Source organism: Mobula hypostoma, chromosome 28 (assembly GCF_963921235.1).
Source record: "Mobula hypostoma chromosome 28, sMobHyp1.1, whole genome shotgun sequence".
In the NCBI taxonomy this organism is placed as follows: Eukaryota; Metazoa; Chordata; class Chondrichthyes; order Myliobatiformes; family Myliobatidae; genus Mobula; species Mobula hypostoma.
Window position 1 is genome coordinate 3,996,609 of NC_086124.1, and position 60,948 is coordinate 4,057,556.

The following is a 60,948-nucleotide window of genomic DNA, read 5'->3' on the forward strand; positions in this document are numbered from 1 at the left end:
GACTACCAATCCCACATCAAACCCAAACTTATTAGGAGCAGACGAGGGCACTCAACTCAATCTGAAATACTAACTACCAAGTCAGATGTGTACAGCAGTTCATTTTTTCCCCGCACAATTAAAGCATGGAATAATCTTAATCCTAACACAGTCACACAACCAAACACAATTAAATTTAAGGCAGCTTTTCTTCTTCAAAAATCTCCTTCTTAAGCCCACCCTCCACCACCTCCAGTTTAAATTCCATGCGGAATATTTTGGAGGATGAAGAACTAAGAACCAAGCGCCAGGCCGAATGGGAAAGGCTGGGTACAGGCCGAACCGAGGTGGCAAAGTCCAGGCCTCAGAGCATATTGAGGCGACCGAACCTGAAGTTTGGACTTCGATTTATTGTAGGTGGCAGGCCAGACTGAAAAGGTCAGGGTGTTGCGGCCTGAGGTGAGGGACCAGCCAATTCAGCTCGCTGCTTCACATTCACTAAACTCCACACTGAGCTATGGGTCTCGGACTCTCTTTGTGGACTTCGACTCACAACACTATTTGCTTACAGTTATTTGTTTGCATAATTTGATCTTTTTTCTCTCTACACACTGGATGTTGGACAATCTTTTTTTTGGTATTCTTTTGCATTTCTTAGTTTCGTGGCTACCTGTAAGGAGACGAATCTCGAGGTCGTATAAAGTATACATGCTTTGATAATAAATGTGCTTTGAACTTTGAACTCTTCTTCTCTGAGTTGCTCAGTTGGTCTCCCTAGTGGGATAATATTGACTTGGTGAAATGTATTCAGTTGGGTTATTGCAGGAATCGATCCAACTGAAACAACATAATGTCTTTGAACATATAATATAAATGAGCTTCTTGGAAAGATGTCCTTGGTGACTTTCCAAGATCAGTGAGGTCCTCGCCATCTGGGACACACCCTCTTCTCGTTTCTGCCGTCGGGGAGGAGGTACAGGAGCCCAAGGACGCACATTCAGTGTTTCAGGATCAGATTCTTCCCCTCCACCACCAGATTTCTGAACGGTCCATGAACCCATGTGCACTATCTTACTACTTTGCTCTCTTGTGCTATTTATCTATTCTTTTTATTGTAACTTACACCATCAGGCTCTTGATCCAGTGGGGATTTAATCAGTTAACCTACTCCAAGATAAATCTAACCCTTCCCTTTTACCTAGCCCTCCACTCTTCTTTCATTCAAGTGCCTATCTAAGAGTTTCTTAGATGTCCCCATGATACCTGCCTCCACCACCACCCTTGGCAGGGTATTCCACGCACCCACCACTCTCCTGTGTAAGAAGAAACCCTCCTCTGACATCTTCTCCACTTCTCTCTCCCTTTTGTACCCCTAACAAGGGGTAGGAAGCTGAGGCTATCACAGTGGCTTACCCTCGCACAGAATGGAACATTTCTATAGATGTGTGGTGGAGAGTACATTGACTGGCTGCATCACAGCCTGGTATGGAACCACCGATGCCCTCGAACAGAAAATTCTACAAAAAGTAGTGGGCATGGTCCAGTCCATCACGGGTAAAGCCCTCCCCACTACTGAGCACATCTACATAAAACGCTGTCGTAGGAAGGCAGCATCCATCATCAGGGACCCCCACCATCCAGGTCATGCTCTCCTCTCACTGCTGCCATCAGGAAGAAGGTTCAGGAGCCTCAGGACTCACACCACCAGGTTCAGAAAGTTATTAACCCTCGACCATCACACTCTTAAAGAAAAGGGCATAACTTCACTCAACTTCACTTGCCCCATTACTGAAATGTTCCCACAATCTATGGACTCAATTTCAAGGTCTTTTCATCTCACGTTCTCGATATTTACTGCATATTTAATTATTATTAATACTTCATGTATTTTCACTGTTTGCTGTCTTTTGCGTATTGATTGGTTGTTGCACTGGGTACGGTCTTTCGTTGATTCTATTATGGTTCTTGGATTTACTAAGCATGCCCGCAAGGAAACAAATCTCAGGGTTGTATATGGCGGCATGAATGTACTTTGATTATAAATTTACTTTGAACTTTGAGCCGGTGATACTAAACGTGATTCTGCCTCTGCTCCTAGTTAATGCAGCTTTTCATTGGTTTAAGGGGGTTCCAGGGGAGGAGCAATTTCTTTGTCACTGAGGACAACGAAGGGTTAAACTGTACCCGGTCAGTGTACATCCTGCCAGCGCCAAGGTCATAGTGCCTGGCACCTCCTATAGAGTCACCACATGAAGCCAGCCTGCGTTCTCCAAACACTAACCTGTACTCAGGGGTAAAAGTAATTCCAATTTCTTAGCAGAGATACAGGAGAGGCAGCAGATACTGGAAATCCAGAGCAATGTGTATGGGGGATGGGGGGGGGAGGGCTACTGCACAAGTTCGAAATAAGCTGCTGGGAGTTGCTTTTCTTAAATAAAGCATTTAGTTGTATTTCTTGCTTTATGAACCTCCAGTAGGTCGTCGTCCATCTTCAGTGGCGCCATCTTAAACAGGCAGCCCAGTAGTGTCGCTCCGCATTCCGGGTTCAACATAGCATGCCTACACAACAGGCTGCAGCTCATCTCTTCACATCTGGCTGTTCCTCAAAGTACATGTGCTGTATGTTAAATATTACATTGAGGTTCATTTTGTTGCATGTAGAAGTACAATCAAATTTATGGAAATCTAGACTTAAGCATTGCGTGGTGGGGTGGAGATATGTCTCTACCAAAGGAGGTGTAGGGCACTCCTTCCCTCCGCTAGTCTGCAGGTCACCCTTGGGCAAGGTGTAGCACCTGATCAGCCCACCCACCACCCAATCAGGGTCACGTGAAGCCATGGGAGCAGGTGGCGGACGGTCGTACGAGCATATCACAAGTCCGGGTTATGCGACCGCTGATGCCAGGCAGACAATCTCTGAAGTGTATTGATAATGGCTGGGGTCACCCGTCTTGGAAAGACACTGCCCAGAAGAAGGCAATGGCAAACCACTTCTGTAGGAAAATTTACCAAGGACAATCATGGTCATTAGATCATACTCATCCATGTCATACGACACGGCACATAATGGTGAAACAAAGAAAGAACATGGAAGTCGTTCAGAGAGAAAGATCAGCCCCCTCCCATACAAAAACAAAGGCACCCTGGTCATCAGCCCCAAAAACCCCCCTCCTCCTGCACAAAACAGAACAGAAACATTGAACCCTCAAAAAAAAAACCCCTACCCCGCAAAAAAAGGCAACAGAACATCAATCCCCAAACACCCTCCCCTCGCACAGCAAAACGGAAAAGGAATAGACAATAAAAAACACAGAATATAAAAACCAGAAGTCTGAAAAAGTCCTCAGTCCATAAGCGCAACAGTCCAATTCATAAACGCAGAACCACGATATCAGCCTCTGATATAATCGTCATTCATCAAAAGAGAGTGACCCCACACGAGTCAGAGAGGCCTACCCCCCGTCACAGCGGGCCTCACAGTGAGAGGCCGCTCACAGGCTCTTTCTCTGGCAGCAACAGAAGGGAGGCAGTCGGCACTGAGCTCCTGCTCGCCTTCTGCACTAGCCTCAATGTCTCAATCTTCCTCGAAGCTTTAATCGGTGATTCACAGATGCTTCGAACAGTGAAGCTGAGTCGTACATCAGCTCTCGCCCCGTCTCGAAGTTTCTTCACATGGAGGCCGTACGAGCATCCCAGAATCTTCTCGGAGACAGCAAAGCCCTAGATCACTCAAACAATCTCCAAACTACAAATTGCAGGCTCTAACTGTCCCATAAACATGCTTAAGGTGAGAAACAGACTTAAAAGAAGTAAAAAAGATATTTTTGTTTGCTATCTGGAAGATGTCTAAGAAGGGAGCGCTGTCACTGGCACCATCCTGACCTCTAGAGCCAGGTATGGAAACACCAATGCCCTTGAACTAGTCGATACGGCCAAGTGCATCGCAGATAAAGCCCTCCCTACCATTGATCACATCTACATGAAACTCTGTCGTAGGAAAGCAGCATCCATCACTAGAGACCCCCACTACTCAGGACATGATCTCTTCTCGCTGCTGCCATCAGATAGAAGGTACAGGGGTCTCAGGCCTCATACCACCAGGGTCAAGAACAGCTTCTACCCTTCAACCATCAGGCTCTTGAACAAAGGGGATAACTACACGCAACTTCACTTGCCCCATCCGGTGGCTCCCACAACCAACGGAGTCGCTTTCAAGGACTCTTCATCTCACATTCTTGATATTTATTGCTTATTTATTTATATTATTGTTTCTTCTTTCTGTATTTGCACAGTTTGTTGCCTTCTGCACACTGGTTGAAAGCCCTAGTCGGGCGGTTTGTTCATTAATTCTGTTACGGTTATTATCCTGCAGATCGGTTGAGTATGGCCCCAAGGAAATGAATCTCAGGCGTGTATACGGTGATTATATATGCACTTTGATAATAGATTTACTTTGAATTTTCTACTTTGCACTTTATGCCATTTCTTGTTTCCTGTCAGCAGTACAATGCAAAGGCATAAAAATCATATAAACTGTAAAAATTGATAAATAATTCAATAAAAAGGAAAACAAAGTAGTGTTCATCTGATGGCGGAGGGGAAGAAGCAGTTTTTGAATCAGGGCACGTGGGTCTTCAGGCTCCTGTACTGTCTCCTCAATGACAGGAAGAGGCCATGTCCTGATTGGTGAGGGCCCTTAATGACGGATGCTGCCCTCTCGAGGCACCTGATGGAATTTCTGCAATAACTATAAACAGTGTTATAAAAATCAGAATCAGAATCGGATTTAATATCACCGGCATATGTTGTGAAGTTTTTAACTTTGCTGCAACAGTACAATGCAATGCATGATGATAGAAAAGAAAAATAGCCTGAATTACATTAATAACATATATTAAATTGTTAAATTAAATAAGTAATGCAAAAAATAGATATAAAAGAATAGTGAGGTAGTGTTCATGAGTTCAATGTCCATTCACAAATCTGACGGCAGGAGGAAGAAGCTGTTCCTGAATTATTGAATGTGTGTCTTCATGTTTCTGTACCTCCTCCCTGATAGTAGCAATGAGAAGAGGGGTCTTCAGGCTCCTGTCCCTCCTCTCTGATGGTAGTAATGAGAAGAGGGGTCTTCAGGCTCCTGTCCCTCCTCTCTGATGGTAGTAATGAGAAGAGGGGTCTTCAGGCTCCTGTACCTCCTTTCTGATGGTAGTAATGAGAAGAGGGGTCTTCAGGCTCCTGTACCTCCTCCCTGATGGTAGTAATGAGAAGAGGGGTCTTCAGGCTCCTGTACCTCCTCCCTGATGGTAGCAATGAGAAGAGGGCATGTCCTGAGTGATGGGGGTCTTTAATGATGGATGCTGCCTTTTTGAGACATCGCTCCTCAAAGGTTTCCTGGATATTGCAGAGACTAGTGCCCATGTTGGAGCTAAGTTGACAACTCTCTGCAGCTTACTTCGATCCTGTGCAGTAGCCCCTTCCCACCACTCCCCCCAAACCAGACGGTGATGCAGCCAGTTAGAACGCTCCCCACGGTACACCTATTGAAGTTTGCAAGTGTTTCAGGTGACAAACTAAATCTTCTCAATGAAATATAGCTGCTGTCATGTTTTCTTTGTTGCTGCATCGATATGTTGGGCCCAGGGTAGATCCTCAGAGATATTGACACACAAGAACTTGAAACTGCCCACTCTTTCCACTTCTGATCCCTCGATGAGGATTGATGTATCTTCCCTCCTCTTATGCTTTTTGAAGTCCACAATCAATTTTTTGGTCTTACTGATGTTGAGGGTAAGGCTACTGCTGCAAAACCACTCAACTAGCTGATATATCTCGCTCCTGTATGAATTGAAATGAATAGCCCTTATTACTTACATCCTTCATTTACATGAGAAGTAAAAATCTTTACATTATGTCTCCATTTAAAGGTGCAATGTGCAACTTATAGTAACTTATAATGAATAGTATGTACAACAGGACAGTCAATATAACATAGAAATATAATTGTATCAGCATGAATTAATCAGTCTGATGGCCTGGTGGAAGAAGCTGGTCCCTGAGCCTGTTAGTCCTGGCTTTTATGCTGCGGTACCATCCGGAATTCTACTGACAACGTTTGCATTGTCAGCAGATTTATAGATGGCATTTGAGGTGTGCTGGCCACACAGTCGTGGCTGTAGAGAGAGGAGAGCAGTGGGCTAGGTTCGAGTGTTCATTGTTTAATTGTCCACTTCCAATCTGCACAGACCTTGGAAAGTCGAGGATCCAGTTGCAGAGGGGGATACAGAGTCCCAGGTTCTGCAGCTTTTCAATCAGGAAGGATTGTGTTAAACGCGAAGCAGTAGTCAATAAACAGCATCCAGACATAGGTTTTTGTATTTAACAGAGTAAAATTTAACCGAGTGAGCTTCAGACTGCAATGTATTTCCTTTCACAGGTTGAACGAGTGGGTAAAGTGATCAGGTTAACAGTTACCGGGACACCTCATTAATGCGTTCTATTGTTTTTACCAAAGGACACAGTGTTCCACCTAGTAGTGGCAGTGTGATCACTCAAGTTGACTGTGATGTTCTCCTAAGGCATGATTCCCTTAGTGGAGAGCTCCTGTGTGTGACTTTGTCTAATGTGGGGAGGCTGATTCACGGGCAGCCACTGCACGGTCGTTGACAGATCGGGGTCAGGGCCCAGTGGTGTGGAATACAAGATGACTGGGGACCCTTCACTGTTGCAGCCTTCCACCAGCTCCGCTGGAGTTTCCGTTGGTTTGCTCGTTGTCCAGAAGCTCTCCCTTGACCTTGCCACCATGGGAGATCCTACCAGGAGCCAAGCTCCAGACAGCATCCCTCGGGATCTCAGGAACCTACAAGCCTCACACCACGTCAAGGTGACGATCCTCGGAGCAGAGTTTTCCACCTAAACATTAAACAAAAGCGTCAGTAATTGCCCGTGAAGTTCTTCTGCAATCAAATGGTTTTATCCAATTTGGTCTGATGAACGAATAATGAAAGGAGTTAATTATGTTCGTGGGATTTAAAAACAATTTTAATTGTGTGAATCATTGCTGCGCACTCTGAGATATGACATTATGAGAGATAGATAGGAAATGTTCTACACATTGTACAATTAAATTATGCATATTTTTAAAAGGACATAAACAGCATTGATGATAACCTGCCCATTCACCTCCTCCCTCAGCTCCATTCAGGGCCCAAAACAGTCCTTCCACGTGAGGCAACACTTCACCTGCGAATCTGCTGGGGTCGTCTACTATGTCTGGCACTCCCAATGTGACCTCTTCAACATTGGTGAGACACATTGTAAATTAGAGACCACTTCATCGAGTTGCTCCGCACCATCAGTCAAAAGCTGGAGCTTCCTGGTGGCCAAACATTTTAATTCCAATTCCCTTTCCCGTCCTAACGTGCCGATCCATGGACTCTTCTTGTGCCAAGCCAAGGCCACCCTCAGGGTGGAGGAACGCCACCTTATATTCCTGTCTGGTAGCCTCCAACCTGGTGCAATGAATATCAATTTCTCCTTCCAGTACAAAAAATTTCCTTCCCCTCCCGTCTTCTTCTATTCCCCACACTGGCCTTTTGCCTCTTCTCACCTGCCTATCACCTCCCCCTGAGTCCCTTCCTCCTTCCCTTTCTCCTATGGTCCACTCTCCTCTCCTATCAGGTTCCTTCTTCTCCAGCCCTTTACCTTTCCCACCCACCTGGCTTCACCTCTCACCTTCCAGCTACCCTCCTTCCCCTCCTCTCACCTTTTTATTCTGGCATCTTCCCCCTTCCTTTCCAGTTCTGAAGGGTCTTGGCCTGAGACAGTGACTGTGCATTCCTCTCCACAGATGCTGCCTGACCTGCTGAGTTCCTCCACCATTTTGTGTGTGTTCCTTTGGATTTCCAGCATCTGCAGACTTTTCATGTTAATAACATTCTTTTTCAGCCTCTTGACCGTTACCTTCCTCTGTGTTGCCAGGTAGGCAGTGCTCTTGGAGTTACAGAATGGAATCAAGCCCTTCAACCCAACTGGTCAGTACTAACCAAGATCCCCCATCCAACCTAATCCCATATGACCCATCTTTCAAATCCATGTACCTGTCAAGGTGTCTTTTAAAAGTTATTATTCTTCTGGAAGAAGCGTCCCTCAAAAACGCAACCTCAATCATTAATCATATAGGATATTAAACCTGATTCTAGCAGCTTGTTCCAAGTTCCATTTCAATGCAGAAAGGAAGGTGTTTGAGTCCTTGGAACTCCTTTGCAGGCCCTTTTAACAGGAGGTGTACTCAGGTGTGGGGTGTGGGGTTCTGTTCTTTCCCCCACCCAAATAACCATATTAGAATTACAGTACGGAAACAGGCCATCTCGGCCCTTCTAGTCCGTGCCGAACTCTTACTCTCACCTAGTCCCACCGACCTGCACTCAGCCCATGACCCTCCATTCCTTTCCTGTCCATATATCTATCCAATTTAACTTTAAACGACAACATCGAACCTGCCTCAACCACTTCTGCTGGAAGCTCGTTCCACACAGCTACCACTCTCTGAGTAAAGAAGTTCCCCCTCATGTTACCCCTAAACTTTTGCCCTTTAACTCTCAACTCATGTCCTCTTGTTTGAATCTTCCCCACTCTCAATGGAAAAAGCCTATCCACGTCAACTCTATCAATCCCCCTCATAATTTTAAATACCTCTATCAAGTCCCCCCTCAACCTTCTACGCTCCAAAGAATAAAGACCTAATTTGTTCAAACTTTCTCTGTAACTTAAGAGATGAAACCCAGGCAAAATTTTAGTAAACCTCCTCTGTACTCTCTCAATTTTATTGACATCTTTCCTATAATTCGGTGACCAGAACACCCATTTAAAAGAAAATGACAATGAGGGTAATAAAATAAGGCCACAGTCACAAAACTAAATTATCTCCCCTGCACCCCTCAATAGGTATGAAATCACAATTACCACTTTTATAATCCATTCACCATTTTAGCAAATTGATACTGAGAGATGTTTAAAGAGAAAATAAAATATGCTCAGTGGCCACTTTATTAGGCACCTCCTGTACCTCAAGGTGTTCTGCTGCTGTGGTCCATACACTTCAAGGTATGACATGTTTTGTATTCAGAGATGCTGTCTGCACCTCTGAACTTCGGTTGAAACGTATGGTTATTTGAGTTACTGTCAGCTTCCTGGCCAGTTTGAACCAGTCTGGTCATTCGCTTCTGACTTCTCTCATTAACAAGACATTTTCACCCACCGATCTGCAACTCACTGGATGCTTTCTGTCTTTCGCACCATCCTCTGTAAACTCCAGAGCAGAGGTTCCCAATCCTTTCTGTGCCATTGACCTCTACCATTAACTAAAGGATCCATAGACCCAAGGCTGGGAACCCATTCTCTACAGACTGCTTTGCACAAAAATCCCAGGAGATCAGCACTTTTTGGAGATACTCAAACCACCCCATCTGGCACCAACAATCATTCCACGGTCAAAGTCACTTAGATCACGTTCCTTCGCCCATTCTGATATTTGCTCTGAACAACAACTGAACCTCTTGACCGTGTCTGTATGCTTTTATGTATTGAGTTGCTGCCAGATGACTGGCTGATTAAACATTTGCATTAAAGGACAGATGTACCTGTCTACCTAATAAAGTGGTCACTGATGTTTGTAGGATAGAGATTAAAAACCAGGAGATGTCCTGCAGGGGAAGGAGTGTAGAGAGATAGAGTACACTATTCAACTTCTCTCTAGAGCTCAGGGTCTCAGCATTTGACAACATACTTGTAATTTTCCTCTATTGTGATGTGAGGGTAAGGGTAAGATGAGCGAACACACACCAGTCCTCATAGAGTGGTCAGAAGTGGAAGGAGTGAGCAATTTCAAGTTCCTGGGTGTTAATATATCTGAGGATCTAACATGCTCCCGATGTTGGGGGAGTCCAGAACCAGAGGCCACAGTTTAAGAACAAGGGGTAGACCATTTAGAATGGAGTTGAGGGAAAACTTCTTCACACAGAGGGTTGTGGTTCTGTGGAATGTTCTGCCTCAGAGGCCAATTCTCTGGATTCTTTCAAGAAAGACTTAGATAGGGCTCTTAAAGATAGCGGAGTCAAGGGATACGGGGAGAAGGCAGGAACTGGATACTGATTGTGGATGATCAGTCATGATCACAGTGAATTGTGGTGCTGGCTTGAAGGGCTGAATGGCCTACTCCTGCACCTATTGTCTATTGTCTATTGACCCAACATGCAGTTATAAAGACAACACAACAGTGGCTAGATTTTATTAGGAGTTTGAAGAGATTTGGTACGTCACCAAAGACGCTCAGAAATTTCTACAGATGTACCATGGAGAGCATTCTGACTGGCTGCATCACTGCCTGATATCGGGGGTGGTGGGGATGGTGTGGGTGTTACTGCACAGGATTGAAGTAAGCTGCAGAGAGTTAAAAATTTAGTCAGGTGCTTTATGGGCACCAGCCTCCATAGTATCCAGGACATCTTCAAGGCGCGATGCCTCAAAAGGGCAGCATCCATCGTTAAGGACCCCCATCACCCAGGACAAGCCCTCTACCATCAGGAAGGAGGTACAGAAACCTGAAGACACACACTCAGTGATTCAGGAACAGCTTCTTCCCCTCTGCCATCCGATTTCTGAATGGACATTGAACCCATGAACACTGCCTCACTGCTTTTTTTAATTTTCTTTTTCACACTACTTGTTTCACTACTTTATCTACATACTTACTGTAATTCACAGTTTTTTAAAATATTTATCATGTATTACATGGTACTGCTGCTGCTAAGTTAACAAGTTTCACGACACATGCTGGTGATATTAAACTTGATTCTGACACATTGCCAATTTCATCAACTGATCAGGACAGGCGGCTTTCAAAAGGGACACTGGCTGGGTCAGGGGGAAGCTATGAGAGAAGAAGAGTTAACGTTTCATGTCAAAGAGCCTTCATCTTCAAAAGTAGAATTGAGTTAACCCGCGGCGAAGTACGTAATGTCATCAGGGTAACAGTAACAGGAACATCTCATAAATATGTTCCTTTGTTTTTACCAAAAGGACACTGTGTTCCACCTAGTAGTGGCAGTGTGATCACTCAAGTCGAGTGGGACGATTCCCTTAGTGGAGAACTCCTGTGTGTGACTTTGTTTAACGTGGGGAGGCTGATACACAGGCAGCCACCACATAGTCCTTGACAGATCGGGGTCAGGGTCCGGAATACAAGGTGACTGGGGAGTCTTCATCACTGCAGACTTTCTCTGATTTCTCTGCCGTTGTGATGTGTCTTCATCTTCTGCCAGCTCCACCGCTGACCCTACATCAGAACTGAAAAGGAAGAGGGAAGAAGACAGAATAAAAAGGTGGGAGGTGGGGAAGGGGGATAGCTGGAAGGTGATAGGTGAAGCCAGGAGGGTGGGAAGCTTTCTTCTGTATACACTGCTGTTGTGATGTGTTACCACCTTCTACCAGCTCCACTGAAGTTTTGGTTTGTTTGTTCTTTGTCCAGAACCTGCTCCTTGACCTTGCCACCATGGGAGATCCTACCAGGAGCCAAGCTCCAGACAGCATCCCTCGGGATCTCAGGAACCTACAAGCCTCACACCACGCCAAGGTGACGATCCTCGGAGCAGAGTTTTCCACCTAAACATTAAACAAAAGCGTCAGTAATTGCCCGTGAAGTTCTTCTGCAATCAAATGGTTTTATCCAATCTGGTCTGATGAACGAATAATGAAAGGAGTTAATTATGTTTGTGGGATTGGACAACAATTTTAATTGTGTGAATCATTGCTACATACACTGAGATATAACATTGGGAGAGATATATATGAAATGTTCTACACATTGTACAATTAAATTATGCATATGTTTAAAAGGAACAGACAGCACTTAACATAACCTGTCCATACACCTCCTTCCTCACTTCCATTCAGTGCCTCAAACAGTCCTTCCAAGTGAGGTAGCACTTCACCTGCAAATCTGCTGGGGTCGTCTACTGTGCCCGGTGTTCCTGATGTGGCCTCCTCTACAACGGTGAGACCCGGCATAAATTGGGGGACCGCTTCGTTGAGCTGCTCTGCGCCATTCACCAAAATCAGCATTTCCCGGTATCCAAATGATTTAATTCCCATTCCCATTCTGACACGTTGGTCCATGGCCTCCTCTTGTGCCAAGATGGGGCAACCCTCAGGGTGGGGAAGCAACACCTTATATTCCATCTGGGTAGCCTCCAAGCTGATGACATGAATATCAATTTCTCCTCCAGTTAAAAAAAAATCCCTTCCCCTCCCCTATTCTTCTATTCCGCACTCTGACCTTTTACCTCTTCTCACTTGCCTATCACCTCCTCTTTAGTACCCTCCTCCTTCCCTTTCTCCTCTGGTCCACTATCCCCTCCTATCAGATTCCTTCTTCTCCCACCCTTGACCTTTCCCATCCACCTCCTATCACCTTCCAGCTATCCCCCTTCCCCACCTCCCACCTTTTTATTCTGTCTTCTTCCCTCTTCCTTTTCAGTTCTGATGTAGGGTCAGCGGTGGAGCTGGCAGAAGATGAAGACACATCACAACAGCAGAGAAATCAGAGAAAGTCTGCAGTGATGAAGACTCCCCAGTCACCTTGTATTCCGGACCCTGACCCCGATCTGTCAAGGACCGTGTGGTGGCTGCCCGTGTATCAGCCTCCCCACGTTAAACAAAGTCACACACAGGAGTTCTCCAGTAAGGGAATCGTCCCTGAGGAGAACATCACACTCCACCTGAGTGATCACACTGCCACTACTAGGTGGAACACTGTGTCCTTTTGGTAAAAACAAAGGAACATATTTATGAGATGTTCCTGTTACTGTTACCTTGATCACATTACATACTTTGCCTCGGGTTAACTCAATCTACTTTTAAAGATGAAGGCTCTTTGACAAGAAACGTTAACTCTTCTTCTCTCATAGCTTCCCCCTGACCCAGCCAGTGTCCCTTTTGAAAGCCGCCTGTCCTGATCAGTTGATTGAATTGGCAACGTGTCAGAATCAAGTTTAATATCACTGGTATATGTTGTGGAACTTGTTAACTTAGCACCAGCAGTACAATGCAATATATGATAAATATTTTTAAAATTGTGAGTTACACTAAATATATATATAAAATAGTTGAATTCAATAAGTAGTGAAAAAAAATAAGAAATAAAAAGGATATAGTGAGGTAGTGTTCATGGGTTCAATGTCCATTCAGAAATCAGATGGCAGGGGGAAGAAGCTGTTCCTGAATCGTTGAGTGTGTGCCTTCAGGTTCCTGTACCTCCTCCCTGATGGTAGTGGTGAGAAGAGGGGCCTTCAGGTTCCTGTACCTCCTCCCTGATGGTAGTAATGAGAAGAGGGGCCTTCAGGCTCCTGTACCTCCTCCCTGATGGTAGTGATGAGAAGAGGGGTCTTCAGGCTCCTGTACCTCCTCCCTGATGGTAGTAATGAGAAGAGGGGTCTTCAGGCTCCTGTACCTCCTCCCTGATGGTAGTAATGAGAAGAGGGGTCTTCAGGCTCCTGTACCTCCTCCCTGATGGTAGTGATGAGAAGAGGGGTCTTCAGGCTCCTGTACCTCCTCCCTGATGGTAGTAATGAGAAGAGGGGTCTTCAGGCTCCTGTACCTCCTCCCTGATGGTAGTAATGAGAAGAGGGGCCTTCAGGCTCCTGTACCTCCTCCCTGATGGTAGTGATGAGAAGAGGGGTCTGCAGGCTCCTGTACCTCCTCCCTGATGGTAGTGATGAGAAGAGGGCATGTCCTGGGTGATGGGGGCCCTTAATGATAGACTCTGCCTTTTTCAGCCATCACTCCTTGAAGATGCCCTGGGTACTACGGAGACTAATGCCCATGATGGAGTCAACTGAGTTTACAACACTGGGCAGTTTACTTCGATCCTGTGCAGTGGACACCCCCTCCACCCCCCAACTCAACCAGACATTGAAGCAGCCAGTCAGAATGCTCTCCACTGTACTTCTGTTGAAGGTTGAGTGTTTTTGGGGATGCACCAAATCTCCTCAAACTACTAATAAAATATAGCCACTGCCTTTACTTCTTCATAGCTGCATTGATGTGTTGGGACCAGGTTAGGCCCTCAGAAATATTAAAACCCAGGAACTTGAAATTACTCAATCCTTCTTCCTCTGACCACTCTATGAGGACTGGTGTGTGTTCCCTCACCTTACCCTTACCCTCACATCACACCAAAGAAAAACTACAGGTATGTTGTCAAGTGCTGAGACCCTGAGTTATCAGGGGAGGTTGAATAGTGTACTCTATCTCTCTACACCCTCTGTAGGACATCTCCTGGTTTTTAGTCTCTATCCTACAAACACTCAGTGGCCACTTTATTAGGTAGACAGGTACATCTGTCTGGAGGGGAGGAGAAGATGGCGGTGCAACTCAGCGCACGCGGCCGCTCCGAAATGATATCGTATTTGTTAAGTAGGGGCAGCGCACAATCCTGATTTGATGGAGACAGACGTGAGAAGCACAGAGGAACATCTGGAGAAACTTCTGAAATGCCCGCTTCGCTGACGTTGCTACTGTGCGATCGAGAATCTCTGGAGGGGAAGGGCCCAAATCCTTGGCTTTGCTTACTGCCTGTTGCCGGGGATGAGGTCAAAGCGCTCAGCAGAGATGGTGCTCGGTGTCAGAGGGTTGGTCAGAAGCTCGAAGTTTTCAGACGGACTCAAGAGTCGGCTGTGGTCGGGTGCTTCCAGGGTGCTGCATCGGCAAGTTTGTGGGGCTGGAGGTTCATGGCGGGGAGATTTTTTTTCTTCCTTCTACCGTCTGTGTGAGATGATGGGACTTTCGAGAGACTTTGAGACTTTTTTTTACCGTGCTCATGGTCTGTTCTTTATCAAATTACAGTATTGCTTTGCACTGTTGTAACTATATGTTATAATTGTGTGGTTTTTGTCAGTTTTTCAGTCTTGATTTGTTTTGTGTTTCTGTGATATCATTCTGGAGGAACATTGTATCATTTCTTAATGCATGCATTACTTAATGACAATAAAAGAGGACTGCGTGTTCTCATAATCTAATCTAATCTAATCTAATACAAATGTCTAATCAGACAGTCATGTAAAAGCATGCAGACACAGTCAGGACATTCAGTTGGTGTTCAAGAATGTGATCTAAGTGACTTTGACTGTGGAATGGTGCCAGATGGGGTGGTTTGAGTATCTCAGAAACTGCTCATCTTCAGGATTTTCACGCATATGTCTCTGGGATTGCAGGAGAATGACGTGTAAAACAAAAAACAAACATCCAGGAGCGGCAATTCTGTGGGCAAAAACATTTCATTGATGAGAGAGGTCAGAGGAGAAGCTGACAAGAAGGCAACAGTAACTCAAATAACCATGTGTTACAACCGTGGTGTGAAGAAGAGCATCTCTGAATGCACAGCATGTCGAACCTTGAAGAAGATGGGCTACTGCAGCAGAAGACCATGAAGAGAAACTCAGAGACCACTTTATTAGGTACAGGAGGTTTCTAATAAAGTGGCCACTGAGTGTATTTTTTTTTCTTCTTAAACATAAGACCATATGACAAAGGAGCAGAAGTCGGCCATTCAGCCCATCGAGTCTGCACGGCCATTTTATCATGAGCTGATTCATTCTCCCATTTAGTCCCACTCCCCTGCCTTCTCACCATAACCTTTGATGCCCTGGCTACTCAGATACCTATCAATCTCTGCCTTAAATACACCCAGTGACTTGGCCTCCACTGCTGCCTGTGGCAACAGATTTCATAGATTCACCACCCTCTGGCTAAAAAAATTTCTTCTCATTTCTGTTCTGAATGGGCGCCCTTCAATCTCTTAGTATCAGTTTGATAAAATGGTGAATAGATTATAAAAGCAGTAATTGTGGCTTCCTTTGAGGGTGAAATGGAGTTAATTTAGTTTTATGACTGTCGCCTCATTTTGTTGCCTTTGGTAGTCAATATTTTAAATGGTGGGAGGAAGAACGAGACTCCACTCTCCACAGCCGAGTATACCTCCTTTTAAAAGGCCTTCAGAGGAGCCGTGCGGACTCATACGCCTTCCATTCCACATTGAAATGGAGCGTGGAACAAGCTGCCAGAAGGAGTGCTTGAGGTAGGTGCAGTAACAACTCTTAAAAGGCACTTGGACAGGTAGGTGGATTGGAAAGATTATGGGCCCTATGGCTCGAGCTTGGATGGGGATCTGGATCTGGGCTGAAGGGCCTGTTTCTATGCTGCGTGACTCTGTAACCCCATGAACACAGCCTACCTGGTAACGCAGAGCAAGAGAACAATCAACAGCCTGAAAAGATAGTTATAAACAAGAGAAAATCTGAAGATGCTGGAAATCCAGAGCAACGCACACAAAATGCTGGAGGAACTCAGCAGGCCAGGCAGCATCTATGGAAAGGAATAAACAGTCAACGTTTCATGTCAAGACCTTGGTTGGATTGTTCTTTGACTGGAACCTCCCACTTGATCTTGCCGCCATGGGAGACACTACCAGGAGCTAAGATCCAGGAGGCATTGCTCGAGAGATCCCAGGAACTCACCACAACAAGGCAATAAATCCTTAGATAAGAGTGTTCCACCTACACATTAAGCAAAAGAATAAAGTAATTGCCAGTGACATTTCTCTGCAAATAGTTGTATCCAATCTGGTCTGATGAACAAATAATGAAAGAATTAATTATATTCCTGGGATTTGACAACAATTTTAATTGTGTGAATTATTGCTACTTAGTCTCTGAAATATAACATTGGGAGAGATATTGTATATATGCAATGTTCTACATGCTGTACAATTAAATCATGTATATTTTTATAAGGAATCGCACAGCACTGAAAATAAACACAGGGGATTCCGCAGATGCTGGAAATCCAGGGCAACACGCACAGAATGCTGGAGGAACTCAGCAGGCCAGACAGCGTCTATGGAAATGAATAAACCGTCGATGTTACAGGCCAACACCCTTCTTCAGGATTGAGGAGGAAGGGGGAAGATGCTAGAATTTAAAAAAAATGTGGAGGAAGAGAAGGAAGCTGGCTGGAAGGTGATAGGTGAAGCCAAGTGGGTGGGAAAGGTGAAGAGCTGGAGAGGAAGGAATCTGATAGGAGAGGTGAGTGGACCAAGGGAGAAAGGGTAGGAGGAGGGGATCCAGGGGAGGTGATAGGCAGGTGAGGAGAGGTAAGAGGCCATGCTGAGGTTGAACCCACATCTATCACTTCCATTAATATGTTTGTTATCAAAGTACATATATGGACCAGGATCTACCCCATACATGTTACGTGAAGGGCCCAGCGTGTAAGAGCAATTGCAGGAAAGCACAGCACCATCTGTACTTCATTAGGAGCTTGCTGAGATTTGGCATCCCGTCTGAACTTTGACAAACTTCTATAGATGTGTTTTGGAGAGTGTGTTGACTGACAGTATCGAGGCCTGGTATGGAAACACCAATGCTGTCGAATGGAAAATCCTATTGGATTCAGCCCAGCTCATCACAAGAAAAGCACATCTACATAAAACACAGTTGCAGGAAATCAGCATCCATCATCTGGGACCCCCACAACTCAGGTCATGATCTCTTCTTGCTACGACCATTAGCAAGAAGGTACAGGAGCTTCAGGACACACACCGTCAGGTTCAGAAACAGTTACTACCCCCCAGCCAACAGGTTCTTGGAAGAAGATACAGAGGAGGTGCTTGGAAGAAGGTACAGGGGAGATGTCAGGGGTAAGTTTTTTTACGCAGGGAGTGGTTTGTGCGTGGAATGGGCTGCAAGAGACGGTGGTGGAGGCGGATACGATAGGCTCTTTTGCCTCCCTCCCTGTCCTTTCTGAATCATCTAAAACCCGGCATTGAAGTAACCATTCCTGTCCCTGAGCCATCCAAGTCTCTGTAATGGCCACCACATCATATCTCCAAGTACTGATCCACACTCTAAGCTCATCTGCTTTAGAACAAAGAAATACAATAGAATCAATGAAAACCTCCACAAAGACTGACAAACAATCAATGTACAAAAGAGGACAACATATGCAAATACAAAAAAGCACCAAATAAATAAATAAATAAATAGGTAGCTAAATAAATAAATAAACAAACAAACAAACAACCAGATAGATACATGAATACGATAAAGTCTGCAGATGCTAGAAATCCAAGCAACACCCACAAAACGCTGGAAGAACTCAGCAGGCCAGGCAGCATCTATGGAAAAGAGTAAACAGTCGACGTTTCGGGCTAAGGCCTTTCTTCAGGACTAGAAAGAAAGAGGAGAAGTCAGGTGAAGAAGGTGGAGGGGGAGAGGATGAAGAAGTACAAGGTGGCAGGTGATAGGTGAAACTGGGAGAGGGGGAGGGGTGAAGTAAATGTTGATTGCTGGAAGAGATAAAGGCTGGAAAAGGGGGAATCTGATATCAGATGATAGAAGACCATGAAAAAAGGGAAGAGGGAGGAGCATTGGAAGGAGGTGATGGCAGGTAAGGAGATAAGGTGAGACAGCGAAATGAGAATGGAGAATGGTGAAGGGGGAATTAAGGGAAGGAGAAATCAATGTTCATGCTATCAGGTTGGAGGCTACCCAGACAGAATATGAGGCGTTGCTCCTCCAACCTGAGTGTGAACTCATTAAGGCATAAAGGAGGCCACGCACTGACATGGCAGAATGGGAATGGAAAGCGGAATTAAAATGGATGCCCACTGGGAGATCCCACTTTTTCTGGTGGACAGACGGTAGGTGCTTGACAAAGTGGTCTCCCAATCTACGTCGGGTCTCACCAATATGTAGGAGGCCAGACCCGGAGCGCCGGATACAGAAGATGGCCGCAACAGACTCGCAGGTGAAGTGTCGCCTCACCTGGAAGGATTGCTTGGGGCCCTGGATAGCAGCGAGGGAGGAGGCGTGGGGGCAGGTGCAGCACTTGTTCTGCTCGCGAGGATAAGTGCCAGGAGGGAGATGACTGGAGAGGGACAAGTGGACAAGGGAGTTGGGTAGGGAGCGATCCTTGCGGAAAACAGAAAGTGGGAGGTGGGAGAGGGAATGATAGGTGGATATATAGCTAACTAGATAGATGGACAGGTAGCTAGACAGATTGATAGATAGATAAGTAGATAGAAATATAGACAGACATTTAGACAAGTATATACATATATATATAATTTTTCAATGTGGAAATACTAGTAAGAGAGACATCTCAGACATTTACTCCACAGTCTCCAATTCCGTTGTCTGCTGCCAACAGATGTTACAGCTTAAAGCTTTTACAAGACATTTGATAACAATGGTTTTGTGGGTTGGCAGGAGAATTAAACTCCTGATGTCACAGAACGTGTAAACACACGAAAAGATTGGAATAGTGCAGTAACAGATGATAACACACAAGGTAGTGGTTGTAGAAACTCAGTACAACGAATAAATGAGATTTTATGTTTTTCACAAATTCTATTGCATTTCTTTATTTCTTGCGAATGCCCGCAAGAAAGTGAATCTCAAAATTGTTCATTCATCTAAGATCTCATCCGTCCTGTGTATGCTAGATGCATGCTTTTATGCATTGAGTTGCTGCCACATAATTTTGACTTTACAGAGCCAAGGCCTCTCTGATTCACAATTTAACACACACACTCAGTGGCCAGTTTATTAGGTACTTCAGTACACCTGCTCATTAATGCAAATATCTAATCAGCTGGATAAATCCCCAGGACCTGACGAGGAGTTTCCTTAGATCCTGCAGGAGGCAAGTGCAGAAATTGCTGGGGGCCTAACAGAGATATTTAAATCATCCTCAGTGACAGGTGAGGTGCTGGAGGATGGGAGGATGGCCTTTGTTGTTCCGCTGTTTAAGAAAGGCTCTAAATATAACCAGGAAATTATAGTCCAGTGAGCCTGATACCACTAATGGCAAAATGATTGGAATGTATTCTGAGGAACTGGATATAGGAGTATTTGGATAGACATTGACTGATTAAGGATAGTCAGCATTGGTTTGTGCGTGATAAGTCACGTCTCAACAACCTTACAGAGCGTTTTGAGGAAGTTACCAGGAACGTTGATGAAAACAAGGCAGTGAAGTCTGCATGGACTTTTGCAAGGCATTTGACAAGGTCCTGCATGGGAGGTTGGTCAAGAAGGATCAGTCACTTGGCATCCAAGATGAGGTAGTAAATTAGATTGGTTTTGTGGGGAGAAGACAGAGAGGTAGTAGATGGTTGCCTCTCTGACTGGAGGCCTGTGACTAGTGGGGTGCCACAGGGATCGATGTGAGGTCCTTTGTTGTCTATCAGCTATATCAATGATCTGGATGATAATGTAGTTGGATGGATCAGCAAATCAGCAGATGACACCAAGATTGGGGGTGTAGTTGACAACGAGGAAGGTTGTCATGGCTCGCAGAGGTATCTGGACCACCTGGAAAAATGGGCTGAAAAGGAATTTAATACAGAAAAGTGTGAGGTTTGCACGTCGGTAGGACCAACCAGAGCAGGTCTTACACAGTGAACAGTAGGGCACTGAGGAGTGTGGTAGAACAAAGGGATCTGGGAACACAGGTCCATAATTCACTGAAAGTGGTGTCACAGGTGGATAGGGTCATAAAGAAAGCTTTTTGCACATTGGCCTTCAGAAATCAAAGTATTGAGTACAGAAGATGGTATGTTATGTTGAAGGTGTTTAAGACGTTGGTGAGGCCTAATTTGGAGTAGCATGTGGAGTTTTGGTCACCTACCTTCAGGAAAGAAGTAAATAAGGTTGAAAGAGTACAGAGAAAATTTACGAGGATGTTGCCGGGTCTGGAGGACCTGAGTTATAAGGAAAGACCATAAGACCAAAAGATGTAGGAGCAGATTACGCCGTCTGGCCCATCAAGTCTGCTCCATCATTTCATCATGGCTGATCCATTTTCCCTCAGCCCCAGTATCCTGCCTTCTCCCCGTATCCCTTCACGCCTGGTCCAATCAAGAATCTATCAACCTCTGCCTTAAATATACATGGAGACATGGCCTTCACAGCTGCCTGTAGCAACGAATTCTACAGACTCACCACCCTCAGGCTAAAGGAATTCCTCCTCAACTCCATTCTAAAAGGACGCCCCTCTGTTCTGAGGCTGTCCTCCGGTCTTACACTTTCCTACCATAGGAAACACCCTCTCCACATCCATTCTATCATGGCCTTTCACAATTTGATAGGTTTCAATTGGATCGCCCCTCATTCTCCTGAATTCCGGCAAATACAGGCCCAGAGCCGTCAAATGCTCTTCATATGACAAACCATTCAATCCTGGAATTATTTTTATGAATCTCCTTTGAACCCTCTCCAGTTTCAGCACATTCCTTCTTAGATAAGGGGGTCTAAACCTGCTCACAATACTCCAAGTGAGGCCTCACCAATGCTTTATAAGGTCTGAATATTACATCTTTGCTTTTATATTCTAGTTCTCTTGAAATGAATCTAACATTGCATTTGCCTTTCTCACCATAGACTCAACCTGCAAATTAACCTTTAGGGAATAGAACCATAAGATTTACTGGCAGAATTATGCTATTTGGCACATTGTGTCTGCTCTGCCATGTCATCATGGCTGATCCATTTTTCCTCTCAGTCGCAATCTCTTGCCTTTCCCCCTTATCCCTTCAAGCCCTGACCAATCAAGAATCTGTCAACCTTTGCCTTAAATATACATAAAGACATGGCCTCTACAGCTGCCTGTGGCAAAGAATTCCATAGATTTACTACACTCTGGCTAAAGAAGTTCCTTCTTGTCTCCATTCTAAATAGATGTCTCTCTATTCTGAGGTTTGTCCTCTGATCTTAGACTCTCCCAGCATAGGAAACATCCTCTCCACATCCACTCTATCAAAGCCTTTCACCATTCGATAGATTCTGAGGTCATCCCTCATTCTTCTGAATTCTAGTGAATACAGGCCAAGAGCCATCAAACAGTCTTTGTATGACAAGACATTTAATCCTGGAAGCATTTTCATGAATCTCCTTTGAACTGTCTTCAAATTCAGCACATCCTTTCTAGGATAAGGGGCTCAAAGCTGCTCGCAATACTCCAAGGGAGGCCTCACATTTGCTTTATAAAGTTTCAATATTACATCCTTGCTTTTATATCCTAGCCTTCATGAAATGGATGTTAACATTGCATTTGCCTTCCTCACCACAGACTTGACCTGCAAATTAATCTTTGGATAATCCTGTACAAGGACTCCCAAATCCCTTTGCCCCTACCGATTTAGAAGTCAAGCCAGGTTTATTGTCATTTAACTATATACACGTATACCGTCAAACGAGACAATGTTTCTCTGGGCCAGGGTGTAAAGCGCAGAAGTACACACAATAACTTTGGAAAGTAAGAATTAAAGCTACAAAGAATTACGCATAGATAAGCAAAGTAAAGTGCATAAATTAAATATTGGTGGGTACAAAACAAATTATCCGGTGACACTTCAAATGTGATGTGGCAGGGAGTTCAAAAGCCTAATGGCCTGAGGGAAGAACTGTTTCCCATCTGGACCGTTCTCGATTTTATGCATCAGAGTCTCCTGCCTGATGGTAGAGGGTCAAAGAGGATGCTGGATGGATGGGTGGGATCCTAGATAATACTAAGGCCCTGCGTAAGCAGCACTCCTGATTAATGTCCCCAATGGATGGTAGGGAGACCCCTATGATCCTCCACTACTACATAATTGCTACTTTTGCAAAAGGATTATTCCTGCCATGTTATTAGAGAGTGAAAATGAAACTTTCACCTGAAACTTGTTTTGATTTATAGTTTTGTTGATATAGGCTGCCTCTGAGCAACTTTATGTTATGCAGCAATCATTGGGGAAATGTATTACTTAAGGAACACCGATTTCGGCTGTTGTTCTATCGCAGCACGTTGCTCGCCCGTGATTTAGTTACATTCTGTCAAAGATTCAAATTTATTATTGAAGCATGTATACCGAACACAACTCTGAGGTTCGTCCTGCCGCTGGCAGCCACGAAACAAAGAAACACCATGGAACCCCTTCAGGAAAACATCAAACAGCAGACGCGCGGAAAAGAAGAACAAAGTGAGCAAACGGCAAAAAGAGTTTATGTCGTGTGAAACAGCCCTTCTTTTTGTGTTGACCGCCAACCACACATTAGAAATACTCCTAAAGGGATCCTATTTAATAAAAAATCCATCGCACATTCCCACCTCCTCGGTTTCTACCTCTCCACAAGATGCAATTTTAGTGGCAAATTAAACAATGAACATTTGGAAGGATAAAAAATGAAATATTATTCATCTTGTGAAGTCCAATGTCTCCGACAAATGGTGTACTGCACAACCTTGCTAACTGTCCCTGAATAACAGTTCCAAGATTCAAGAGTCAGGATTGCTTATTGCCTTTCTTCAGTACGCAAGTGTAAAAGAGAACAAAACGATATAAATTGCACATAATTCTTGATGCCACTAGCTTAATGCAGTGATAATTTACTGATCCCTTGTGAAAACTAGTGAAGACATGAGATAGATCCTGAAGCAGATGTCAGTGGAGCCCAACTGCTCGACCCTACGTGCTTGGTTTACATCATTGGACCATAAGGTATAAGGGCAGAATTAGGCCATTTGGGTCATTGAGTTTTTTCTGCCATTCAAACATGACTGACCGTTTTACAACCCCATTCTCCTACCAGCTCCTCATAACCCTTAATCTCCTTACCCATCAGCAACATGTTAGTCTCTGCCTTAAACACACGTGGTTTCCACAGCCCGTGGTAGCAATGAATTCCACAGATTCACCACCCTCTGGCTAAAGAAACTCCTCATCTCAGTCCTAAAGGGGCAGCCTTTGATTTTGGGGTTATTCTTAAAGAGTGGAATGATATTTGTGATTTTCCTGTCCTCCAAAACAATTCCAGAATCTAGTGATTCTTGAACTATCACAGCTAATGCCTCCATAATCTCTTCAGTGTGGAGTCCGTCTGGTCCAGGTGTTTTATCTACCTTGAGAACATTCGGCTTCCCAAACACCTCCTTAGTAACCGCGACTGCGCTCTCTTCTGCCCTGACCCTCTTGAATTTCAGGCATGTCGCTTCTGTCTTCCACGGTGAAGATAAATGAAAGTACTTACTCAGTTTGCTGGCCATTTCGTTGTTCCTCATTACTACCTCTCCAGCATCATTGTCCAGTGGTCCAATGTCCACTTTTCCCCTGTCAATATCTGAAATTACTTTTGGTATCGTCTTTTGTTTCATTGGCTCATTTACTCTTCTTTGGAATAAACAGCCCCCGCATCTTCCAATTGCTCCCAGAAACTCCAGCCTTTGCTGCTGTGCTGTCATCACAATCCAGTCAACGTCAACCAGCTCTCCTCCGATGCCCCGTACATATCTTCACTCAACTGTGATGCTGATACTTCCAATTTCAGCTTCTCCTTCTCAAACTGCAGGGTGAACTGTCGTATAATGGGTTCATCTCCTAAGTGTTCTTCTACTGAAGCTCCCCAATCAAAACTGGTTCATTGCACAACACCAATCCAGAATTGTCTTTTCCCTAGCATGCTTGAAGCCCTCTCATAGAGTCATTGAAAAGTACAGCACAGGAACAGGCCTTTTGGTGCATCTAATCCATGCTGAACCATTTAACCTGGCCTGCTGCGTTCACCAGCAACTTTTATGTGTGTTGCCTGAACCAATTAAGTTGCCTACTCCCATCGACCTGCACCAGGACCATTGCCCTCCATACCCCTCCCATCCATGGACCAATCCAAACTTCTCTTAAATGTTGAAATTGAGCTCACATGCACCACTTCCACTGGCACCTTGTTCCACACTCCCACCACGCTCTGAGTGAAGAAATTCCCCCTCATGTTCCCCTTAAACTTTTCACTTTTCACCCTTAACCCATGACCTCTAGTTGCAGTCCCATAGTGAACCTCAGTAGAAAAAGCCTGCTTGCATACCCTTCATAATTCTGCAAATGTCTATAAGCATACTAAAAATTCCATTTCTTGGCATCCAGTACAAATCTGATCGCATTAAAATTCTCCCATGACCATCATAACATTGTCCTTTTTGCAAGTCCTTTCTATCTCCCTGTGTAATTTGATTGAGATAAGATAAGATTAGCTTTATTTGACATATGTTCATTGTAACATCAAAACACACAGTGAAATGTGTCGTTGGGGGGGGCGGGTGGTCAGTCCGCAAATGTTGCCATGATTCTGGTCCAAATTAGCATGCCCACAACTTACTATCCCTAACCTGTACGCCTTCAGAATGTGGAGGAGAATTGGAGCATCTGAAGGATGTCCAGACAGTCATGGGGAGAATGTACAAACTCCTTACAAACAGTAGCTGGAATTGAACCCCAACTTGCTGGCATTGTTAATTTCTTACTGCCCGTTACGCCGCTGGCATTTAGCGCAGCAATAAAGGTCGTCCGTCTCTGGCGGTGTTCAGGGCTTCCTTCATCATGTCAGTAGCTTCCTCTCAGTTTTCACTACTGTCAGTCATGCAAGTCCCGGGTGGAGGCTCAGGAATACCATTTCACTCCGATTCTTCATTTTCCATAACAAGTTTTGTTTTACCAGTCAGGGTTGCTAGCGCTGGGCTGAATCCCCCACCCTCCCAATCCAGAAGCACTAGAGGATCACTATTAGTCTGGCCTCTACCCTTTGATCTGTTTGGCATGGGTGACCCAACCAAGAACCAAAGCATAATGCTTTGACTCCAGCCAACACAGCTCTCCAGGTCATTGAGGTATGCAAGCTGCCAAACCCTATGGCAAGGTTGTGGTCCTCTTGGAGGCTAGCACTGTAAGGCGTTACGCTAACCATACTGACCATAGCTTGGATCGCAGTCTTAAGTATCTCCATCATGCCCAGAACCTGATGCAGAGGATCTCAAACCTTGACGTCTCATTGCATCTATTGACATCACCTCTATTGACATCTGGGACTGAGAGGGTGATCAGCTTTAAGTTCCTTGGTCTATACATACCAGCTGTGTGGTGAAAAAAAACCACAACAGCACCTCTTTCACCTCAGACGGTTGAAGAAATTCAGCATGAGTCCCCAAATCCTCAGGACTTTCTACAGGGGCACAATTGAGAGCATCCTGACTGGCTGCATCACTGCCTGGTATGGGATCTGCACCTCCCTCAATCGCAGGACTCTGCAGAGAGTGGTGCAGACAGCCCAGCGCATCTGTGGATGTGAACTTCCCACTATTCAGGACATTTACAGCAACAGATGCATAAAAAGGATCATTGGGGAACCAAGTCACCCCAACCACAAACTGTTCCAACTGCTATCATCCGGGCAACAGTACCTCAGCATTAAAGCAAGGATCAACAGCTCCAGGACAGTTTCTTCCAGCAGGTCATCAGACTGATTAATTTATGCTGACACAATTGTATTTCTAAGCTACATTGCCTGTTCTGTTGTATATCTTACTGTACATAGTATTTATTACAAATTACTATAATTTGCACATTGCTCATCCAGACAGAGACATAACATAAAGATTTTTACTCCTCATGTATGTGAAGGATGCAAGAAATAAAGTCAATTCAATTCACCTTGAGAACATGAACAGTGCTGCAAAGAAAGTAGATGGAAAATTGTTTCATACAAGCCTGCATATAGCTGCTAAAACCTTGCAAAGCTCTGAGAATTAAGAAAATAACTTAGCAACAATTTTTTCTAAATGGCTTTCCATATATGCAGTGCTTCCTTCCTGTTAATCATCCCACTTCTGATCTCAAGAGTGACCGTGGACACAGTCACCCACCTGGATTATGTCTCCCAAATGATACCTAATGAAGGCTGCTTATTGTCTACCTGATCTTGGAGATAAATGCATTCCCATCTATGCCAGCTGCAAAAAGAGAGGAAAGAATGCTTCCATTATGTTTCAGGTCTGTGTGATTCCTTGTCCTCTGATGGAAGTACTTTTGTGTGCTTTGTATAGTGATCACCGTCAGGATTAGTTCATGCTGGTTACAACTAATAGAAATGTTTCCATTCTTCAAGAATAGATGCCTCTATGGAGAAGGTCAGCAGGAAAGAGTGGCTCATGACGCAGTTATATTGATTGCCCTTGACATGAAAGCAAAGTTTGCCTGAACGCAGAGACAACGAGACCTGGAGAGATTATTTGTTTCGAGATACAGTGTGGTAACAGGTCATTTTGGCCCAACAAGTCCACGCCGTCTTATTAGGCCAATGTGACTAATTAACCTACCAACCTATATGTCTTTGGACTGTGGGAGGAAACCCATGTGGTTCATAGGGAGAACATGGAAACTCCTTACAGACAGCGGAGAGAAATGAATCCAGTTCACAGGAGCTGAAATAGTGTAACACTAGCCTCTATCACATCATGCCACCCTGAAGAATTGGATACCAAGGAAATCAGGGAAAACTTGCAATAAAAAAAGATGTGGCTGAACTAATTGTTGCCGAAACAACTTCTGTTCTGTTCACAACTATTCAGATAGTGAGGTCCCAGTGCAGAAAGACTTGGACACCTTTTAGGCATGGGCAGTTAGGGAAAGGAAGATCTATCCCAAGAGAGAATAGGTTTAAGATCAGTGGCACGCGATTTCCAAGGCAGCTTCTTCATGCAAAGGGGATTCGTATTTGGAATAAGCTCTCAGAAATAATGGTTTAGGTGGACACATTAACAACACTTAAAAGTGATCGAGATAAGTGCATGGATGAGAAAGGTTTAGAGTGTTACGGTCCAAGCGGGCAAGTTGGACAAGCTCGCTGACACTGCGGCCAGCATGGATGAGATGGGCTGAATGGCTTGTTTCAGTACTATGTGACACTATGAATCCATGACTCTTAGTCTACGAGTTACCAAGGACTTTAGTAACTGGACTTCAGAAGAATGAGAGGGTATCTGATAGAAACATGTACAATAGTCCAAGTGTAAGCTTTTCCATTAATCTAGTAATTGGAGTACAGCTGATTCTGTGTTTTCTAGAAACTTCTCAATTTTTCGCTTGAATCTAGTTATTTTATAGGTGATTTGTTATCACTGGAATGTTGCTTTCTCTGGCCTGTGTATGAAACGACCAAAACTACTTTCTCTTAGTCTTATTCTTGACTCCTGAAGAACCTCTGGATCAATATCACCAGATCCAACGGTAAGCGGGAATAAGTATTAATAAATATGGCTTCCCCTTCTTGCTTATTTTAGATGAGTATTCCTGTGTGTGTGTCAAATGGTTGTTGTGATGCGTCTGGTGTGTTTGTGTAGTGGGTAGTGCTTGTCGTTCTCACTTTCAGCTTCCACCGCTGACTAACAGTCTCAGGGAAAGGAGAGCAGAGTGTGTAAGTCTCTCCCTGCCAGTACATCGCCTCTCCAACAGCAAGCCTCATGTGGTGCCTCCTCGCTGGCGACACATGGAAACTGAGCGCCTTTCGGACTCAGACTGAGCTACAGAGGGCGGGAAGGAGGTCAGGCCCCTGCACACATAACACACAGGCCCACTGGTACGTGGACACGTTCTGGTGCTCGTGAACCAGATCCCTATCTACGGGTAAATAGCCCCACTGCCTTGTGGGCAGCCTCGGGAAAGATGAAAGCTACGGGAGTAAATCCAGACACAAATCCGGAGTGGAACCCCTGAGGTGGCTGGACGTCACTGAACATCCTTCCGGCAGCTCCTGCGGCCGAGCTGGTGCCAAACATATTGCTTCATAAGCTTTCCTTTAGACTACACTGGTGAGGCTGAGAGGGGGATCTTGATGACTGGGCATCTCAGGATCTCCATACCTTCCGCCCAGACTTGTGCCCTGGAGAGTATGTTCCAGTGCCACTCCACAGTCCTTCAAGCAGACGTTATCATCATCATTCCTGTGTGAATGCAATTATCCACGACATCATCTAAACAAACCTGTTCCACCATGAGGCAGGTAATGTATTGGTATTGGCATTGGTATTGGTATTGGTATTGATACTGGTACTGGTATTGGTATTGGTACTGGTATTGGTATTGGTATTTGTATTGGTATTGGTATTGGTATTGATATTTGTGTTCATAATAAGATACATGGAAAAAGTTGTCTTGCATTCTGTTCAAACAGATCAGATCATTTGGCAGTGCATTGATAAGGGTAGACTGATAATATTAGGAATTATAATAGTAATTTTTGATTATAATAGAATTTGTTTTTAAATTGGTTTCTTTCGGGTTCCTTGACTGTAAGGAAACAAATCTGAAGGTTGTATAATTTATACTTTCTTTGATAATAAATGCACTTTTAAACTTTGAAGTTGTGAGTAGATCTGCAGGGAACAAATCATTGTGATGGAGATGCTGCTAAATTTGATGAACCACAACTGCAGGAGATGTTTCTTGGTGACGTTTAGCAAAGGGCCCACTGCCACAAGGTTGAGTTCCTCAGTACCATTGTGCAACGGTTAACATCCAGCCTTCACCTGAATAGGGTGCAAGCTTGAGTGTGCTGATTTTTCATCGAAAGCATCCTGTCCTGACGCATCACAGCTTAGTACAGAAGCTGCTCTGCCCTTGAAAATGTGGACACAGCTCAGCACATCACGGAAACCGTCCAATCCTCTATGGACTCTGTCTATACTTGTACTGCCGTGGTAAAGCGGCCAGCATAAACAAAATCCCCACCCACTCTAGACATTCTCTCTTCCCCACCACCCCATCAGGAAGATCCAAAAGCCTTGAAGAAGCACCTCAAGGCTCAAAGACACCATAAGACCATTAGAATAAGGCCATTCAGCCCATCGAGTCTGCTCTGCCATTTCATCACATCCACCGTATCAGTGAGTTTCAATGAGATCCCCACGCATTCTTCTAAATTCCAGTGAGTACAGGCAGGTGTTGGCGCGTGGCCAAGTGGTTAAGGCGTTTGTCTAGTGATCTGAAGGTTGCTAGTTCGAGCCTTGGCTGAGGCAGCGTGTTGTGTTCTTGAGCAAGGCACTTAACCACACATTGCTCTGCGATGACACTAGTGCAAAGCTGTATGGGTGCAAATGCCCTTCCCTTGGACAACATCGGTGGTGTGGAGAGGGGAGACTTGCAGCATGGGCAACTGCCGGTCTTCCATACAATCTTGCCCAGGCCTGCGCCCTGGAAACCTTCCAAGGCGCAAATCCATGGTCTCACGAGACTAGCAGATGCCTAATTAAATTACAGGCCCAAAGCTGCCAAACGCTCCTCACATGTTAACCCCTTCATTCCTAGAGTCATCCACATCAACCTCCTCTGGACTCTCTCCAATGATTATACATCCTTTCTGAGAAAAGGGGCCCAAAACTGTTGGCAATACTCCAAGTGTGACCTGACCAGCATCTTATAAACCGTCAGCTTATAAACCGACAGCATTATCTCCTTTTTTATACTCTATTCCCCATGAAATTAATGACAACATTGCATTTGCCTTCTTTACCACAGACTCACCCTGTGAATTAACCCTCTGGGAGTTTTGCATGAGGTCTCAGTGACCTTTGTCTCAAAACAATTCCAAATAATACTCTGTGATAAAGACCAGATAACCAGAAACAAGGGGAAATCTGCAGGTGCTGGAAGTCCGAGCAACACACAGAGAATGCTGGTGGAGCTCAGCAGGCCAGGCAGCATCTATCAAAAAGAGTACAGTCGACATTTTGGGCTGAAACCCTTCAGCAAGACTGGAGAAAAAAAAGTATTAGGGTTTCGGTCAGAAACATTGACTGTACTTTTTTCATAGATGCAGCCTGGCCTGCTGAATTCCTCCAGAATTTTGTGTGTGTCGCCTAGATATCCAGGTTTTGTGATATTGGTTAAAGGTTATACTGCTGCCTCCAAACAACAAATTATTATTTAGAGGATATAAACATGGAATAATCCTATCTTCTATGGGACTATATAACCACAACTTCTCTAGAAATCCCAAACTTGTGATTGACAGAATCACCTCTTGATATTAAATCCAGTCTGATATTTTAGTTTAATGTCAATTCATTCATTGCGCTGAACTTCCAACTGTGAGGCAGTGATTCTCCTGCTCTGTTAAAGTTGGCAAGGGTTGTGAAGGTTCAGCTTGACTCCAGCATGCGGTAATTCCTGAACAGTGCAAACACCACATGCCTCCTTTTCCCTACAGCAAGACGATCAGATGAAAGCTTTTACCAACTTCAATCACTTGACTGCGATCAATATTTTCTTGTGCGTTTTTCAGAGATACAAGGTACTGTCTGGCTTGTGATCAACGTAACTCCTAGTCAGTGTGACATTTACACGCAGTGGCCACTTTTCTAGGTTCACCCGTACACCTGCTCGTTATTGCAAATATCTAATCAGCCAATCATGTGGCAGCAACTCAATGCATAAAAGCATGCAGGTATGGTCAAGAGGTTCAGTTGTTGTTCAGACCAAACATTAGAATGGGGACGAAATGTGATCTAAGTAACTTTGATTGTGGATGATTGTTGGTACCAGATGGGGTGACTTGAGGGTCTCAGAAACAGCTGATCTCCTGGGTTTTTCACACATAGCAGTCTCTAGAGTTGACAGAGCTGAAAACTAAAAAACATCCAGTGAGTGGGAGTTCTGGGGGTGAAAATGTCTTGTTAATGAGAAACATCAGAGGAGAATAACCAGACTGGTTCAAGTTGACGGGAAGTTAACAATAACTCAAGTAAGCACAGGTTACAACAGTGGTGTGCAGAAGAGCATCTCTGAACACCCAACACTTCGAACCTGGAAGGGGATGGGTCACAGCAGCAGAATTCCACAAACTTCCATTAAGTGGCCACTTTACCAGGACAGGAGGTACTAATAAAGTGGCGACCGAGTCCATGATTCAATTCCGCATCACGAATATGCGTTAATGCCCTAAAGAGTGTGTCCATGGTTAGATCTATTCTGTGACCCGAGTCTCAAAAGAACTTCTCTTGTAGACTGAGTTGGAAGGGTCTATGTCCCAATCCAAACTTTTGTGTACCTGAAGATTACCATCTTTTGTGGGTTTGTTCCGGATGTTCTGGCTTCCCCCCCCCGCATTCCAACGACACATGGGTTAGGGTTAGTACGTTGTGAGCACGCTACTTTAGCGCAGGAAGTATGTGGCACTTGCGGGCTGCCCCCAGCGCATCTTCGGACTGTGTTGGTCGTTGAGGCAAACGATACATTTCACTGTACAGATTCATAGGGTGGTAGAGAACGCAGCACAGAAACGAGCCTTGTGGTCCGTATGGTCCATACTGAACTATTACTCTGCCTGTTTTGAGGTACCCATGACAAATAAAGCCAATCTTTAGATGGAGGAGGGGAGAGTGGAAACAGTGATAGAGGCCGGGAGGTGATAGGTGGATCCAGGTGAGGAGGGGTGATGGACAGATGGAGGAGATGAGAGTGGGAATAGTGACAGAAGTTGGGAGATGATGGGTGGATCCAGGTGAAGACGGGTGATGGGCAGATGGAGGAGGGAAGAGTGTAGATAGTGACAGACACTGTGAGGTGATGGATGGATCCAGGTGACGAGGGGCAATAGGCAAATGGAGGAATGGGGAGTGGAACTAGTAACAGAGGTGATAAGTAGATCCAGGTGACGGGCAGATGGAGGAGGGGAGAGTGGGAATAGTGACAGAAGTTGGGAGATGATAGGTGGATCCTGTTGAGGAGGGGTGATGGGCAGATGGAGGAGAGGAGAGTGGGAATAGTGACAGAGGCTGGGAGGTGATGGGTGGATCCTGTTGAGGAGAGGCAATGGGCAGACAGAGGAGGGCAAAGCGGAACTAGCGAGAGAGGTTGGGAGCTGATGGGTGGATCCTACAAAGGGCTGCAGATGGGGAAATGTGATAGGCAAATGGGAACACTGGGTGGGATGGTAACTAGTAGAAGTGCGTGGGTGATGGGCAGACGAAGTGGGTGGGAGGGGGGGACCTGAGAGGCAAACTTTTTACAGGAAGGGTTGTATCTATGTGGAATGAGCTGCCCGAGCAAGTGGTTGAGGCATACGCATAAGCACATTTTAAGATACAGTTGGGCAGGTACACGATAAGAAAGGTTTAGAGGGATGTAGACCATGCCAGGGCAAATGGGACTTGCCTAGATGGGAATCTTGGTCAGTATGGACAAAGAAGGGAAGGTGGCAGAGCTGCAAGGTCACGAGGGTGAGATAGTTGCCTCACAGATAGCGTAACGCAGGGTTCAACTCAGCTGCAATCTGTAAGGAGTTTGTATGTTCTCTCCATGACCGTGTGGGTTTCCTCCAGGTGCTCTGGTTTCCTCCCACAGTCCAAAGTCATACGGGTTAACTTCCTTATTGAGATATAGCGCGGAATGGGCCTTTCCGCTCTTTCGAGCGGCACAGCCTCGCGACCCCCAATTTAACCCCAGCCTAATCACAGGACAATTTACAAAAACCAATTAACCTGCCTACCGATATGTCTTTGGACTGTGGGAGGAAACCGGAGCACCTGGAGGAAGCCCTTGCAGTCACGGGATAGGTTTAGTAAATTGTGGCACATTATGTTGGCACTGGACACATGGCAACACTTGTGGGCTGCCCCCAGCCAACCCTTGGACTTTGATTATTGTTGATGCATTTCAATGTAACGTTTCAATGTTTCGATATGCACGTGGCAGATAAAGCTATTCTTGAATCTTAATCATAACTCTATGATGTTATCAATAAAAAAATAAATTAAAAATCAAAAAAACTATGCAGATTCTAAAATCTATGCATTGAGCGGTGAATTAAAGTGTTTAAAAGAGGATCGAGTGCTTTCCCGGTGTGTATGATGAATAAACACGTCTTCAGCTTCCAGCTGGGTACATGTAATGATTTTAACCGATGTTTCGATGGCAAACGCTGCCACCTTTATCATGTGTTGGTCAAAGATGACCTGGGTCTCAGTGAATGAGGAGCAGTATACATCGACCAGGTAGGTCACACAGTGGAAACCCACATCAAGGAGCACAGGAGGTGTATCCATTTGGGTTACCCGGAGAAATCAGCGGTTCCCGAACACCGCATTCATAATAGCCATAGGATTGACTTTGACAGCAGAAAACTACTGTGAAACGCCAATGGCCTTTGTGACCACTTGGTGAAGGAATCCATTGAAGTAAAACTAGAGGAAAATAATTTTAACAAAGACAAAGATCTCGCTCTAAGTAAGAACTCGAATTCGATTGTAAACAAGGTGGGACTGCAGAAAGCTGATTAGATGAGGACCAACCAATCAGGAGGGAAGGATGACGGGGGTATAAATACCACTGGACTAGACATGCCTAGGCATCATCCCTGATGAAAATGGCAGAGTCTGTCATCGAAACCTCTGTTAAAATCGATACCTGTACCCAACTGAAGCCCGAGAAGTGTTTATTCATAATTAAAATGTTATTTTCAATATTTAAATAAAACATAATATTTTGTATATGCTTATGAAATTCAAATTGGATAATAAAAGCAAAATTATTGCTCATTTTCATTGCAATGTTCCTGCATCGTTCTCTAGGGCATTATCCACCCCTCTTCAGATTAGATTGGTTTCTTATTAAACGGTGACATTCAACAGTTGAAACTGGGACTGCTCTAAGTGTCACCTTTGTGAAGCAACTACTAATTAGGCTCTTAAAATAATAACAGAAAATCTAAAAGGAATCTTCTAATGAGACAATAGCTAGCATTTAACAGCATAATTATGGATTGATTAAAAATTAGCTCTATTTATTAAACGTACATCAAAACATACAGTGAAATGTGTCATTTGCATCAAATCTAATCAGTGAGGATGTGTTTGGGGCAGCCTGCAAATGTCGCCATGCTTCCAGTGCCAATATACAGTACTGAGCAAAAGTCTTAAGCACGTACAATAAATATAGCTAGGGTGCATAGACCTTTGCAGAGTACTATAGCAATATTGTGTATTGCATTGTACCGCTGCTGCAAAAGAAAACAAATTTCATGATATTTATGACTGATGATAAACCTGATTATGATACAGGTCTCTGTTGAGGACTGAGAGTGGGAAGGGGAGGAAGGAGAGGGGAATCGTGGTTGGGAAAAAGGGAAAGGAGAGGAGAATCGTGGTTGGGAAAGGGAGAAGGGAGAGGAAGGGGAGTGAGAAGCACCCGAGAAACATTTTGTAACGATCACTAAACCGATTGTTTGGAATCAAATGACCTTGCCTGGTGTCTCAGGGCTGGGTGTGTCTGCACCCTCATCAGCCCTGGCCCTGGCACTGCTTCTTTGCCACCTGTCCTCTCCGCTCAATGTTAAAATTACAGTACTGTGCAAAAGTCTTAGGCATCCCCCACCCCAGCTATATTTTTTTTGTGTGCCATACTCTGACATACTCATACTCTGGGTAGTGGGTCGTGGCTCCATATGTCACTACGACAGGGCGTGATGACCCTGCCTTACACCAGTCCCGGGCTCAGCTGGTTCTGGCTGACAGTACCCGGTATGGACCCCTATCCAGAGTTACGGATCCCACTGCCTTGTGGGTATCTTCGGGAGAAGAGAAGGCTGAGGAGTAAATCCTACATAAATCCGGAGTGGAGCCCCTAAGGCGGTTGGATGACGTATCACGTCACCTCCCGGCAGCTCCTGCAGCCAAGCTGATGCCAAATGTACTGCTTCACATTCCTTTGGACCACATCCGTGAGGCCGAGAGGGGGATCTTGATGTCTGGGCAGCCCAGGATCTCCACATTCATTGCCCAGGTCTGCGCCCCGGATCCGGCGCATCCACTGTCTACTTAGACAGACGGAGACATGATACTCTGCCAGAGCCTCAGTGACCACTTTTCAAGTGGTTGTCCTGGAGGAAAGATTCTGTGAGTGGTCCCCACGCCCTTCTCACAGCTGTTTTTTTTTATGAGGCCGAGTTGTGAGCTCGACACTCAACCCGGCACGGATGGAAAGCGTGCCCGGGAGCGGCTTGACTGGATTCGAACTCGGGAACCTTCGCTCCAGAGTCCGGCGCTGATGTCACTGCGCCACCTGCCGGCCCTCGCTATATATATATGTGCCTAAAGCTTTTGCGCAATCATGTGTATATATATATATATATATATATATATATATATATATATATCATCAGTGTTGGCGCGTGGCCAAGTGGTTAAAGCGTTCGTCTAGTGATCTGAAGGTCACTAGTTCGAGCCTCAGCTGAGGCAGCGTGTTGTGTCCTTGAGCAAGGCACTTAACCACACATTGCTCTGCGATGACACCGGTGCCAAGCTGTATGGGTCCTAATGCCCTTCCCTTGGACAACATTGGTGTCGTGGAGAGGGGAGACTTGCGGCATGGGCAACTGCTGGTCTTCCATACAACCTTGCCCAGGCCTGCGCCCTGGAAACCTTCCAAGGCGCAAATCCATAGTCTCACGAGACTAACGGATGCCTATAATATCATCAGTACATGTCATCAGTACATATGACGTGGGCGATCGTGGTCTTTCTGTGACCATGACTGTTCTTGGCAAATTCTTCTACAGAAGTGGTTTGCCGTTGCCTTTTTCTGGGCAGTGTCTTTACAAGACGAGTGACCCCAGCCTTTATCAATATTCTTCAGGGACTGTCTGCCTGGTGTCAGTGGTTGTATAACCAGGACTTGTGATACGCACCAGCTGCTCGTACGACCGTCCACCATCTGATCCCATGATCAGAGGGTGGGAGGGGTGGGCTAAGCAGGTGCTATACCTTACCCAGGGGTGACCTTCAGACTAGTAGTGCAAAGGAGCACCTTACACCTCCTTTGGTAGAGACCTATCTCCAACCCGCCACCCAATTATATATATTTGACAATAAGAAATATATAAATATATATATTTCTTAATGTGATTTATAGTATTGTGCTGCACTGCCTCTGCAAAACAACAAATTTCACAATATTTGTCTGTGATAATAAGCCCGATTCTGCCCGACACAAACTCTGTCGGTCTGTTCCTGTTTCGCTCTGTTCTGTGTTGTAATGTTTGTACTTATTAGTTTAAGCTCACACGCATTGGATTCTGAAATCTCTGTTAAGGGAGAGGGTTTCTTTATTATTATAACGTTGTTTGCATTTTTAAGGGATTTCACTGCACTTTGGCGTAGCTCGAATGATGCGATCTGGGCGAAACCTTTCTGCGCTTATAATCAAACGTCTCCCCTCATTGACTTAACTCAACTCTTTTCCCTTGAATTGTCCACACAATTCCATCATGGGATCCACAACAAAACAGTAATATCCTCAGATTAAAAATGTGCTGTGCTCACTATAAACTGAGATTTGGACTTTCATACAATATAAATGACTTTAGGGTGTATGCATAGTAGCAAACATCCTTGAGTAAAATGTAGCCTCTAATTACATAGAGATAGCTATACTATTGGCAATATTGAAAATCATAACTGGTGAATATTTTGAATAATATGTTTACACTTATCCTTTCACACTAATGTTAAAAGCTGGTCTTCATTTTCCAGCAGCACAGTCACCATAGCAACTGGATCTGGTTCATCAATTCTAACTTCGAGAAGCAGAAAGCCTCTCAGGTGTTCTTGCATTATTTAACACCAGACTTCATAAGGACCCAGCCCTGAGTCAACAGGAAGTCGTTTGTTTTAATAATTCGGGAGCGCGGGATACTCGGGAGAACCTTGAGCTCCTCCCATGCCCCAGGAGCTGATGCTCGGAAGTGGATGAGATTGACGGAATCCAAGGTTGCCCGAGCGTCCAATCCCACCTCTGGCTGAGGAGATGGCCTTTTAATGTCTGTGGATCTGAAAGCAAGTTCATAACCTCACACAACCAGAGACAAAGGGAGCAGAATCAGGCTATTCTGCCCATCAAGTCTACTCTCGTCGTCTTGAGTTTGTTTAAAAAATACTCACTGCCTCTGTTATGTTTTGTAACTCCAAAGCATAAAGCAAAATGAAAGTAAAAACGTCATGCCAGGAACGTGTGTCTCAGTTTTGTTTTTACTCAGCAAGGCGCACGTATGACGTGGTGCTGTGATGACGTATGACATTCACATACTTTTACATGTAACCTGTAAATAAGTGAGCAATGGTGGCATCCGTTAGTCTCTGGATTGGATCTGCGCCTGGAAAGTCTTGCAAGTGTCCTCTCCAGTGCCCTGGGCAAGGTTGTATGGAAGACCGGCAGTTACCCATGCTGCAAGTCTCCCTTCTCCATGACACCAATGTTGTCCAATGGAAGGGCAAGGGCCAATACGGTTTGGCACCAGTGTCATCGCAGAAATTGCCAGAACGAGGTTGAAGGCAACGTCGGACTGCCTTAGGGACTCCAGCTCCGGATTTGTCCTCAGGGTTTACTCCCGAAGCCTTTCCCATGAGTGGGTATGGCCGCAAGGCAGTGGTGGTTTGAAATGAGAGTTTTCCCTCTCTTAGATGGACTGACATCCCAGGCTGATGAGCCCCATCTACCCGAAGCATTGGTTTTAAGGCGCCAGGACCTGCCTTCTCCCCTTCTCCTGTCAGTAGAAACAGTTCCGCCGGGCTTATAGGCTAAGCCACACGAGAAGGCCGGGAGTTGGACTCGGTTGTCAGAGACTATTTGAGGCGCGTGCCGTGAGGAGCACTTTTAGGTAGTGGGGGCTTGTCCCCACTACCACTCCTCGGCTTGACAACCTTGGAACCAATGAACAATAACGCTTAATCAAACAATATATATATATATAATAATACTCAAATATTACTGAAATATTAAATACACAACTATATTTGTTGTTTTTTATTAATATTGCGTTCCTTATCTCAGTGTTTTCTTTTATCCTGCATCGGATCCAGAGTAACAATTATTGCATTCTCCTTTACACTTGTGTACTGGAAATGACATTAAACAATCTTGAAATACATGTTTGGAACGTGGAGCAGCCAGAAGAAAGCAACGCAAACCTGGGGAGAACGTGCGAACTCCTTACAGAAAGCAGTGGGAATTGAGCCCACGTCACTGGAGCTGTGAAGCCTTTCACTAACCTCTCATTGTTTCCCCCATCAGACCGTTCGACAGGCGATACTGAAAGAAAACCCTCTGCACTGAATCATAGAGTTAAATGGGCTCTTCAGCTCAATTCATCCAGACCCATCAAGATGTCTGTCTGAGGTATTCCCATCAGCCTGCGTTAGGCCCAGGTCTCTCTAAACCTTTCCTATCCTAGTATGTTTGAAACAATCCGCCAGCTGGCCTAATTCTGCTCACTTATGGTCCGAATGAAGTTTAGCCACTGGTGCATCTCCTTCATAATTGCATCAAAATATGCTGAGCCAGTCACATCCCCAACTCTGCTTTCCACAGGGATAGCACCCTCAGTGATTCCCTTGTCCATTCGGCCCTCCTCACTAATCTCCCTCCCAGTACTTCTCCCTGCAACCTAAGTGCTACACCTGCCCATTCACCTCCTCCCTCACCTCCATTCCGGGCTCCAGACAGTCCTTCCAGGTGAGGCAACACCTCAACTGGAAATCTGCTGGGGTCGTCTATTGTGTCCAGTGCTCCCGGTGCGACCTGCCCTACACTGGTGAGACCCGTTGTAAACTGGGGGACCGCTTCGTGGAGCACCTGCACTCCAGCTGCCAAAAGCAGAACTTCCCGGTGGCCAAACATTTTAATTCCCATTCCCATTCTCATGCCGACATGTTGGTCCAAGGTGTTCTCTTGGGTGGAGGAGCAGGAAATTATATTCTGTCTGGGTAGACTCCAATTTGATGGCATGAATATCAATTTCTTCTTCTGGTAAAAAAATAAGTGTTCCCTCCCTCCCCTCTTCTTCTATTCCCCAATCTGACCTGCTACCTCTTCTCATCTGCCAATCGCCTCATCCTGGGTCCCTTCCTCCTTCCCTCTCTCCTATCAGATTGCTTTCGCTCCAGCTCTTGACCTTTCCTACCCACCTGGCTTCACCTATCACCTTCTAGCTACCCTCCTTCCCCTCTTCCCACCTTTTTATTAGAGCATCTTTCCCCTTCCTTCTCAGTCATGAAGAAGAGTCTTGTCCCAAAATGTCAAACGTTAACTGTTTATTAACTTCCATAGATGCTGCCTGAGCTGCTGCGTTCCTCCAGTATTCTGCGTGTGTGTGTGTGTGTGTGTGTGTGAGAGAGAGACATCCAGGAGAATAGCCAATATCTTCAGTGCTCTGCCTTAGACGAGGTGAGGCCAGGGCCTGATTTTTACTCCAGTCAGTGTCTTTGTGCAAACTTCCACTCTCCAAACAATAACTGCCTGTCAGTTTCAGTTATTCCCAATCCACCTCCCAGTTTCAAGAATTCTCATGAGAAAATGGTAAAATGAGCAGCTTTCAGAGAAAAAAATTAAAGGTCACCTGCAAAGACACGGTTTGATATTTTTAAAGCAAAGTGAACAGAAGTGGATATAGCTTCGAGTAGATCACGATTTCAATGTACACGTGGCAATGGCTATCACCCTGATTATCCCCCCCGCACATCACTCTGTGGTGTGGAGTCACTCATCTCCCTGAGCACTGCATGGTCACATGGCCATGCACACACACACACACACACACAGATATACAAACTCACACACACACACACACACACACAGATATACAAACTCACACACACACACACAGATATACAAACTCACACACACACACACACACACACACACATATACAAACTCACACACACACACACACACACACACACACACACAGATATACAAGCCACACCGATACACAAACACACATTGTTAGAGCATATTCTGGTTGTAGACTACGGGAGGAACGGAGACAGATTCACCCCTATTGACATCAATGGATCTGGGGTTGGGAGGGTGAACAGCTTTATGTTCCTCAGAATACATGTGAAAAAAACACAACAGCATCTCTTTCACATCAGACAGTTGAAGAAATTTGGCATGAGTCCCCAAATCCTAAGGACTTTCTACAGGGGCACAATTGAGAGCATCCTGACTGACTGCATCACTGCCTGGTATGGGAACTGTACTTCCTTTAATCGTAGGACACTGCAGAGAGTGGTGCAGACAGCCCAGCACATCTGTAGTTGTGAACTTCCCATGATTCAGGACATTTACAGAGACAGGTTCATAAAAAGGATCACTGGGGACCCAAGTCACCCCAACCACAAACTATTCCAGCCGCTACCATCCGGGAAACAGTACCGCAGCATAAAAGCCAGGACCAACAGGCTCCAGGACAGCTTCTTCATAGAAACATAGAAACATAGAAAACCTACAGCACAATACAGGCCCTTCAGCCCACAAAGCTGTTCCAAACATGTCCTTACCTTAGAAATTACCTAGGGTTACCCATAGCCCCCTATTTTTCTAAGCTCCATGTAGCTGTCCAGGAGTCTCTTAAGAGACCCTATCATTTCCGCCTTTACCACTGTCGCTGGCAGCCCATTCCACACACTCACCACTCACTGCATAAAAAACTTAAACCCTGACATCTCCTCTGTACCTACTTCCAAGCACCTTAAAATTGTGTCCTCTCGTGATAGCCCTATCAGCCTTGGGAAAAAGCCTCTGACTATCCACACGATCAATGCCTCTTATCGTCTTATACACCTCTATCAGGTCACCTCTCATCCTCCATTGCTCCAAGGAGAAAAGGCCGAGTTCACTCATAAGGCATGCTCCCCAATCCAGGCAACATCCTTGTAAATCTCCTCTGCACTCTCTCTATGGTATCCACATCCTTCCTGTAGTGAGGTGACCAGAACTGAGCACAGTACTCCAAGTGGGGTCTGACCAGGGTCCTATATAGTTGCAACATTACCTCTAAGCTCCTAAACTCAATCCCATGATTGATGAAGGCCAATACACCATACGCCTTCTTAACCACAGAGTCAACCTGCACAGCAGCTTTGAGTGACCTATGGACTCGGACCCCAAGATCCCTCTGATCCTCCACACTGCCAAGAGTCTTACCATTAATACTATATTCTGTCATCGTATTTGACCTACCAAAATGAACCACCTCACACTTATCTGTTGAACTCCATCTGCTACTTCTCAGCCCAGCTTTGCATCCTGTAACCTCTGACAGCCCACCACACTATCCACAACACCTCCAACCTTTGTGTCATCAGCAAATTTACTAACCCATCCCTCCACTTCCTCATCCAGGTCCTTTATAAAAATCACAAAGAGAAGGAGTCCCAGAACAGATCCCTGAGGCACACCACTGGTCACCAGCCTCCATGTAGACCGTCTACATATGACCCGTCTACAATCACCCTTTGCCTTCTGTGGGCAAGCCAGTTCTGGATCCACAAAGCAAGGTCCCCTTGGATCCTATGCCTCCTTACTTTCTCAATAAGCCTTGCATGGGGTTCCTTATCAAATGCCTTGCTGAAATCCATATACACTACACCTACGGCTCTACCTTCATCAATGTGTTTAATCACATCCTCAAAAAATTCAATCAGGCTCGTAAGGCACGATCTGCCTTTGACAAAGCCATGCTGACTATTCCTAATCATATTATGCCTCTCCAAATGTTCATAGATCCTGCCTCTCAGGATCTTCTCCATCAACTTACCAACCACTGAAGTGAGACTCACTGGGCTATAATTTCCTGGGCTATCTCTACTCCCTTTCTTGAATAAGGGAACAACATCCGCAACCCTCCAATCCTCCGGAACCTCTCCCGTCCCCATTGATGATGCAACATGGAGGGGCCAGGGCACAGGATCGAAATAAGCTGCAGAAAGTTGTGAACTCAGTCAGCCCCATCATGGACACTGACCTCCACAGCATCCAGGACATCTTCAAAAGGTGAAGCCTCAAAAAAAAGGTGACATCCATCATCATCGCCATCTTCTCATTACTACCATCAGGGAGGAGGTACAGGAATCTGAAGACAGACAGTACGCATAATGTTTCAGGAGCAGTTTCCTCCCCTCTGTCCACTGAATGGACAAAGACCCATGAACACTACCTGACTAATCTTTTTCCTCTCTTTTTGCACCACTTTAATTTAATTTTCCCTTAAATATATATTAAAAAATTCTAGTTGTAATTTACAGATTATTATGAATTGCAATGTACAGCTGCCGCAAAACAACAAATTTCATGACATCTGCTGGTGATATTAAACCTGATACTAATTATTAAATTATTAAGACCATCCCCAAATAAATGCCTTTATTAATTATTTAGTTGGAGTGCGGTGTTCTATGGAAATAAATACCTCGTGATCGGCAAGTCTTCAAAGTTGAAAGTATAATTATTGTCAAAGAATGTATACATTTTACAACCTTGAGATACGTCTCCTTACAGGCAGCCACGAAACCAAGAAACCCAGTCGATGATGATGATAATGATGGCTGGTTCTTCACTTGTGAAGATCAGGAGGGAGTAAAATCTGTCGCTGTAGGACTTTTCTTCCCGCCGGCGCTGCGTAGGTTTATAGTGACGATCAGTGGGCGCAGACCGATTCCACTCTTTAGACTGGGGGGCGTTCCACAATGGCACAACGAGCTGCGGTGACTGTAGGTTGAATATTGGAGTCTTCCTTCTCCTAGACAGACTGCCTGGCGAGGCTAGCACATCCCATCTACCGGGGTTTGGAATCAGAGTTGTCCCTCTCCTAGGCTGCCAGCCAAGGTGGATGAGCCCAGCCTGCCTGCCCAGTTACACCACTGGACACTCAGTTGCATCATGACCTAGCAAACAGGGACGTCACATGAAGGCATTGCTCTGTGCACAGTGGTGTAGGGGAGGCCATATGTTTGGCAAGGCAAGCCAAACAGCGGCCCTGTGGCAATCACTACGCCCAGAAGGGAGAGGCTGTGGGAGACACTTCATCTTCCTCAAGTGAGCAGGGCATCCAGCCCAGGACTCACCCGCCCCCAAACCCAAAAGAACCCATTTTAAAAAAAAGACCATTTAACATCCAATGTGCAGAAAAAAAATAATAAAAGTAAGCAAGTAACCTTCAGAAGTGAAGGTCACGAAAGTGAGCCCACGGCTTTGAAGCCAGTCATCACTGCAGCCGATCCAGGAGCCCACTAGTTGGAGGTCACAGCCTCGGTTCGGGGCGGAGATGATAAACCTCGCAGAGCAGCGAGCTGAACTGGCCAGTCCCTCACCTCTGACCTCGACACCCTGACCTCTTCAATCTGGTGGGCACTTATGTTGTCCAAACCTTGGGTCATTCCTTGTTTTCTGATCTGGGCCCTGCCACTTCGATTCTTTGTCAAACCCGTGACCCTCCCCCTCAATTCAGACACACCCGACCTTTCCAATTTGGCCCGGCATTTAAATCGATCGAACCTAGGATCTTCCTCGTTCTCAGGGCCAGACCCAGGCCCCAGCCCCACCTCCTCAACTCTGCATCACCCGCGCTCGCCTCGCCTCAGTTCTACCACATCAAACCTCCTCTAACTCCGCTCCAGCAATGGCCAAACATTGGCTCATTCCTCAGTCTTGTGCCTAGCCCAAGACCCAGTAGCCAAAGGTCAATACCCAGGGGTCGAAGACCCAAGTCAGCAAGTCTGGAGGTCAAGGCCTGAAGCTTGAGATGGAGTCCTGTGAGTCTGTGCCAAGGACTGGTGATCAGAAACCTGGATGTGCCCTGTCCTGGGATTGAGGGCCTTTCTGTGTGTGGAAGTGGGTGTGTGGGAAAGTGTAAAAGGGGCTTGTTTTGCTGTTGTTGTCTTGTTGTGTTTTTCTGCTGCACATGGTGGGCGTTGGAATGTGTGGAGACACTCGCTGTCTGCCACCAGCACACCCTTAGATTGTGTTGGTTGTTGACGCAAACACTGACTTTCTTTGTGTGTTTCGATGTGCATGTAATAAATTAATCCAACTATTAATCTAAAATGTTAAACTGGCCTCATTCTGTAACACTGGACAATAAAGATTTTGCTTCCTGAATACTTTACGATGTATCTTATGGATTTTGAGGTACTGATCATGAAAATCACCATGAAATTTTCCTATCAAGCATATTTTTTTTTAAATTGCCTATATTTGTTATTTCAATCCATAATTCAAGTCCGAAAAACTCATGCCAAGATTAAGGAAGGCATTTTGTTGGTCCACAAATCAAACAGGTCATCAATGACAGGCAATTTGAAGAACTTCTAGTGGGACCGGAGAAAATCACATGGAAGGCATTCAAGGATGTTGCTGAAAATTTTTTGGCAACTACAGAGCACTAAATTACAAAACCGTGATGTGGAACATGTCACTAACGATTCATTTTCTGCATTCCCGTGTAGACTTCGTTCCTGCAAATCTTGGGGCTGTCAGTGATGAGCACGGTGAAAGGTTTCACCAGGACATTGCGGTCATGGAGAAACAGTATCAGGGCAACTGGAATCCATCAGTGCTGGCTGATTATTGTTGGACACTTAAGCGAGAAGCCTCAGACACAGAGTACAAATGAAAATCATCATCAAAACATTTTCAGCTCAGCTGAACTATCGCAAAGCATCAGCACTGTTATGCAATTAAACACTTTATATTCAATAGAAGTTAATTTCTTGTGTCTCTAAATTCCTTCCTGATACAAGTAGTCTGAAATTATATTTGTGTTCAGCTTTATAAACAACAATAAAAATTCTGTGGGAGCAACACTTTCGAAAAAAATTGTTGCCCAGTGTAATCAGTGTGAACAAATGGTGACACTGCCCCACACAGGAGAAACCAAGGAATTTTTCCTGCTAGCAATTATTGCATGTCAATAAAAAACACTAACCTTTAGTAATTTAACACTAATAATTCAAAATTAAAGATTTATTACAAATAGTGCTTGCCAAGAAATTTTTAATAATCGAACATTTTTTCATCATTAAAGCTTATTGTTCATATTGGTAATTACTGGGGTGTGGTGAGATAACGATATTTAAACTGTCATTCCACCGTCTATTATGTGATTCATCTGAAAGCAAGCCAGAAATCCAGAGAAAATTGGCAAGTTCACAAAACTACAAGCCTGCTAGCATTAGAAAACTCTCCGGTAATGCGGTGGCTCTCCACCGTATCGGATGATTTCAGGAGACCTGTGCAGAAGAGTTTTTTTTAAGTGGAAAAGTTGTTGCACTAGGGCAGTTCCACTCTCTCGACTTCCAGTGGTACGAACAAGTGTCACAAACTGGGGTTGTCCTTGGCTGCAGCGGATGACCATGACGTCTTCTGTGTCTCGCCATGCCCTTTGGGCTCCACAGAGTGCTACGGAACCGCCTTCCTGGCCGTTGTATCTTGCCCGCTCCGTCCGCTGGAGCTGATTTCGTATGCTAGGACAGGCATGTCCCTATCTCACCAGGGTACGAGGCTGCCGGCTACCCTCACCTGGCTTAACCCACCTCTTTGAAGAGGTGCAAGGGGTGTAGCCCCTGTCGCAAACAGCTACTTGGAGCCACAGGTGAGAGCTGAGCGTCTGGTGGGGACCTGCCCGGGAATGGACACGACAAGCCCCTTCACCTGAGATGAAACCCCTCCCTGGACACCCCATTCACCCCATCTTGTACACCTCTAATCAAGTCCCTTTCTGATTTATACTGTAGCTCCGATATTTGATGAACATTTCGGTTAATTTTCTGCAAAGTCAGGTTTTTGAATTGCGGTCTCTGGTTCCCGGCAGCTGTCTGTAACTCTCCGCGTGCGTGCACTGGTGTCAAGTGATGTTCTCCAGTGGAATTTGCCTCGTGACCATCTGCCGCTGAGCCACAGGCATCAGCAAAGGGTTAAATCTCCACTTTTGCCAAGTCCTGCGTCACTAATCAGAATTCTTACCATGAACCCAGCCAAGGGTGATCGGATTTAAAAACCGTGGAATGTATTTGAGTCCAGAAAATCTAGCATCTGTCTGTCAAAAAAAACCTCACTGTAGATTTCAACAACTCCAGAAAGTCCTGCTTCCATCTGGCAAAAAAACCTCACTGTAGATTTCAACAATTCAAAGAATTGAAGTGCATTTATTACTGGAGTATGTATGTAGGATACAATTCTGAGATTCAGCTTCTCCAGACAGTCGCAGAACAAGTAACCATGGAATCAATCTGTTCAAAGAAAAACATCAAACCCCCACATGAGCGGAAAAAAATCACGCAAACGGCAACAAAATGAAGAGTGAAAACTTAGAGTAGAAAAGGTAAAATCAAAAGGCATATTTCTGTTCAGTTCAGTGTTCATTACCTGCAAACTTTATTTCAATTCTGGGAAAAGCAAAGAAATGTTATGGCTCTGTTGGAAAACCCCAAAAGAAGCCATCTTATCTTTTGTTTCAGTCCTGATACAGGGTCTCGGCCTGAAACATCAACTGTACTCTTTTTGCCTAGACGCTGCCTGGTCTGCTGAGTTCCCCCAGCATTTTTTGTGTGTGTGTGTTGGTTGGAGGGAAGAAGTGCCTCACACCTCCTCCGGTGGAGGCAAATCTCCACCTCGCCAACCTCCACTGGATCCATCTGATTTATGGAACAATCCAGCTTTTTCCCCCATTATATTCTTTATACTTCTTTTCAAGGGAGGAGGCCATTCACCCATCATCAATGACAGCTCGCACGGCAATCCCATCCCCCTTCACCTGTTCCCTTTCATGTCTCCCTCATTCTCCTGTCAATGGCGTGCAGCAGAGGAAATTCATTGAAGAAAAGCATGTTTGTGGGATGTGGAAGGAAAGTGGAAGACACAGCCACAGGGATAACGTGCAAACTCCACGTGGACAGCATCGGAGGTCGAGAATTAACCAGGATCACTGGAGATGCGATGCAGCCGCACTACCTGCTGCATGTCGAACCGCGTGGCACAGATATGTCGCGGCTACTGTAATGCGCTACAGCATCAGCTCACCAGAGACCTCCATCCTGGGTCAGTCTTTCAACTTGTCCCCAGGTGTAGCCCATCTTCGAAGATCCTTCTTCTTCCAAAGTTGAGGTCTTTGGAGCTTCTGTACCTCCATTTTTTTAACAAGGTGGGGTTACTAGCCCCCATGCCCAGTTCTCGTCCTTTGGCGGCTGGGCTTGGGACTGTCCACGGCAGAGTTAGGAGCTGTCCTCACAGCCAATCAAAAATGTTCAGCCTTCTTTGCAATTTATTTTCTATTGAAGTTCATCATCAAACAAACATTTCCATAAGATGTATTTCAGATATTGTACATATCCCGCCATCTTCTCCTCGGTGGGAGGAGAAGATGACGGCGCGACGCAGCTCGCAGCGGCCACTCCGGTGGTGATGTCTGTTATTTGTTAAGTAGGATGCCGTGCACAATTCTGATTTGATGGAGATGGACGTGAGAGCACGGAGGAACATCTGGTGAAACTTCTGAAATTCCTGCTTCACTGCTGCTGCTACTGTGTGATCCAGAATCTCCGGAGGAGAAGGTCCCGAGTCCTCGGCTTTGCTTGTTGCTCAGCGGCCGGGGCGGGGTTGAAGCGCTCGGCAGAGGATGGTGCTCGGAGAGGCTGTGTCGAAGGGGCTGGTCAGAGGTTCAAAGTTTTTGGATGGACTCAGAGTCCGCTGCGGTCGGGTGCTTCCAATGGTGCTGCATTGGCGAGTTGGTGGCGCTTGGAGGTTCATGGCAGGGAGAGTTCCTCCCTTCTGCGCCTGCGTGAGATGATGAGTCTATCGGGACTTTGAGACTTTTTTTTACCGTGCCCATGGTCTGCTCTTTATCAAAGTATGGTTTTGCTTTGCACTGTTGTAACTATATGTTATAATTATGTGGTTTTGTCAGTTTTAGTCTTGGTTTGTCCTGTGTTTTCTTGTGATATCATTCTGGAGGAACGTTGTATAATTTTTTAATGCATGCATTTCTAAATGACAATAAACGAGGACTGAGTGTCCTCATAATCTAACCTAATCTATATATCATATAGTCATATATGCCACAAATCTCCACATAATATTTATCTGAGGTATACACCTATAGAAAAGAGAGGAAAGAAAGAACAAGCAAAATGAGAAAACTATGTACAAGTAGGGAGTGAAATTTTTTTACAATATATTCATTGATCTGTGAGAATAAAATCAGGTCTATGAGGTTTTATGCAGTTAAACTATTTTTCCCAGTATGAATCAAATTGTTCCAACTTATGATTAACAGATGCTGTTATCTTCTTTGATCTCAATAACTGACATGTACATAAAACTTTTAATGCAACAAAAAGAACCAGAGTTGCTTCATAGGAAGTAAAGACAAAGTTCAAAGTACAGATATGTCACCGTATACAACCCTGAAGTCCATTTTCTTGTGGGCATACTCAATAAATCCATAGGAAAATAACCACAACAGAACCAATGAAACACTGCACTAACTTGGGGGTTTAATCAGTGTGTAAATGATAACAAACCGAGCAAATACAAAAAAGAACAAAACACTAATAATAAATACATAAGCAATAAATCTCGAGAACATGAGGTGAAAAGTACCTTGAAAGTGATTCCATTAGTTGTGGGAACATTTCAATGATGGGGCAAGTGAAATTGAGTGAAATTATTCCCTTTGGTTCAAGAGTCTGACAGTTGAGGGTTAGGAACTGTTCTTGAACTTAGTGATGTGAGGCTCCTGTACCTTCTTCCTGGTGCCAGCAGTGAGAAGAGAGCAGGCATTCAGCGTAAAACTAAATATAATATAACTAACGAAAAACTACAAACTAAGACTGACAGATGACCAGAGTGCAAAAGTAAACAAAGTGTGCAAATTCGATAAAATGGATATCCAGTCACAAACAGGAGAAAATCTGCAGGTGCTGGAAATCCAAGCAACAAATACAAAGTGCTGGAGGAACTCAGCAGTTCAAGCAGCAGCTATGGAAAGAAAGTCCAGTTGACGTCTCAGGTCAAGACCCTTCATCAGGACTGGAGAAAAAGCAGGATGAGGGGTCAGAGTAAGAAAGTGGGGGCAGGGAAGGAAGAACCACAAAGTGATAAATGAAACTGGGAGAGGGGAAGGGGTGAAGAAAAGAGCTGGGAATTTGATTGGTGAAAGAGGTACGGGGCTGGAGGAGGGAGAATCTGGTAGAAGGCAGAAGGCTACTGAAGAAAGAAAAGGGGGAGGAGCACCGGAGGAAGGGAGGTAATGGGCTAGTACAGAGATAAGGTGAGAGGGGAATGGGAATGGGGAATGGTGAAGTGGGAGGGGGGGCATTACCTGAAGTTCAAGAAATCGATGTTCATGCCATCAGGTTGGAGGCCACCCAGACTGAGTATAAGCTGTTACTCCTCCAACCTCAGTGCAATAGTAGAGGAGGACATGGACTGACATGTCGGAATGGGAATGGGAAGTGGAATTAAAATGGTTGGCCACTGGGAGATCCCACTTGTTCTGGCGGACAGAGCGTAGGTGCTCAGCAAAGCGGTCTCCCAATCTGCGTCATACAGGAGGCCACACTGGGAGCATCGGATACAGTAGATGATTAGATTAGATTATGAGGAACGTATTTAGTAATGCATGCATTAAGAAATGTTGCAATGTTTCTCCAGAATGATATCACAGAAACACATGACAAACCGACTTAAAAACTAACAAAAACCACATAATTATAACATATAGTTACAACAGTGCAAAGCAATGCCGTAATTTGATGAGAACAGACCATGGGCACGGTAAAAGTCTCAAAGTCTCTCGAAAGTCCCATCATCTCACGCAGATGGTGAATCTCCAGCGCCGCCAACTTGCTGATGCAGCATCCCGGAAGCATCTGACCACAGTCCGACTCCGAGTCCGTCCGAAAACTCTGAGCCTCCAACCAGCTCTCCGATACCGAGCACCGAGCACCATCTCTGCCGAGCGCTTCAACCCCGGCCCCGGCAACAGGCAGTAGGCAAAGCCGAGGATTTGGGGCCTTCCCCTCCGGAGATTCTGGATCGCACAGTAGCAACGGCAGCGAAGCGGGCATTTCAGACGTTTCTCCAGGTGTTCCTCTGTGCTTCTCACGTCTGTCTCCATCAAATCAGGATTGTGCACGGCCCCGTAGTTAGCACATATCGATATCGAGATGACCCCAACAGACTCATAGATGAAGTGCCACCTCACTTGGAGCCCTGATTGGAAGTGAGAGAGGAGGTGTAGGGGCAGGTCAGTGAGGGAGATCAGTGTGGAGGGGTGAATGGACAAGGGAGTCACATAGGGAGAGAATCCTGCTGAAAGCAGAAATTGGGGAAGTGGGGTAGGGAAAGATGTGCTTGGTGGCTGGACCCCATTGGAGATGGCAGAAGTTACGGAGAATTATGTGCTGGTCGCGGAGGCTGGTGGGGTTGTAGGTGAGGACAAGAGGAACCCTTTCTCTGGTGGGGTGGTGGGAGGATGGGGTGAGGGCAGACGTGAGCGAAATAGAAGAGATGCAGTTGAGGGCAGCACTGATGGATGGATGGATAATAATGAGAATATGAGTTTTAGAGTCTTTGAAAATGTGTTTCGAGTTTCTGGATTCAGTTCACATTAGATAGATAGATAGATAGATAGATAGACATACTTTGTTAATCCCAAGGGAAATTTGGTTTCGTTACAGCCACACCAACCAAGAATAAAGTGTAAATATAGCAATACAAAAACCACAAACAATCAAACAACAAAATTCAAACTATGCCAGATGGAAAAATAAGTCCAGGACCAGCCTATTGGCTCAGGGTGTCTGACCCTCCACGGGAGGAGCTGCAAAGTTCGATGGCCACAGGCAGGAACGACCTCCCGTGCTGCCAAGTGTTGTATCACGGTGGAATGTGGCCGAAGTCCAACAGTAAAAAGTTCAATATCCAGTCTACAAACACGTTCCTCGATCGTAATACACCCCGGATTGCACCATCTGTTACTAACCAGAACAATAAGCACCAAACTCCTTTATGCTTACCGCTCTCAGTGCACTTCCGGTCAGCCGGAACGGTATTACCCACCGAACTCCTCTTCTCCATAAGTCTCTGTTGTCTCGACCCGGTCCTCTTTCCTCAGCTTTGTGATCCCCCTCTGCATCCTCTGTGTGTTTTCCTCCGGATTTCAGCAGGGGTGTCCGCCGCTCTGCTCGCTAAACCGGCCGGCATTAGCTGGTCCCTGGAGTACACAATGCGACCTTGCTTCTGTCCCGCGTGTCGGGATGTAACCATTTCCATCGCTAAAAAAAAACCCAAATGAAACTCTCTCTACCAGCATGTTAGAGAGGGTGCAACTTCGAAGTGTTACCGTGAGAAAAAAAATACAAAAAATAACGTAAATTAAAAAGTAAGAATAGATCGGAACGGCTGTACCAGGCTGCATGCACGACCGGCGCATGCACACGGTGAGTGAAGTTATCCACACTGGTTCAGAAGCCTAATGGTTGAAGGCAAACTGTTCCCCGGACCTGGTGCTGTGGGACCCAAGATTCTAGTACCTCCTTCCCAATGACAACAGTGAGAAGAGAGAGCGAGAACAAGCGCGAGGAGATAGCATCTGCAAAAAGCGATTTACTCACCCCAGTACCTACCTCAGAGAAAATATCATTAATCATAATATTAAACATTAAAGGGCTACAGACACTGCCTTGTGGGATCCCATTCTTGATCTCACAGAAGTCTGAATATACCTTCCCCACCCTTATCTGCATGGACCATCCATAGAAAACTCAGAGAACAATTATATAGGCTTCCTTTCACTCGTAATTTCCATAACTTAATCAAAAGGCCTTCCCTCTATAGCATATCATATGCTTTTCCAATATCAAAAAATATGGTTATTACAGCTTTATTTCCCTGTGCATTCCCAATATCATCTTCCAAACATAAAACTGAATCCGATGTCATCCTACCCTTCCAAAATCCCCTCTGATAAAACATTACCTCACCTCTTCATTCTCGAATATAATTCTACAGCTCTATTACCATACATTGCACAGGTTTCCTTAAATGGGATGTTAATGATATTGGTCTATAACCAAAAGGATCCAATGGGGTTTCCCAGGTTTTAAAACAGGCACTACTTCTGCCATTTTCCATGAGGAGGGAAGATGGCCTGAACTCTAAACATGATTGAAAAAATTTTTAATATTATATCTCAAGGGAGTTGTCAGCCATATGTTTAAACATACATTTCTTTTCTCCATTTTCCAGATCTAAGTTCAACTTCATTCCAGCCTCCTCCCTCCAACCTGCACTCGCCTGAACCACCCATTTCCAGTTGCTTTTCCAGATCTTCCCCCTGCCTGAGCCTACACTAGTTCCCAAGGTCCCCACACCATTGACAGCCAGCCCACTGACCACCAGTCCAATCAGTCAACTCAGAATGACCAGCCAGCAGTACAGCACTTGGACCTTCCAGATACAGGTGTATTTTTACTACTGTTGTAATGTGAGCATTACTAAAAGTAAGTTAATACTAATTAGGATAATGGGGGTTTCTACTTCCATTCTTTTCACTTCCGGTGGGCTTTGTATATAGTGTGCCTGCCATGCCGTACGGGTTGTGAAAGCCTCTGTATATTCATAACGGTTTTGGAGTTCAATATAAAGTTGTTTCTTTGGCATGAAGTTGTCGAGTGTGCCTTTTTCAAAGTAGAAGTTACTACATATTTTTGGCGACGGGGTGGACTGGTTTTGTGAACGTATCGGCACGTTTTTCGAACGGGAGCTTCGCGCTTCAGATGGCTACGTTTGGAACTATCGGTGAATTTCTGGAAGGAAACGAGGACTGGCTGGAGTATGAGGAAAGGTTGGGACACTTTTTCTGTGCTAATGGGATTACTGAGGAGGCTAAGAAGTGCTCTATTCTCCTGAGTGTGTGTGGGGCAAAGACTTACAAGCTAATAAGGAATTTAGCCGCACCACAGAAACCGGGGGACATTCCATATGACGAAGTGGTCATGCTCTGGGGGAAAAAACTACAATCCGAAACCTTCTGTGATGGTCCAACGGTGTAAGTTTCACAGCCGTTTCAGGATGCCAGGTCAGACGCACTATACAAATGATTGCAAATTCAAAGACACTGTCTGCCATGCTTGTAGCAAAAAGGGACATTTAGCTAAAAAGTGCAGTAGTTCAAAGGGTAAGATTAAGCCTGGGCAGGGGAAAACTCAACAGGCTCAGGCAGCCACACACCATCTAGAAGAAGCAGATGGAGAGACAGCATTTGCCTACAACATGTTCGCAGTGGAAACAGATGAGGAACCACCTGAACCATATTATGCCACAGTCACTGTCAGGGGAAAGGACATTAAATTTGAGATTGATTCAGGGGCTACTGCATCTGTCATTAGTGAGGAGACCTACAAGAGGACATGGGGGTCCAACCTGCCTCCCATTAGATTGTCAAAGCTCAAACTTAGGACCTATACGGGGCAGCCCATACCTCATTTAGGGGTGTTATATGTGGACATTTCAGCCGGGGGTCAGAAGGCTGAAGCCAGGCTAGTGATAGCTAAGGGCAGGGGGCCCAGTCTTTTGGGTCGCGACTGGCTTTGCAAAATCCGGCTAAACTGGCATGAAATTAAGTATGCATGCGTGACGGAGGACATTCTGCAGCTGTACAGTGACGTTTTCAGGGATGAGCTGGGCACACTGAAGGGAGTGACGGTGAAACTCCATGTCTTTTTAAGCCCAGGTCGGTGCCCTAAGCCATGAAAGGCAAGGAGGAGCTGGAACGTCTACAGAGGCTGGGTGTTATTGAGCCCATCCAGCTTTCGAGGTGGGCGGCTCCCATTGTTCCAGTTTTGAAGGCAGACAAAACGGTGAGGATATGTGGGGATTATAAGCTTACAGTGAATCAGGTCTCTAGGCTGGAGGAGTACCCATTGCCACGGGTGGATGACCTGTTTGCGACCCTGTCGGGGGTAAGCTGTTCACAAAGCTGGACATGAGCCACGCCTACCAACAGCTGCTGCTCGACGAGGATTCAAAGGAGTACGTCACAATTAATATGCACAAGGGATTATTAAAGTACAATCACCTGGTGTTTGGAGTGGCGTCCAGCCCCGCCATTTTCCGAAGGACAATGGACACTTTGCTGCAGGGGATTCCGCAGGTAGCAGTGTAGCTTGATGATATTTCAATCACGGGGGCTACGGAGGTGGAGCATCTGGCTAATTTAGAACGGGTGCTGAAGAGGCTCTCAGACGCGGGGCTGCGGTTGAAATGTGGAAAATGTGTGTTCCTGGTGTCGAGTGTGACTTACCTGGGACACAAGATCACAGCTGATGGGCTTTGCCCTATGGAGGACAAAGTGAGAGCTATCAAGGAGGCCCCAAGCCCTAAGACCGTCACAGAACTCAGATCATTTTTGGGCACGGTGAATTATTATGGCAAGTTTCTTCCTGACCTCTCACGGGTTTTGACTCCACTGTATAAGCTGCTTCACAATGACACTAAGTGGCAATGGGGTGAAGAGCAGGAGAAAGCTTTCAAGGAAGTGAAAGAACTCCTCCACTCAGCGAAGCTGCTTGTTCACTATGACCCAGACAAGGAGATCACTCTGGCATGCGATGCCTCGCCCTATGGAGTCGGGGCAGTTCTCTCACATGTAATGGAGGACCGTTCAGAGAAGCCTATTGATTTTGCTTCACGTACCCTGACAGCTGCTGAGAAAGGATATTCACAGCTAGACAAAGAAGGTCTGGCCATTGTTTTTGCGGTCAAACGCTTTGATCAGTACCTTTATGGAAGCGTATTTACAATTTATATGGACCATAAACCACTGATGAGCCTGTTCAGTGAGACTAGGTGCACCCCACCACTAGCCTCAGCCAGGATACAGCGTTGGGCTCTTACATTGTCAGCCTACCGGTACACTATAGTGCACAGAGTGGGTGGGAATAATGCAAATGCTGATGCACTGAGTGGACTACCTTTACCTGAGGCACATACGTGCCTCCAGAGACTGTGTTTTCATTGGAGAAGTTATCAGAGACACCTGTAAAGGCGACCCAGATCAAGCAGTGGACAGACAGGGACCCAGTCCCGTCCCAAGTCAGGACTTTCCTTTTACAAGGTTGGCCCAGAGTCGTGGAAGGAGAGGAATTAAGACCTTTTGCCAAACGCAAGACAGAACTCAGTCTGCAGGATGGCTGCATTTTCTGGGGGGTGAGGGTCATCGTGCCTCCCCCCGGCCGTTCACAGATTGTGGAGGAAATTCGTGAGGCTCACCCAGGAGTGTCTTGAATGAAAAGCCTTGCAAGATCCTATGTTTGGTGTCCAGGAATGGATCGGGATCTGGAGAACAAGGTAAAATCATGCACGCAATGTCTGACTAATCAGAATATGCCACCACCAGCTCCTTTGCACCCATGGGAGTGGCCAGACCACCCCTGGTCTAGGCTACATTTGGACTTTGCTGGCCCTTTTATGGGGCAGATGTTTTTTTGTAATGGTAAATGTGCATTCTAAATGGATCAAAGCTCACATCATGAGCAACATCACAGCCCCCTCAACCATAGACAAACTCAGGCAAGTGTTTGCAGTCCACGGGTTGCCTGACACTCTGGTCACTGATAATGGCCCGACATTCACCAGTGAGCTGTTCAGTGAGTTCATGCAGCAGAATGGCATTCATCACATTCGGACAGCCCCTTTCCACCCAGCCTCCAATGGTTTGGCTGAGCGGGCTGTTCAGACAGTGAAGGAAGGCCTGAAGTGGACGACAGGGGACTCTCTTAGCATTCGGCTTTCACGTTTCCTGTTTAAATACCGCCTCACGCCACAGACTACGACTGCCCGCACTCCAGCAGAGATGCTGATGGGGCGTAGGCCCAAGTCAAGATTGGACCTGCTGCGCCCGGACATGAAGGCAAAAGTGAGACAGACTACGGCGGAAGCATGTCCACCAGTGACTTTGCCAGAGGGAGAGATGCTGGCAGAAAGGTCGGGGTCCCCTGAAGAGGATGGACATTCTCATGCAGACACACAGACCCCTGTCATGCCCCCAAAACCAGATCCACCAAAACACCATCACCAGCGGTGCCTGCTAGGTCACCTGGGGTAGTGCGCAGATCACAGTGCACTTGTAAACCTCCTGACAGACTGAATCTTTGACGGAACAGTTTTTTTGTTGTTGTTAGATTGAATGTTGAGTCTGTCACATTCCCAGATGTTTTGTACTGATAAACTGTTGCTGAGATACTAGTATAAGTTTTCAGAGGTGCGCAAGTTATTAACACCACTGTTTTTATTTCCTAGTTTTTTACATTTGGGGATGTTGGATTTTAAAGGGGGAGAAGTGTTGTATTGTGAGCATTACTAAAAGTAAGTTAATACTAATTAGGATAATGGGGAGATCTACTTCCGGTGGGCTTTGTATATAGTGTACCTGCCATGCTGTACGGGTTGTGAAAGCCTCTGTATATACATAACGATTTTGGAGTTCGAGATAAAGTTGTTTCTTGGGCATGAAGTTGTCGAGTGTGCCTTTTTCAAAGTAGGAGTTACTACAACTACAATTAATTGAAACACCTTGACTGTACACAGTGATCGCCATTTAACTAATTATGTGACTTCTAAAACTAGTTGGCTACACTTGTGATGATTTGATGTGTCATTTTAAAGGGTGGTGAATACTTATGCAATTAATTATTTTGTGTTTTATATTTGTCATTAATTTAGATCACTTTGTAGAGATCTGTTTTCACTTTGAAACAAACGAGTCTTTTTCTGTTGATCAGTGTCAAAAAAAAGCCAAATTAAATCCACTGTGATTTGATGTTGTAAAACAATAAAAAATGAAAACTTCCAAGGGGGGCGGTGAATACTTTTTATAGGCACTGTATGTGCCCAAGACTTTTGCACAGTACCATACACTTGATAAATAAGGCTACTTTAAACATAGCATACCCACAACTCACTAACTCTATCCTGCCTTGTTTTAATTCATTCCAGGGAAAACAGGCCCGGCCTAACCAGTCCCTCTCCACACCACGATCCAACCTGCATGAAACAGGCCCAGCCTATCCAGTCCCTCACCACAAGGCGATCTAGGCTGCACAAAACAGGTCCGGCCTATCCAGTCCCTCACCACACCACAATCCAAGCTGCACGAAACAGGCCCAGCCTATCCAGTCCCTCACCACACCACAATCCAGGCCACACCACAATGAGTGTGAGTGTGTGTGTGTGTGTGTGTGTGTGTGTGTGTGTGTGTGTGTGTGTGTGTATATGCGTGTGTGTGGTGGGGTGTGTGTGTGTGTATGTGTGTGTGGTGGGGTGTGTGTGTGTGTATGTGTGTGTGGTGGGGTGGAAGTGTATGTGCATGCACGTGTGTGTGTGTGTGTGTGTGTGTGTGTGTGTGTGTGTGTGTACTGTGCATATTTGTGTTTGAAATGACAGTAAGTGAATTGGCAAGGTCAGCAGTGGGCTGTTGTCTATGTTTGCTTACTCACTGACGTCCATCCCCCCTACCAGGCACAGGTCGCTGTCAGCAGTTCGCCAGAGTCCTCAGTGTCGTGCCAGTCTTTCAAGTTGTCCTCAGACATAGTCCACCTTCGAAGACCCTTCCTCTCCTGGCGATGAGGCCTTGGATCACCTGTTGGTGTTTCTGTAGCTCTGGGTTTTCAGGGATGGAGTTGCCGGCTCTCCTCCTTTCTCAGCCGGGCTTGGGACCGTCCACGGCAGATCTGCTGTTGTGGATGGGCAACAATAAATATCAGGAAAAGTGGAATCTCAGTTAACAGAGTCTTCTGCTTCATCTGCATAAAACAGGGATACCATCTGGTGTCAGTAAGAAAGAAAGAGCCGGTGTCAGCAGCCATCATTCACTCATGCAGAGCCGCAATTAGAAATTAAATTCCAATGACGACAGCAGTTTGGCAGAGAGCAGTCAGCCATTGTGTAACATAGATTGGGAGCTCCAAGGATCAATTCCCTGAGCTAGGAAGTTAGATCATCTATCAGGGAGTAACCATAAACAGTAGCTGCGATGATTAGTGGGTTCTTAGAACATTTGTATCAAAGACCACTGTTTAGTAATCTGTTTATTTTCTGGATTTTTTTTATATCGACCGTGTTGCAATGGCAGAAGCATTGTTAAGCTAATTATTCCAGCCAATCTGAGTCTGAATCAGGTTTAATATCACCGCTGTTTGTCGTGAATAGCCGGCTGCTGGTGTAGTGGTGTCCGCATCAGACTTCGAGGCGGGTGGTCCCCAGTTCGAATCTGGCCGCCCCTTGCCGCAGCTTCCATCCGTGCTAGGCTGAGCGTCCAGCTAGCAACTCGGCCTCGTAGAAAAGAGACGGATGCTAAAGAAACAGCAAGGGTGCCACCCGATGCGCCACAAGGCGCGGACAGGAGCAACACGTCATGAAGAAGGGTCTCGGCCCAAATTGTCGACCGTTTATTCATTTCATAGACACTGCCTGACCTGCTGAGTTCCTCCAGTGTTTTGTGTGTGTTGTTTTGGATTTCCAGCATCTGCAGAATCTCTCATGTTTATGTGGTGAAATGTGTTGTTTTCCAACAGCAGGACAGCACAATGCATAATTTTAAAAACCTACTAATGACAATATATAAAATTAAATTTAAAAAGTGGTGCAAAATGATAGAAATAATAGTGGGGAAGTGTTCATGCATGGTTCACAAATCTGATAGTAGAGGGGAAGAAATATGATAGTGCAGGGGAAGAAATTGTTCCTAAAATGTTAAGTGTGTGTCTTCCTAAATCAACAAATTGTTCCACTTCTAGGCAATTGATCTTAAAGTTCAAAATCAAGTTCAAAGTTCAAAGTAGATTTATTATCAAAGTAGATACACTATATATCTACCCTGAGATTTATTTTCTTGTAGGCATATATTGGAAATTTTAAAAATATAATAGAATTTATGAAAAACGATGAATAATAAAGAATGACAATTCATTCTCTCCCTCTTTTCATTCAGTGATTCAGTGGAGAAACAAATGCAAAGATAGCACGTACTGTTAAATACCACTGCATTAGCTATGCTTGAAATATTTTAGACAATAGATGCAGGAGTAGGCCATTCGGCCCTTCGAGCCAGCACCGCCATTCACTGTGATCATGGCCGATCATCCACAATCAGTATCCAGTTCCTGCCTTATCCCCATAACCTTTGATTCCGCTATCTTTAAGAGCTCTATCCATCTCTTTCTTGAAAGCATCCAGAGAATTGGCCTCCACAGCCTTCTGGGGCAGAGCGTTCCATATATCCACCACTCTCTGGGTGAAAAAGTTTTTCCTCAACTCCATTCTAAATGGCCTACCCCTTATTCTTAAACTGTGGCCTCTGGTTCTGGACTCGCCCATCAGCGGGAACATGCTTCCTGCCTCCAGCGTGTCCAATCCCTTAATAATCTTATATGCTTCAATAAGATCCCTTCTCAGCCTTCTAAATTCCAGAGTATACAAGCCCAGTCGCTCCAATCTTTCGACATATGACAGTCCCACCATCCCGGGAATTAACCTTGTGAACCTACGCTGCACTCCCTCAATAGCAAGAATATCCTTCCTCAAATTTGGAGACCAAAACTGCACACAGTACTCCAGATGTGGTCTCACCAGGGCCCTGTACAGCTGCAGAAGGACCTCTTTGCTCTTATACTCAATTCCCCTTGTTCTGAAGGCCAGATTCCCCTTGTTATGAAGGCCAATTTTAAAAGTGTGCAGGGTGCTGTCATATAGCATTACCGAACAGATACAGGGCCTTTGGGCCAATCAGTCCATTCCAAACATGACATCCACCCAGCTGGTCTGAATTCAGCCTATATCCCTGTAGAAACCCTGCCCTGCTATTATGGGAAAGATACTATAATGGATAGAAGATTGGCTGACTGGCAGGAGTGGGAGTAAAGGGAGCCAGTGACAGGAGGTGTTCCATAGGGATCTGTGTTGGGACCATTTCATCTTACAGTATTATGTCAATGATTTGGATGATGGAATTGATGGCTCTGTAGCCAAGTTTGCAGACAATATAGAGAACATGAGACAAAGAGTGTTGGAAAGTGTATGGTCATGCATTTTGTAGAAGAAATAAAAGATTATACTATTACCTAAATGAAGAGAAAATTCAAAAATCTGAAGTGCAAAATAACTTGGGAGTCCTTGTGCAGGACTCCCTGAAGGTAGGTTTGCAGGTTGAGTCGGTGGTGAGGAAG

The 60,948-nt window shown here is 45.3% G+C and overlaps 1 long non-coding RNA gene across 2 annotated transcripts; it reads right to left on the reverse strand.

Moving 5' to 3' along the window:
• Positions 1-11,287: 11,287 nt before the first annotated feature.
• LOC134339004 (uncharacterized) lies at positions 11,288-58,547 on the reverse strand. Of its 2 annotated transcripts, none has more exons than XR_010016329.1 (3): positions 58,218-58,547; positions 51,742-51,999; positions 11,288-11,322 (listed from the first exon to the last, which is right to left on the reverse strand). It is a non-coding gene; the product is annotated as an uncharacterized LOC134339004 (long non-coding RNA). The 2 variants fall into 2 exon arrangements; XR_010016328.1 differs by having other exon boundaries at positions 11,310-11,637.
• Between the last annotated feature and the right edge of the window lie 2,401 nt (positions 58,548-60,948).